The following is a 72,089-nucleotide window of genomic DNA, read 5'->3' as shown; positions in this document are numbered from 1 at the left end:
CATTCCAGAAAACATCTGCTCCGACCAATATGTCAATGGAGGATGGAATATGGTAAGTTGGATCAGCTAAAGATACTCCCGATGGTATATTTATGTTTTTATTTTCTAAATATGCTAAGGGTAAAGAGTTCGTAATTGTATTCAAGAGATAGCAATTGATGTTAAAGTTGTGGTTGCCATCTAATGATCGTATGCTTATCAAACACGATTCATCACACGCGAAGGTTTTATTGCTGATACCACATGCTATGTGATCCACACGCTTCGTTCTCAAATTAAGCCTATGACAGAGATCCTCCGTAATAAAGTTAGCAGTACTCCCGTTGTCTAAAAGAAGACGTGCAGTGTGCGTTTGCCCATTAGAGTCTAAAACCTGAACTACCGCCGTAGAGAGTAAAACGTGTGATGAAGTATCAGTTGCCGTGGCTGACACGACAACGGTTTCAACTGCGGCTGTTTGCTTCTTATAATGAAGAAGCGTGTTGTGTTTTAACTTGCAGTACTTGCAATGGCTAAGCTTACATTGAGAATCAGTGTGTCCAGGCCTCAGACAGTTAAGGCACACTCTAAGCTCTTTTGCTTTCCTAATACGTGTTTCAATCGATAAACTTCTAAAAGACTCGCACGCGTACAGGAAGTGTTCCTGATTACATAACGGACACGCAACTGTTTTATTTTTGTTAATGGTAGTTAGTGCTTTAAGCTTAAAATGTTCATTTTTAGATTTGATTCGACGCGCGTCCTCTAACGTTTCTAATAAATCGGCTTTATTTGAAATGAATTTAGTAAATATTTTTAGAGTTGGAGGGTCGCTGAGAGTATTACGATGCTCTTCCCAGCCCCTACTAGTGATGCTGTCCAATTTAGAGGCCATCATATGAATCACCAAAGTGTCCCAATGTTCGACAGGTTGATCCAATGTGGCTAAGGCTCTAAGATTTTTGTTGGTTACATCTACAATGTGTCGTAAACTCCTACTGCATTCTTTTTGTATGACGTCAACATTAAAAAGAGTTTGGACGTGATTGTTGACAAGTAAGCGCTTATTGTCATAACGCTCACAGAGAAGAGTCCACGCAGAAGAGTAGTTATCTGCTTTAAAATCTAAACTTTTGATTACTAAAGCAGCGCTTCCATGAAGAGAAGCTCTTAAATAGTGATACTTATTAATACTATCGAGGGTATCGTTTTCATGAACCAAAGAAATATAAGTGTCTCGAAATTCAAGCCAGTGCTGGTAACAACCGTCAAAGTGGGGTACATCAATCTTTGGCAACTTAATATAGTTTGGCTTTTGACTTAACACGGTGGTATTCTTCATGCCATTTTCAGAGCTTACCTCGGACCTACCGTCATTATTTTTGCGTTGATCCAACAGCGTACGCGCAGAAGCCACAAGCTTGTAGTACTGCGACTCAATGGACTCACGATCCTTATAATGGTCTTCCGGCGCGTCTGACAGCATCTCGATCTCACTCTGAAAAGTGTCGAAGTCCCCGTATAAGGTTTCGAATTTCTCAAGACGTACTTGGAGTTCCGAGAATTGCACATCATTGAGATAATCACAACCCCGTAGGACATCCAAATACGTAGAGAATTGTGTTATTTTGGCCTTTATTGAGGCCCTCCTTTTAATTAAGTCTTTTAATTTGCCTTCAGGCATCTTTATTTTGAGTACCAACTATCTACTTCCCAAAGGCAATGAAGCAACTAAAAGCAAAAGTTGACCCTGCCAAAAAAATTATAGCAATAGACTGCCAAGCAAAATCTAAGTCCCTGAATAAAGTATAATAGCAAAAATTGTTAACAGCTGTACTTAAGGAGTGTTATATTTCAAACTACCCGCGATATGTATATTTTTTGAATAAAAGTTTCTACAATGTTTTATTAGAAGGCGAATGAGTTATTTTCAAAGTTTAGTATTAAAATGAAATTGTGAATTTAAATCTAAATCTAGTGTCAAGCAAATGATACACTACAATAATAGTTTAAAGCTATACCTAACGAAATGTGTAAATGTAAATTATATATTAGCGATGAAATGAACAAGCGTGAAAAGCAAAGCTCTTGTGTTATTTTATGTTGTGTTTAATAAAAACTTAATGAGAAGCATAAAAAGTGATTGACAAGAATGAGAAGAATGACCTTTGGACCTTTTGTTAATAGTGAAAATGTTGACGGTAGCAATTAATTGTTATGGTTATGAATGTTAATGTTAATGTTAATGAGGAATGGAAAGAATAAAATATAAGGAACGATCTTACGTATCTTTTCTTTGTAAACCTCCTGTGACTTGATCCTATGAGACCTTGAATAATGGTGTTGGTTGTGTTGTACTCAGCTGATGCGGCAATGTTGTACGTTTGTTGGATTGCTGTTTTTTAAATGTTGTCGGTGAGCTGGATTCGGACTTCTTCTGTAGATAATAATGGGCGTTCCACGAAGGTAATCCACCTGAGGCGCTGCTTGAATTTGAAGTGTAGGTAGGCGTTGAAAAAACTGAAGATCTTCTTTTTCAAGCAGTGGCGACGAATTTCCAGCGGAATGTAGACCCACGAAGGTTGATAGGCGTCCTAGGCTCCAAAAGACTTCTTTGAAAGACCCGATGTACTATCTTCTTCCGATAATGTTGAGGTTTGAAGGACCATATGTTGGCGCCGTTGCGATGAGATGTTGGGTGCAAGGCTTATACGAATAAAAGTGGACTGTATTTAAAGCTGGTTTATTAATCGGATCAAAGTTAATACAGTTTTACGGGACCGACAATGATTGCGTTTTTCGTCGATGCACGTCGTTTTTATTTTGTAAGTCCACACCTCTCCCCCGCTTCCGCCGCGGTGAGGAAAATAGGGTTGCTATGTTTCGAACAACACGGATGACAATTTAAATAGGAACTTTTTTAAAGAGCTTAGAAATCGTGCTTCTTTTGTTTTTAATTAAGTTCTAATATCCAGTTAGTTTTCCGTTATTATTGTATTATATACTGATTAAATAAAATTGCCGAATCTCAACACGCATTACTGGAAAAATAGCAAACAAGTTAGAATTTCAATTTCGAACCAGTGATACGAATGAGATTTCGGGTAGCTTTTAACATATAACTCCTAATTAAGCAGTGTTTACGAATATAATATAGTTATAGGACCACGTGCCTGTTGTCATGACAACAAATTTACTGTACTTATTATTACGGTCACATCAAGGCTATGAGAATTAAGTCGTCGTGGCCTAACGGATAATACGTCCGATGCGTTCGTATATAGCGATGCACCGTGTTCGAATCACGCAGGCGGGTACCAGTTTTTCTAATGAAATACGTACTTAACAAGTGTTCACGATTGACTCCCACGGTGAAGGAATAACATCGTGTAATAAAAATCAAACCCGCAAAATTGTAATTTGCGTAATTACTGGTGGTAGGACCTTTTGTGAGGCCGCACGGGTAGGTACCACCACACTGCCTATTTCTGCCGTGAAGCAGTAATGCGTTTCGGTTTGAAGGGTGGGGCAGCCGTTGTAACTATACTGAGATCTTAGAACTTATAATATCTCAAGGTGGGTGGCGCATTTACGTTGTGGATGTCTACGGGCTCCAGTAACCACTTAACACCAGGTGGGCTATGAGCTCGTGCACCCATCTAAGCAATAAAAAAATAATAATTAAGTAACTCTCTTTAGGCCCCAAATTTGAAAACGACCCTAACCTTTAAAAGTATATCTGAGCTTTCAGAATTGCAACTTCTCGGACAAGAAAAAATAAGAGTGAAGAATAATGAATACGAAGGAGGTTCTCAAAGTGCTACGGAAATAAAGTTTTTTGCTACTTATTTGAGAAAGTTAGTGTCAGGTAATGTAGCCCGAGATTCAGGGAGGAGCTGTTTTAAAATTTCAACAAGCCGTAAGGTACTTGCCAAATTGAATATATTTTCTCTTTTCTAGTCGTCGTGGATGAAGCGAATGTGATGATTCTATTTGCGATATAGATAATATGAATGAGAAAAGATTTGTGCTTAGGTACTGGTAGGTAGGTGTTTAGATAGGTATTTAAAAGAACTAGTGGTCTCCCAGTAGTCGAAATTTGACTATAATTAATTGAAATTCTAAGCTTGAACATCATTATAGTTCTATTGTCAAAGACTATTTTAATTCTAATCACAGATTTCGTCAAAACTACACTATAGACAAATAATATTAAAGACAAACAATTTTAATCTATTCTCAATTTGACCACAGACTTTAAACAAAAGTTTGACAATAAACACATATATAGTTATATATATATTATATATATATTGTGTCAAATACATGGTAGTGTGTGTAATGTTTTTTTATTGATTTGGAGTATATTTTATGCATAATAAAAAAAAAAAAACTGCACTCCTTCTCTATATTCTCCATAAGTGTGGGAAATTTCATACTCCCCCGTTCGCTGAGCAGTGTGAAGTTATAGTGTAGTAATTAGTTTGATATCCTCATAGAATAAGAATAAGACACCTGGCATCTCGTATGTTAGTCGTATCGAGAGATGTGTTCAAAACCCGTAGATAGGTACAATTAAAAATGATAATGAAATAGATACTAGATATGCTTTAATTCAGGAATGACATCCACGACGAATGAAAGTATTTAAATAAAATAATTCATTAAATAGTAGGTCAATCTTCTCAGTCATGGCAGATTATTTATCATTAAAAATAAAGTCAAGGGAATATCATTATATTTTCCAATTTCCTCTTTAAATTTAAATGTAAAATCATTTTTGTTAATAAAACCTTCAAGTGAATTTGAGGCACTCGTGAAAGTAACATTTTCAATTCGTTCAATATTATTTTAACATTATAATGGATATGTTAAAAGGTTTCTCATTTTAAAATCCGAAATGTGTTTTAATGAAACGGATTGTTTACTACATACAGTAGAATTAAAAATATATCATTAAATCGACCGGTACAGGATTTCGGGCGCGCACCGTGTAACATAGCTATCATAGGTTCCAATCTGTAAGGTGGAATAACAGTCAAAGCATTGAAACTGTATAACTCAACTAGCTATTGCCCGCAACTTCATCCGCGTGGAATAGTCCACAAATAATGTTTTATTTTAGAAAAAAATTGGTTAGCATAAAAAACGTTATGGTGAGCCAACCTTAACATACAGAGATATGGTGTCGCGGACTTTTTTTAGATCTTTTAAAGGGGAAACAATTCTGTCATACATTATTTTAGCGAAACTTTAATCGTTTCTGCAGCACACGTTTTCGAAGAGATTACTTAGCGGAAGCTCTCAAAAGGTAAAAATTATCCCGATTTTGAAACATTCTTTATTGGTGCTCTACTTGTATTGATCTTGGCGTGATATTATATAGCTTATAGCCTTTCTCTATAAATAATGGGCTATCTAACACTGAAAGAACTTTTCAAATCTGACCATTAGTTCTTGAGATTAGCGCGTTCAAACAAACAAACTCTTCAGCTTTATAATATTAGTATAGAAGTGGGTGGATGTGACGACCTAAAACCACCCATAAAGCCGTACTCCAAACTAATGCAATGAAAAAAAAAAAACTAGAATACCTACGTTCAATTCTCAATATTTTCGATCTAATTCATAAAATGATGAAATTTGGCGGGTCTTTAATTTAAAAGGAAACTAAAGTTTATTCAGATCAGACCAGATCGAGTCGGCAGTTGGCGGCTGTTTGCATGAGTGTACCAGGCTCACCACAAACCGGGAGGAGTGGCGATGGCTCGTGAAGCGCATAACATCTGCCCACAGCAATGATGCTGAATGACGACCACGACCGTTCTGACAAGAGTGATACGACATACGAAATTTTTTTTTTCGTTATTGCTTAGATGGCTGGACGAGCTCACAGCCCACCTGGTATTAAGTGGTTACTCAAGCCCATAGACATCTACAACGTAAATGCGCCACCCACCTTGAGATATAAGTTCTAAGGTTACACTAGTTACAACAGCTGCCCCACCATTCAAACCGAAACGAATTACTGGTTCACGGCAGAATCTTGAAATCTTTTTGAAATCTTAAAAACAATTCAACGTGCCCCCCTATTTCTTAGATCAACTTGAAGGTTGGCCATTAGTCGGTTCTTTATAGGCGACAGAAGCGTTTTACAAATCATTAAGTGCCTAATTCATCATGAGAATCCGCTTATGATCCGTAAAGGGATTTTCTTTTGATTTTTTTTTTGTGTTTTTGTTGATCCCGTTGTCATACGGATAGGATTCTATGAATTTTGTATGAACGAAGGCTTTGCTTTAGTTTCGTTATCGGATTTAGTGAGCGGTTCTGTGAATGCCTTTTTTAACTTTAGTAGACTAATAGTAATTTCCTACCTATACATTTATTGCTTAGATGCGTGAACGAGATCACAGTCCACCTGGTGTTAAGAGGTTACTGGAGCCCATAGACATCTACTACGTAAATGCGCCACCTACCTTGAGATATAAGTTGTAAGGTTTATAGTTATAACGGCTGCCCTACCCTTCAAGTCGAAACGCATTGCTGCTTTACGGCAGTAATAGGCAGGGTGGTGGTGCCTACCCGTGCTGACTCACAAGATGCCCTACCACCAGTAATTACGCAAATTATAATTTTGCGGGTTTGATTTTTATTACACGACGTTATTCCTTCACCGTGAAAGTCAATCGTGAACATTTGTTAAGTACGTATTTCATTAGAAAAGAAGGATTACTCGTGGCCCGGAGGCCTTTCCAGTTTCACCAGGACAGGGACGTTGGTAGCCCAAGGGGCTATTCCAGCGAGGTCCGGATGGGTAGGGGAGCTCACGGGTTTAACCTGAGAGAATTTGCTAACACTGGCCCTAGCAAGAGCAGTACCTCGCAGAATCTACCACCCGATCGGAATCGCGACCCACTGAGTACATCCAACGAGGAACTGGGTGGGATATAACGTAGACATAATTAAAACTACTTATACGCTTATTAGTAGTACGTGACCAAGAAAACTGTGAATAATTCGAAACATCAGAAATGATTGAATGAGAAAAAAAAAACTCGAGACTAAAACGTAAGAATAGTTTAATTATGTTAGTAGACTTATTTACTTTTCCTATTACTCGGCTTTAAGTGACGTCTCGGCAAGAGGCAAAATTAGTATTTGATAAAACAATTTATCAACTTAGTTACTTTTTGTTATTCACTTGGGTTTCGACCCGTTTTGTAATTTTTAAATGATTCATTTAAATGATTCATTTAAAATATTACTCTTACAAATTATTGCATCTATAATACTTAAGAAGACATTAGAATCAATCTCATGGTTCAGAGAAAGAGAGAGAGAATACACTTTATTGCACAATAAAACACAATTTACATTTAAAAAAACCGTCAAAAAGCAGATACATTTGTACAATAGGCGGTCTTATCGATCTCTTCCAGACAACCGTTTAATTTACAGAAATTCTGGAAAATATAAAAATATAGCAGGTATGTTGGGTGTACTTAAAGACAATACATTATTATAGAAAATATATACATACAATAAACAGATATATACCGTTTACATATCTATATATTAATACGTGAAGCAAAAACTTTGTATCCCTTTTTACGAAAATTGCGAGGACTATGAAATTTTCCACACTTATAGAGAATATAGAGAAGAAGTGCACAATGCAAATTTTTTTTTTAAATAATGCATAAAAGATACATTTAATCAATAAAGAAAACATTACACACACTACATACCATGTATTTGACGCACACACGCATGCATACTATTTATTGTCAATCTTTTGTTCTTGAAGTCTGTTGTCAAATTGAGAATAGCTTAAATATTGTTTGACTTTGTTAATATTTTTTATAGTGTAGTATTGGTGAAATTTGTGATTATAGAAGTATAAACTACAATCATAGTAGTGTACAAACTTACAATTCCAATTGATTATAGTTGAATTTCGATTACTGCGGGACCTCTAGTATTAAGAAATACATATAGCTAATTGATTTATTTACCAATATACATACTTACATACAATACATACTAATATACTTACATGCACATAATAAATCACACATTTTTTTGATTTACGAACGGTTAACACGGTTTACAATTTAAAAACAGAAAAACTATTAAAATTTCGATAACTGAATTCAAAGGTAACTTTCAATTCGAATCTCAAGAGCTGTTTGCTAATTTAAGAAATAATCTTTTTCTGAAAACATATTATAGAATTTCTATTTCACTTCGCCCAAGTCATATTACCAAGTCAAAGTCGTATTAAAGACTAAAATAAACAGTACAATACTTTTAAAGGAAGTTTCTGAATATTTATAGTTGGTGAGTGTCGTTGTAATTTGCAAGATATTAAACCGCCGAGATTGAAAAGGCTATTAAGGGACTTTTCACAGTTAATTTTATATCATTTGAGTTTTCGGGAGTTACTCTTTAAGCAGACTTTTTGGAAAATAGGTCGAGTCGGTTTGCAATTAGAACGAATTACAATTCTGTGAAAGTGTTTAACTTGAGGTAAGATTCTTAAATTGGTTACTTTAGGGTGTTTTAAAGTAGTTTGCCTCGAATGTGGAATGAGTTGGTTTTGACTGGTGGTAGGACTTCTTGTGAGTCCGCACGGGTAGGTACCACACCACCGTGCCTATTTCTGCCGTGAAGCAATAATGCGTTTCAATTTGAAAGGTGGAGCAGCCGTTGTAATATTCTTGATATTTTAGAACTTATATCTCAAGGTAGGTGGCGCATTTACGGTGTAGATGTCTATGGGTTCCAGTAACAACTTAACACCAGGTGGGCTATGAGCTTGTCCACCCATCTAAGCAATAAAAAACAAAAAAAAGAAGCATACGAATCAGCAGTGACGCATTGGCGGGTCTGAGATAGATCGCGGATCGAGAGGTCAGTTGGTGGTAGGTAGGTGAGTTTTATCTCATTCAAACCAGGATAAAAAAAAAGATAAAAAACTTAACATGAATTTTTATTTGGGCTTGTTATTGGAGCGTGTTTTTCTTTTGATTACATTTTTTTCTATCTTTACAGTTACAATGAGTTAAATAGCATCGAATATCGCTATCTTAATCCATGGACATGTGTTAAAAGTGTCAATTTTCACGATGTGAAAGGTAAATCGGAATTAGTCATAAGTTTGCGCTATAGTGAATCAAAAAACGTGAATCAAAGACAAATTTTCCTAGTGCTCGTTTTAAAATTCCTTTCCTCAAAGAAACGCTAATCCGCAAGACTTTTTTATCCGCGAAGTAGTTCCTAGGAACACCTTTCAATACGTTACGGTCTCCGCCTGTATCTAGCTCTCAGCAAAGTTTAAGACAACTTTAACTCCTTAGAGTCTTTGGTTGTTTAGTGATGTTCGAAATCGTATCGATTCATTTTATATTATATAAATTTGTTTCCTCTTTTGAATTTGGTTGTAGAATTCTTTATTAAATTTTACTTGTAATACTGCACGTGCATAATTCTTAATAATCTATACTAATATATAAATCTACAGTGGTTTTTACGAATGTTCCGTTATTACTACTGAATAATGCATCCGATTGGCTTGAAACTTGGTATCCATGTAGAAAAAACATGTCCTTAATGGATAGGCAAATATTTATATGAGCGTTGGACTCCCTAATAATAATGACAATAAATAATAATGTTAATTTTAAATCCCTAGCGAAGCGGGCGAGTACGGCTAGTATTTGCATAAAAACAAGAGTATAGTACCTATGAAACTAACTAAATACCAATAGAAAGTCAAACTGAAAATCCGCCGTCCTGCTTGTTCTGACTTATGTTTTTTGGGTGGCGGACCACGGGCTCGATGATGGTATTTAGGGCCCTACCAACTAAAAGACTCCTTTAGAATCTGGTCTGAGTGTCCGGTCCCACTGAGGTCAGATGCCGGTTGAGGTAAGGGCGTTACCGCAATCAACACTGCAACCAGATGCGCGGCTCACCCCAAAGATGCCCTGTCGACAATGCCTCTTTTTTTATCCTACCTATGCTTATAGCCTTGAAATGCTATATAAGCGTTACCCTAGCATAGGTGAGTAGAGTAGGTGAGTTCTCGGGGCTTAAACCGGAGTATTGCTAACACTGGCCCTAGCAAGAGCAGTGCTTCGCAGAATCTACCACCGGATCGGAAACGCAACACACTGAGAAGATTCGGCGAGAAGCTCAGTGGGCTGTGTTTATGGGTTAATTTACTCGCCGAGCCCTTCATCGCAAGCAACGGGTTCGGCGAGGACGGTGACCGGTGCGTGAGGACCTAAAAGCACCACGAGGCTTCGAGGTGAAACGGATACTCTGGAATGTTGGCCATCACAGTTTCCGCGATCCGTCCGAACGCCTAAGCGGTACCGCTGGTTATCCCGGGATACTCCGCTGGTCCAGAACCAGCCTATCAGGTCGGAGCCTCGAGTCACGTCGATCGTGACGTTCACAGTGATCCTCCTAGGCCGATATAATTAAAATCAATGTGTATCATAAAGACTGGTACGGGCGCACTAACAAAAGCCCGTCAAAGACAACAGTATGTGTTTAAAAGCGATATGACAAACAAAAATCAAATTATCCTGTGGTTAATAACATGAATTATGGCTGTTAACATGTTTTTTTACGTGCCACGCAATGATTCAGTCGAACCGCTGCTATTCCCATCACTAATGTAGTGTAGAAAAACATCATCCAATAGTGTCAGAGACATCTTAATGGAATCCGAGTTCGTCGCTTCGTCCCGAAACAGCGGGCCTTCGATCGTTTATCTGGGACTTTAACTTTTTATTTCAACGCTGCCTTCGATTCTATACTTAACTGTTCCGAATGGTTTTTCTTCGCTGAGGTATTTAATGAATACAGAATACAAGAGTCGTTGTCCATGTTTCGTGATCTAATGAAAGATTTTCAATGGGCGGTTGTGTTTTTAAGTTAGTTCCAGATATGTATGTGTGGATGAATGGTCAGCTTTTTTAATTTTTAATTTTTTATTGCTTAGGTTGGTGGACGAGCTAACAGCCCACCTGGTGTTAAGTGGTTACTGAGCCCATAGACATCTACAATGTAAATGCGCCACCCACCTTGAGATATAAGTTCTAAGGTCTCAGTATAGTTACAACGGCTACCCCACCCTTCAGACCGAAACGCATTACTGCATCACGGCAGAAATAGGCGAGGTGGTGGTACCTACCCGTGCGTTGTGAGTCCCACAAGAGGTCCTACCACCAGCTTAATAGTGATCATGAAGGAACATAGCCCCAAACGTTGGTCCGATCAGATCTCCGAGCTAACCAGCGGACCACTTAGCGCTGCACTACACCAGGCAACTGACCGCAACCGATGGAGGCAGGCAGTCGACAAGCTGAAACGGAGTCACAATCCTCCGTGATGAGGGAGCGATGGAGAAGAAGGAGGAACATAGAGACTGCAAGGTACAAAAATAATGTGTGATTTATAAGTTTAGGTGGCAGAGTTAAAAAATAAAATCCTGTCAATCACAGAGGTTTTAATTTCTGCTTCAGAGTCCACATAGGCCGGTCTTACTTTATGTTAAGCAATTGCTAGAGTGCATAGATATATTATCCACGACTACCGTCATCCACCATTGAACATAGGTTGAAGTCTCAATTATAATTCGTAACTGAACCGCCCCCCCCCCCCGTTTATTAAAAATTGTATATTAATATTTAAAAAAAAATGTGTTGTGTCGTGGGACACCGGATAGGAACGAAGTTCTTTATTATAAAAATATTAATTTGAAGTTCTATTCGAGGTATACAGAAAATAAAACTGGAGGTTTCGCAACAACCCACGGTCATTCTGTAACGTGCGAACTTATTCTGGTACACTTCACTCACGGTTGTTTGCATAAGAGTTAGTGTATTGCGCAAACGAACGCTCTGAGATCGTGGTCAATGAATGATAAAAAATGTTATTTTTTGTACGTTATTACAAAGTTAAGTCGTACACTGTGTGCGTTACTAATTTGTACGTTATTAAAAGTTAAGTCGTACACTGTGTGCATTACTAATAAAAATCTTAAGTTACGGACGTTTCTTCCCGGTTAGGGTACCCGTCCGCATCGTCCCATAAGGAACTTCGTTCCAAAAATGTATAATTAATCAGATTTTAAATAAATATTATTATTGTAGATAATAATAATGGAACAAAAATGTTTTTCTTGAGGTATCACTGTCTTGATTTCTACCAGTCTTCGTTATTTGATTCCGAAGAACCTAAAATATTACTTGTAGTTAGGACCTTCAAAACTATGTGCTTTTTCAGAGGTATTCGTTCTCTATCCCTGAGAATACAGTTAGAGTTTCTTAAGTAACGGCTTACAGTACACTTCACAGAGCGCGTACAAACCGCAGCCCGAATTTCGGAACATTAATCAAAACGCCACAAACAAACAGTAAAGACTTCTTCTCAAACTAATTAAAATCATCAGCGTCGCTTCTTCATTTATTTACAGAGCCGTTTTAAAATTCAAGATTCGTTACGTATTTTTGTGTGGAAGGTTCTCACTGCATCGCTTGCAGTATTGGTATTTTTTTAAGTTCCATTTCTAATACTGCATTTAACTATGTCCTTAAAAACAAAACAGAATAATCATAGATAAGTACATAATTTAATACATTATGTATTATGTATTATGTACATTATGTATTATGTAAGTACATAATTTAAAATCCATTTATTACCAAAACCACCTTTTTGACGTGGCAACGTCTTATAATTCGATGGAGCCGGCTGCACGCACGAAAAAACATGACTCATGCTGCGCTACCTCGCTCTGAGGCGTTCCATTTAAGGCTTGAAGTGCAAGCGAGAGCGCGCAACGAGCGACAAAGAGGCACAATCGGCCTCCGCGTTCGGCAGCGTTCGACATCTGTCTCTCTCCTACTTGAGTGAGCGATACATCCGCGTGGACAGCTGCTATACAATAATACATTTACATGTTTTCCTCAAGTATGAAGTTCAGTGAAAAGTGCATGTGGTGTCAATTGTCCAAACAAAATATCTATCAAACAAATGAAATTAAAATTTTCTTTTGAACAATGAAACCATTCCATCAGTATTTTCTTATGACGTTGTCACGTTCAACTATCGTCAGTAAACTGACTTTACAGACAACTGATTTTTTTTTTTCTCCTACCTATGATGATAGCCTTGAGAAGCTATTTGAGCTTCGCCCTAACATGTAGGTGAGCTCGCGGTGCGCGAACCGGAGTGGTGCTAACACTGACCCTAGCAAGAGCAGTGCTTCGCAAAATTTACCACCGGATCGGAAACGCAACCCACTGAGAAGATGCGGCAAGAAACTCAGTGGGCTGTGTCTATGGGTTAATTCACTCGTCGAGCTCTTCGTCGCAAGCGACGGGTTCGACGAGGACGGTGACCGGATAAAACCACATTATAGTTTCAACATCAAAGTACCTTATAATAGGCAAGTCAAGCCAATTCCAACCTTATTTAACTTACCAACGGGAAAAATAAGCCCGGTAGTATCTACCCGTGCGGACTCACAAGACAACGAGCACTTTATACTACTTTACGAACGAAATTACTTTATGAATTTAAATTTTTTACACGATGTTATTCCTTCATTGTGGAAGTTCGTTGTGCGGAAATTGTTGTGGGATATAAATACTGGTATAGCCACATCAATTGATATTAATACAACAGGTGTCTTATTATTTAGACCACGATGACTTCAAATCAACGTTTGATCATTGATAGAATATAATTAGGTATTTAACCTTTGATAATATTATACCAGTTGTTTTGTTTTAAGGCTTCAAAGCGAGCGTTGCATTACACTAATTTTATGAAATTCAGAGTTTAGTCTATTTTGCTGTTAGAACGTAAACTTAGCATTTAAATTATATTTTGAACTATATCACTGGCTTGTGTTTTAATAAAACTGTATATTTGAATGCATATATTCTGAGATCGTGTAGAATTCTCGTCAGTATTACTAGCTCAGATTGCACATGGCCTGTATTCGCCTCCGCCAATTTGCGTCTAAGTCGAGACCATTGTCTTACACTCGACTGCATTGAAGTGCTGTAGTGTTGGGTAATGAGTCGATAAAATATATCATATTTTCGATAAAACTAAAAATTAAGAATGAAACATAATATTTACAATTTATTTATTTTTATTACAAATATTTTGTGTACAAATTCAGCACTGTCTTGTTTGGTCGTGCGCACATGGCTTATGTTGCAAGCCAGATTTTGTTTCTTTTTACTTGTGTTTTTATGTATCTTTTTAGCTTGTGATGTGTATTGTGTGCCTAGTAAATAAATAAATTAACGTATTTACAAATACACAATATTTACAAATAAAAAATATATTTGGAATAGTTGTTTGTTAATAGTTGTTGTGGTATGGACATAATATGATGCGTAGAGAGAAGATCCATTTGACTAGGAGATGTATGGAATTGGTAGTGCAAGGTAGAGGGGGAAGAGGTCGACCGAGGAAGACATTTGAAGTCGTCGTGGCCTAAAGGATACGACGTACTTAACAATCGTTCACGATTGACTTCCACGGTGAAGGAATAACATCGTGCAATAAAAATCAAACCCGCAAAATTATAATTTGCGTAATTACTGGTGGTAGGACCTCTTGTGAGTCCGCACGGGTAGGTACCACCGCCCCGCCTATTTCTGCCGTGAAGCAGTAATGCGTTTCGGTTTGAAGGGTGGGGCAGCCGTTGTTACTATACTGAGACCTTAGAACTATATCTCAAGGTGTGTGGCGCATTTACGTTGTAGATGTCTATGGGCTCCAGTAACCACTTAACACCAGGTGGGCTGTGAGCTCGTCCACACATATAAGCAAAAAAAAAAAAAAGTGTTTTTAATGTTATTTATTTTGTGTTGAAATGGGTTTTTTTAACGCGAAGACAGAGAGAGACAGGTATATCCGATCACCTTCCTTCACATAAGCCGCTGATTCTCTATTTTTTTTGTTTATTGCATAAAATAAACATTTTTAATTTATTAATTTTTTATTGCTTAGATGGGTGGACGACCTCACAGCCCACTTGGTGTTAAGTGGTTACTGGAGCCCATAGACATTTACAACGCAAATGCGCCACCCACATTGAGATATAAGTTCTAAGGTCTCAAGTATAGTTACAACAAGGTCCTACCAACAGTAAAAAACAAGAGTTTTGTTTGGATTTGTTACTTCTGTCGGCAATTTGTTGTCTCTGTTTATGTTTTATCGACTTTTGCCCGGTTCGTCACTACTTAAGCTGCAGCTAGCGTGCCTACAGACACCTTAATGGTCGGCCACTCCGCTCATTTTCCACAGCGGCCGCGTTATTTTATCATCGTGTCAAGTGCCATTGTCGGTTTTATTTTTATTTTACTGTCGGACGCGTTTGAAATGCGAATTTTTTTTTATGTCTACACTCTCCCGTATTTATTTGTCGATTCAAAATGTTACGATCGTACCTTATTGTGTGTTTTAACGGTTTTAGCGGATTTAAATTTTCCATGAGTGTTTTTGTTTTCCGATCCCTTTATTTAAATGCTCTGTCTAAAATATATTTCGTCCATGTTGTTGTTTAGTGTGCTGTTATTGTTGTAGCAGTAACTATTTCTTTTTTGTTTTTTTGATAAATGAAAGACAGCTTTTGGTTCTATGTATAATATGTTGTAGGATATTTTTAGTACTGGTTTTTACTGGGTATTTTTAATGCTGGTTTAATACTGATTTAATTTTTATTTACTGGTGGTAGGACCTCTTGTGCGACCGCGCGGGTAGATACCACCACCCTGACTATTTCTACCGTGAAGCAGTAATACGTTTCGGTTTGAAGGGTGGTTGTAACTATACTTGAGACCTTAGAACTTATATCTCAAGGTGGGTGGTGCATTCACATCGTAGATGCCTATAGGCTCCAGTAACCACTTAACACTAGGGGGGCCGTGAGCTCTTCCACCCATCTAAGCAATAAAAAAGTTTCTAATTATTTAGTTCCTGATCTATTTTTATGCACAAAAACCAGAATACCCACACTTTGTACAAGAGTCAGCTGATGATAATGGTCTATTGCATTAAGCTCTACTTTGTATTCACTTATGTATGTATTGTTTCTGACATAAAGACGTTTTATCTATATATTTGTTAGATATTTTGGAATTTAAAATAACTTTAGTCGAATAAGATAAATTTCGCGATATAATTTTTTATTTAATTAAAAAACCTGGTAGCTAGATGCGACTGTATCGGTGTCCGAATTCCGCAAGTCAGATTATTTTGGAATTTAAAATAACTTTAGTCGAATAAGATAAATTTCGCGATATAATTTTTTATTTAATTAAAAAACCTGGTAGCTAGATGCGACTGTATCGGTGTCCGAATTCCGCAAGTCAGATACCAACTTTTCTCATGAAATACGGACTTAAAACTTGTTCACTTCTCGACTTCCACGTTGAAGGTATAATAACATCGTGTAATAAAAATCGAACCCGCAAAAATTACATTTTTCGTAATTGTGATAATAATTATTACTATATCTCGTATCAATCACGGTCTGCGGCGATGACCACTATCCATCACATGGAAATCATGCACACCTTTAACGAAGGTACGAGGGTAAAAAGTGTTTTTTTTTTTAATTACGTTGCAGGTAGACGAGCATGTGACCCGTGGTAAGTGGTTACCGTTGCTGTATGGGACACAGAAAACCTTCTGGCTACTGTAGAACTAATAATGATGCGTGGACTTCATTGAACAGAAATGTATGTTCGATTTCATGTTAGATTTCATTTTTTACTGTTGGAGGACCTCTTGTGAGTCCGCACGGGTAGGCACCGCCACCCCGCCTATTTCTGCCGTGAAACAGTAATGCGTTTCGGCTTGAAAGGTGGTACGTTGTAACTATACTGAGACCTTAGAACTTACATCTCAAGGTGGGTGGCGCATTTACGTTGTAAATGTCTATGGGCTCCAGTAACCACTTAACACCAGGTGGGCTGTGAGCTCGTCCACCCATCAAGGCAATAAATTTTTTTTATACATTTCCCATTAGGATTCTATCTTTACGTGCAAATAATGTATTTCCAATTTAAATAAAGGTCTGATTTCTATCAATTGACATGCAAATAGAATGAAGCTTGCATTAAGCGAGACGGCAATACAATGTCTTTCAATGTTAATACAAAGTTCTATGCAAACGAATGCAAGTTTGTCACAGTGTAAAATAATTAGAGAAGGTTAAGTTTTAAGTTCCTGAGTGGAGAGACGGCGGATTGGTAAACGTGCAGGATGACTTCAGGCTCGGTGGATTGAAGTACTTTTTTTTTTAATTTTTTTTAATTGCCGTATAGGCAGAGGAACATATGGCCCACCTGATGGTGAGCTGTTACTGTCACTCATGGACGTCAGCAATGCCAGGGGCAGGGCGAAGCCGCTGCCTGCCGTTTAATACTCTCCACAAGCCTCGTTTGGAGAAGGACATGTCATAGCGCTCGAGAAACACCGTGGAGGGGAGGTCATTCCATAGCCGGATGGTACGTGGCATAAAAGATCTCTGGAAACGCACTGTGGATGAACGTAGTGGCTCCAGGTAGTATGGATGAACTCTTCTTCGGTGGCGGGTGGTGCGATGGTAAAAACGAGACGTTGCCAGAGTTGGATGAGAGAAGCCGAGGATCGTGCTCAATGGCGTGCATTTCAAGAAGCAAGTTTCCAGCAATGGACTGCTATAGGCTGATGATGATGATGATGATGAAGTTTTTCTTAGCAAAATTGAAATCAAACGCTTACAGCCTATCTACTTATAAGCCGGTGCCAATAGATACATGGTGGTAAGGCGTATTCCCGCACGGGTACTTACCCTACCAAGGCAGAAATGCGTTTCGGTTTGAAGGGTAGCGCTGTCGTCATACTGTAAAACTCACACTTAGAACTCGTGTATCAAGATGGGTGATGGCATTGACGTATTTGACGTCTATAGGCTCTGGTGTCCACTGAACATCATGTTGGCTGTCAGGTTGTCCACCACCATGTAAGAAAAAAAAAGCCACCTCCTGAATGCGGTCAACTGTTTTAAGACGTGAGATCGATCCGATTAGCTTGTTAATTATCAAATCGAAACACATGGTTGTTTACGTCAAGCCGTATATGTTCGCATATTCGCTAAACACATTTTTGAGATATTCTTCATTAAATAGTTACCTAAAACTTTTAGCTTATACCAGAATTGAACCAATACCTTAAATAACCACACTACGACCGAGAAAGAAGCATTGTATTAATTAGTTACGAGAGCAGCAACATAACCGAAGTGGCAATATTGTGTTACTTAACCGACTGATATATATCTACACTACGTATCCAATATGAAATTTAAATGAATAATGTTCGGATAAAGGTATTTTCTTAAGCACTCATTTCGATTGAAGCTACGAACGAATTAATTCCTGTCTGAATTATGGATTTTGTTAATGAATTTTTCGATCCTGATTCCAGTTTTCGAGACCAAAGAAAATCATTCTAAATCTACTTTTATGATTTAATTTGACTTTTTTATCATAACACTAGCGACCCGTCGCCCATGGACTTCTACTACTATGGGATCGGAATCATTTAATTCATTACTCATTTCAAATTTTTTTTCTTACCTAAGCTGATGGTCTAGAGAGACTATATCAGCGCCCCGGGCTAGAGCAATTACCAATACGCTTAGATTTACATTGACGTCAGTCATCGAGATATTATGTACTACGTAAATCTCGATGACGTCAGTACAAAATTCAAAGCGATCGTATTAGGCACGAAGAATTAGTTAGGTTATGTACTTTAGCTGTAAATATCAATGTTACACGTAAAGACTTAACCCATTTGAGGTGATCCACATGAATTAATCTTATTTGATCGACTGTCAAAGAGGTCCGGTATAAATAAAAATCTCTCAACAAAAATCATATCACTGAGTGATTTTAGGCCCATTCCCTTATCCTGAATACGAGTGATTCACTTACCAGGACCTCGAGTCAAGCAGCACCCAAAACGATCGTTAAGTTAGGGTCGAAAATCTGCGATTTCTGGCATCAAGTATTTCATTATTTCTTCTTCTTCTCAGTCGGTACTCTTGGCAGAGTGGTCGTGGTCATTATTTCGGGTGGTGGTGCGCTTCACCAGACGTCGACATTCCTAGCCTACCGCCGCCTTCCTTGTTTTATTAATTTTACCTTATCGTAAGGACATATAAAAAAATGCTATTATCAGTTTCCTCACCCAAATCGGTTTCATCGGGTATTTAATTGGCGGCGACGAGAATCCATTAAAGATAAAACGAAAATACTGCAGCCAAATTTGAAAACAGTTTTCTATCATAACCACATAAAGTTTTACTGCTCCCGAAATTAGGTTCACTTCTCTGCCCAGCTTTAAAGCTTATGAATAGTTCAAATACGAAGCGGTAAAAAAAGAATTTGTCTTTGCACTCACGAAGCCGAGAGTAACAAACTAAAACAGCGCTTGTAATCCATTAAGCTTTGCGTTTGATGAAGTTCAAGCAAGGAGCAACTTCCGAGCAATTTGCTCACGCCACGCTCCGTCCGGACGGAGGCACGCGCGCGTCAACTACCATGGACTGAGTTAAAAAATATAGCGAGTTGAATATGTATAAATTACAAACAAACATATATTTGGCCATTAATGAGGGTACATGTATCTGCCTCTCACTCTTGATATATTAAGTGGCCCGTTATTGAGGACTATGCTGGAGTAAAGTCGACTAAAGCCCCTTGTCGCTAAATCACCGACATCCAAATCTAAGATGAGACAGAACACAATCGAGGCAGGTTGAGTGCTGGGCTCACCGTTACCATAATGATCATGTATGGCTTAAAGACGTCGTAACGTTAAAACCGCCAGTCCAGATTCCAGATTTCCAGATATGAAGTTTAAATCTTAATTATGTTGCGAGATATCCTACTAAATCATAATGTATGAATGTTTTATGGGAGAAAGAGGTAGTATAGATGGTTATTATGAAAGTCGTGAGAGATACTCTAGTTCTTTCAGTGTAGGTGTAGTGTGGGTAGGCTTTCCACAATGTCGAACGACGACCTCTTGAATCAGCCGGATGCAGACAGGGTAGAACCCGTCGCTGTGACGAGCCTTGAAGCGCTTGTGTCCAACATTAAACGTCTGTGGATTGATAATACTAAAATACTTTTAGATTCAATGATCAGCATCAATTATAAATCGATTCGTTTTTAGATACCCTACAAATTTGTTTCACTTGCGCCAACTTCGTAGCAACTAGCAGATAAGTTAATATTTGACCCGACTCCGAAGCAAGGGTTTGTTTACAAATGTCATAGGCAGAAATTCAGATGACGTGATCGCACGTTCCTATTAATTAGTAGGTATTACAGAATGCGTGCTTTGTTAAACTAGTGGGTAAGTGTGATTTGGCAACGGTTTAACAGTTTAAATATCTCGTTGAAATGTAAATGGTTGTTCGGTAGGACTTTTAGTGCAAATTGTGGAAGATATAAGATCAGATTCAAGATTATTTAGATTGATTCTTGGTCGCTATATAGTTAAAAGCACGGCGTTATCCATCGCTATCCGAACATAGTTAGAAATAACTTGTTTCAGATTATTAATTTGTTTGTTAGTTTGTTCTTGTTGTTTCAATTTGATTTTTATCACTTATTGTATATTCTAATTGTGACTACAATTTGTAGTCATTGCAACATGAATATTGCTATCTACCTTGAGACAAATATCGATGTCGCAGTTGTATTTTCTTACGACTCTTCTACCGTTCTGCTCGGATTGCATGTTAGTAGAAACAGGCCGGAAGACATCTAATAGGTGGTACCTAGCTGTAGGTGTGTATATGTTCTAAAGCTCTTCACACTTATGTTGGATCATTAAAAGTGAAATAATTTTAATCCCAGTTCTTGTATAGCAGATAGAAACCGCACACATAAATGGCACATAAATCAGCAAATACGGCTATAGTGGACAACAATGGTGTAGTGTTGCTGGAAATTCTATCGTGAAAGGTTATTTCGATGACAAACTAAAATCCGTGATTGGAAATTCTATTGTGGAAGATTATTTTGATGACAAACTAAAAACCGTGATCACCAATATTTAGGTGTTTATGGTGTGCGAATTAATGAGAACTAGTCCTCCCCCGGTAGTCGAAATTCGACTATAATTAATTTATATTATATGTTTCTACACTATTATGATTCTATTGTCAAAGATTATTATACTTATATAATCACAGACTTCGTTAAGACCACACTTTAGATAAATAATATTTAATCTATTCTCTACTTGACCACAGAAAGCAATAAGAAAAGTTTGACAATAAACAAATAGTATGCATGCGTGTGTGTGTCTATTACATGGTAGTGTGTGTAATGTTTTCTTCATTAATTGAATGTATCTTTTATGCATTATTTAAAAAAAATATTAGCATTATGCACTTCTTCTCTATATTCTCTATAAGTGTGGAAAATTTCATACTGCTCCGTTCGCGCAATTTTCTTAAAAAGGGATACAAAGTTTTTTCTTCACCTACTAATATATAGATTCATAAAGACCCTACTAATTTATATCTGGTTGTATTGCCGTGAGAGATGCCAGGGCAGTTTATGTCCTATTAAACCACGCACCTATTTTTTTGCTTCCTGATATATTGCGGACACGGCAGTGGAGCATTTTGGAGTCGAACTAATTGTCTTATCATAAAACTCTTACTAATTGCTTTTCAAAAACAGACATTTTCAAAATAATGACATAGTCCTTGGGTATTTTGCGAAACAAGTTATCAATATATGAGCACTAGCCTTCGACACTTATATTTTGACAAAGATGGTGTTATACCAATACGACCTAACAATATAATCCAAACATCAAGTCTCATCCAGTCCTGTTTTATATCCAAGTGAAAGTCTAACAAGAGTCACTAACAGCGTGCATCGACTTTAGTTTTATCTACTTCCCTGTTAAGGAAGAGATTAAATCATTTATTCCTTTTCACTCTTTCGACGAAGTTGGAAATGTTATTCGTTTTATTACAGAAAAAATTATCACTGTTTTTACTGGTTATGTAAGGTGTGTTGTGAGCCCACATGGATCCATATTTTCCTAGCTATTTCTGCCAAAAAGCAATTCTGCGTTGAAGGATTGGACAGTTGTTTCCAGTTTTTTTGCCAGCGGCGGTTGAGTACGTAACAACGCTATACATAATTTCCAAAGTATTATTGAACTAGCCATGTGTAAATAAACTTATTGCATTATTGTTGATCAATAATTTAAAGATTTGTAATTATGAATTCTTAACGACCGAAGTTTTCATTCATTAAGTTCGAAGCTGGGCGAGCTTCGGATCCGGCCGTTTGGAGTTAGTCTGTTTATTCAAAGCACTTTCGTGAACTTTTAAGTCTATGACTGCTGTAAATTTAACGATAGGTATAACCAGTTTGAGGAGAACCCGACGGGAACGGTCGGTTTCTTTTGACTTATTATGGATTCACTCACCGCGATTGAAAATAGGTGGGCTTTCGTAGATACGCGCTTTTTGACGTAGTTTGTTTTTAATGTTATTCCTCAGTAGAATTATTATTGTCTCTCGTGATAAAAGTCCCATGTTTTACAGCCACCAGGTATTCATCGTATTGCTGGAGGAGGTCGGTTAATTGCTGGAGCGCGTTTGTATAGTCCTGCATTGTTCAATATCTCAATATCTGGGAGGGGGACAGACTCGACCTATTAGCGGACAACACAGGTTTTGAGAGAACCGCTCAAGCGAGAATACGATAATAAAATAAGGTTTCGTGGGGCGAACTGACTTTCGCAGTGTTGGTCAATATTATCAATATATTCCAAACCTAACCCTTGTCGTAAAAGGAGAGTATTAGGAAGATGCCTTCACCGACCAATCGGGCCTTATCTTGAGGATATTTTGGTAGCGCTCTCCGGATAGGATGGAGCCATGTACCGATTTCGAATCATGTGTGATGTTGCAACACAACAACAGTGGCAAGAAGATAGACTCGTGAAAATTTACCCTGCTCGGCCATGAACAATGTTATCCGCATTGCCAATATCGCAGATCCCGGCAGGAGGGAGTTTCTCAGCACTAAGTTATAGAAAAGGATAAAAATTGTATTCTCGTAATCTATGCGTCACGTTAGCATCAGGTAAGATGATGAGCTCATATTTTCAGCTTAAAAAACAAAATCAAGACTGTGTTATAATTTCAATGTGACTTTGCTAAACACCCGTACCGCTAGTTATTTTTCGTTCACAGTTCTCACACACTGTTTAATATAGTAAGATGATTCTGTCCCATTTTCCATCACAACAACCAAACGGAAGTGCTCAGAGATTTCGGGGCCTAAGTAAGTCGGTCTCAAAGATACAGTTTCCAGATTGTTCGCGTTTCAGCGGTTTATGGAAGCAGATAATGGGGGTGTAGTAACGGCAGATGCGTCTTCGGGAAGTCCACGGAACGGGCGGTTTTATGCGCTATTTATTGCCTGCTTTAATGCCAGCAGTTCAGTTTTAATGGCCTTTTCAAGATGACTAAACACTGGTGCTAATTTCCAGGAAGTCGTCAAAGTCTAAACTATATTGCACGTATTTTTCTGATTCAGTAGTTAAAAACATCTAGTTTAATTTTAGCAGACTAAGGTGTTTCACACATGTCTTTTAATTAAATGATTGGAAAGTAGGATCTTTTGGAATTGCAAATGAACTATTTCTTAATAAAAGGTGTTTAACTTTTTGATGTTAGTAATTCGCTTTGTTACTAATAATGGTAACCACAATTAAGTTACATGAAATAAAACAGCTCAAATAAGTAATTAAATTTCAAACATATAAGATTTTGTTTCGTGCTTTAACAATTTCAATACATCCCCAATGCTATGCAACTGCGAATGCTACTGCGAATTTGGTAGATTTTACCAAGCACTGCTCTTGCTAGGGCCAGTGTTAGCAAATTCGCTCAGGTTAAGCCCTTAAACTCATCTACTCGTCTGCGCGTAGCTGCAGTAGCCTAGGAGCTATTCTAGCTAGGTAGAGAAACCAAAAAGTCGCCAGAATTTAGTCAAAACTCGCATTCTTTGTTGCCACAACACACAGATGAATCAGTACGGGATGTTATTCCGTTGTTCTTTGTTTAAAAGTTTCTTGTTTCACATCACCAACAAATCCAAGAGCTTGCGTTAATGTCAATGTTAACCGAAAATAGCTCGTATTGTTATATTATAACGTCGCTTCTTTTGTAAATAAGTGGTAAAATAAGCGGTACCAGCAGTGAGCATAACGTAATTGCGACTTCAGTTTAAAGCCTCAATCTAATCGATTAAGAGTAGTTTGTTCGTCCGTTCGCTTTGAAACCAGAAGGTCGTAATGTATCAGTCTATTTGATTTTTGATTAGAATAAACGAGTATGAAGGTTCATTCTCCTCCTCCCTGAGTTGCATTCTTCATGTCTGAGAGTCGTGACCATCTCCTCCCATTATCCTTCTCTGGATAATGTTTAGCCATACTCCTTTATTCTTGGCGCTATGTATGGCATCGTAGACTGTGGTATCCAGACTGGTGCGGATTTGGTCGGACCAGCGCATTGGATTGCGGTCACGAGATCTTTTGCCTTCGTCCAAACTAAAACATATTTAGTTGGCCTTTACGTCCGTATAGTTTCACAAGTATGCAGTGCAGCTACAGTATATTCGGTGTTAGGGGAAAACGCTCTTGTGAACGAGGACAGTCCATACTAATACTAATTCAGGTAGAAAAAAAGACTAATCCGATGAAAAAAAACTACTTTTTACGCTTTATTAGCATTATTGCAGGCAAATAAAATGATAATTAGTTAGTGAAAACATTAAATAAAATGAAGTCACTTTAGCCTTTACGTTAACAACTTATAGTAGTTGAAACCCCTAATTACTTTTAGATTTCTTTGTTGTTAGTCTAGTTACTCGTATATTTTTAATGTTTACCTACATATTTGAATCGATGCGATGACCTTATTTGTTCTAGATACTAATCGCATCATACAAAATACCTGTAGCAACAAATATTTGCAAGTGTTCTTTACAACAAAATGAGCGGTATGTTAATAATTCATGTCAACAGAGTCTTTAAATACACAATGCGATTTTTCTTTTATTAATGTATTATTCTAAAACTAATATTGAAAAAAAATAGATATATAATTATATTTTTTTACAAAGAAAATTCTAGAAATCACAAGTAGATGTATTACAGTTCTTTGTTTTTATTATATTAATCGTAAAAAAAATGGAGAATATTAAAGTCGAATGTAATAAAAATAAAAATGTTTTATTTTATTTTTAAGGTAACACATTCCAATATTTACATCCAAACTAATGAACTTTTCTCATGAGCCTTTACTATAAAATAATCATACTGAAATTTCACAAATATATACTTATGAACTATACAATAAAACCTAAATAAACTTAAATATTTACGTCAACCATTCTTCCTTTATCATATCGCATGCTTTTTCAGCTATCATGATAGTTGGTGCATTTGTATTACCTCTAACAATCAATGGCATAATAGAAGCATCAACGACTCTTAAATTCCTTATGCCGTATACTTTTAATCTCGGATCAACAACTGCTTCTCTATCCCATTTAGGACCCATCTTGCACGTACCGACTGGATGGAATATTGTTGAAGTGTAATGCGTTAATAGACAAGTAAAATATTCATCTGAGCCCCAGTCAAACCCAGAGCACGCTTGTACAGGTATTTTTACATAGCTTGCACCGCTAATTTTTAATGCTTCTGTATTTTCTAAGCTTACAGCGAATCTTAAACCAGCTATTAGAACATCTAAATCTTCTCTGACCGTAAAGAATTTTGAATAAATCAAAGGTGGTCCGAATACTGGATCTGTTTGATTTAAAAGTATGTACCCTCTGCTTTTTGGGGTTAGTAACAGCGGCCTAGCTGACAAGCTGTCGTAAAATGATAGAGGGAATATATTCGTTGCTAAATATGTCGTAGGATCAGAATAAAACTCTTTAAAGTTTCGACCGTCAAAATGAAATTGAATATCTGGTGCTTGGTCATATGAAAATTGGGTTTTTATAAAAGCTGTGCCGCTCAGGGTCCCAGTGGCTGCTAATGGACCATTTTTCCTTGGATGTTGTGAGTAATAGTCGTATATTTCATTAACAAGTTGCGGTCCGTTAACCATCGTAGACGTTTTGTTAGATAAAGCTAGCACTAGGGCGTCTGTTGTTACATGATCTTGAAGGTTATGACCCACGTCTAAATCTGAAATAACTGGAATATTTAGGCTTTCTAGATGAAATCTAGGTCCGATTCCTGATAACATTAGTAACTTAGGCGAATTTATAGCACCACTACTAACAATGATTTCTTTTTTGGCATGTACCGTGAATAACAGGCCGTTTTTGAAATATTGTACCCCAAAAGCTGTTTTGCTAATTGGATCAATCAACACTTTTGTTACAAAAGCTTCACTGATGACATTCAAATTTGGCCGTTTGTGACGTATGGGTCTAATAAAAGCCACGTTTGTAGACATTCTACGGCCCTCTTTAGATGTAGATTGAGCTATATCAGTTCCCAATTGGTTTTCAGCATTAAAATCTGTTATCGGAAGACCCTTTTCTTTGAAAGCTTCAACCAACATCATAGTATTGATATCTATGTACGGGAATCTTTCAACGTTTAGTGGCCCTCTAGTGGAATGAAAATATTTATCCCGAGATTCGATATCTTGGTTATTTTCTGACTTTTTGAAGTATGGTAAGACCTGGAAATAAATTAATACTTGTATAAGTAGTATTTAATTTTAAGTTATACTGATATAAATTAAAAAAAACAGAAATCATTAATTATAATAATATAGTTTCACACTCATTAACAATAGTTGTGTATTCGTCTTCAATAACTTTTTAAATTGGTAGAAAGCATAAGACTATACGTCACACATAATAATGAATATTCGACATCGTTTATGGTCATTAACAATTCCAAGAGTATGCCAAGCCAAGCTGCTGCCTACTTCTGGGTGCTTAGCTAAAATTTGGTTTGATGTAATCATTTTTATAGGGTCAATCAAAGTCTCATCTATTTACTCATTTTCAGCCCACAGTGGCCACTGGTGGACATAGACCTCTCTCAAGCTTCGCTACATCAACCGGTCCTGAGCTGCCTGCATCCAGCGAATTCCTACGAGCCCCAATAAGTCGCAGGTCACCTTGTGGGAGGACTACCCACGCTACACCTTCCGGTACGCGCCACTCGAGAATTTTTCGGCCCTATCTGTTCTGCGTCGCAAACCTTTGGACTATGTTGGATACCATGGTTTCCTGCGAATTTCCTTATTCCTGATATGTCCTCAGTGGAAAACTCCGAGCATAGCCCTCTCCGTTGCTCTTTGGGTGACTTCTGAGCCATCTGATACGGCCTAATGTGAGCGACCACGTCTCAGTGCTATAAGGCTCATTATTATCACTATTATTATATTTAAACTGAGTTCTACAGATTTAATCGTAAACAATGTTGTAAATTAATCAATCAGTAATTAAAATGAGCCTCACGAGTTGATTAATAGAAATTATGTATACGTATTCTCATACCTCCCGGTAACTCCATCCAGAGTTTCCCAGTTCTGCCCATGCATCATAATCTCTTTTATTTCCTCTCATGTAGACCATATAGTTCAATGCACTGGAACCACCCATTGTTTTACCCCTGAAAACGAATCGAATACATTAAATAAAAAATCTTCCACCAATTTTATTATTATTATATTTATGTAGCTGTTCAAAAATTAGGTTTGAAAACATTTAACCGTTTTATCATGTTATAATTTTTATGGTTTAATGAAAGTTTTTACGATCCATTTAATATCTCGTTAAGTTTTGTATCCGTGATTCATAAAAATCGTAGTAAAAACTTCTACATAGTTTCTTGAACAGCCAAATAAATGAAAATAAGGTTCGTATATATCTAATTATATTATTTTTTATGTGCGTTATCAATAAACCCAAAACAAAACAAAAAATATTGTGCAAAATACAACATTAATTGTGAATCATAGAATATAAATGTTTGCAAATTAATGAAACTAAATCATTGACTAAGTAATATAGATTAGATCTAAACCTGAGGATGTTTAGTGTTATTCGCGTTGAGAAAATTTTGAGGCTACGACAAAAAGAAAATCTTCCACCGAGCGGATAAATCTGTAAGGTAGACCCGCGTCCTGAATGTTTGTTGTTCAGAACTTATACACTGTAAGCTAATCTTGTAATTGTCCTTTAGCAAGATTTTGGCATCTGTCAAATATATTATGTCCTATAACGACTACCGCCACAAATCCTGTTATGAGGACAAGAGTGCTTTCAATGAGTATCTATGACATTATGGGTAGATAAACTCACGACTTGCTCAATTTCAATCAGTTACGGAATCTCACCGAAGGTAAAAGACGATGTAAAGGAGTATGGGATGCACGAGTTTCTAGTCGAATAAATTGAACTGACGATACCCAAGAAAGGTCAGATGAGTCTCTGAGTTCACTAATATTATAAGTCTACCAACAGGGAATATGAGTTGAAAAGAACGTAATTCTACAAGAATTTGAAATATTTAAAACATCTCTTACCAATAGGTAGATATAATGAAAATGGAACAACGTCTTCCGTTTTTAGAGGATTTAATTAAAATCATATTAATTTCTAAGTTAATTACCGACGACAAAAAGTGCTCAAATAAAGTGTAATACGTGCAGTTTATTATTCATAAAATAAAATTGATTTCTAAGATGTAATGTTGTGATTTCTATGATGTTATCACTGTGCTGTGTTTTAATAACAATTTTATGATAAGTGACAGAATAAAGTTCTTGTTTCAAAATTTTGATTGGCTACGATGATTCCATTGTTGCTTCTGTTAGGACTTCGAATAAATGTTGTTATAAGACATCCACTATGAAATGTGTCACTTGCAAAACTTCCAGGCAGTGTGCTAAGTAATGTAGTGTTAATTCACTCTGTGAGGTGTATTCTCATACACTTGCATTTAAACGTGAATGTAAACACGCATCCAGGTACACGTAATAGTGCTTATCGTCAAAGAGTGGTAGTTAATTGAAGCAAAGAGTGTCTTGTAGCTAATTTGATCTCAGAACGCACTAAAATAAAGTTACCTTTGCATCTGTAAGACATACAGAATGGCACACGATCCGGAAGCACTATGAGAGAATTATCTCTAGAGTTGGTTACCTGAATACTTAAAATTTTACTGTAGATCTAAATAAAATCATCTGAAGTGAATAGTTTTTACATTTGTGGCGATTATTTTTAAAGAATCGTAGATGTTGCAAATTTATATAGTAGTTATGTATCAATGGCTTATGGATTTTACAAATATTGGTACAAGTAATTGTAATGTTTGTGTAAGTTCACCAATTGCGATTGTTTATAATATAATAATGTCTAAATATTATGCTGACTATGTCGTCTGTCCTAAAGTAATTATATGTATTTTACAGTGTGGCCAAGATGATGTAATAGGTAATATGGCATGTAGATTTATTTCATCCTTGATATTGTTGAGAAAATCTTGGTAAAAGGATCATATAGTGAATGATAAAATTGAGATCTTCAAAAATTAGTACCGATAGTGAAACAATCATTGATAGTAAGATAGTTTTATTAAAATTCTAATAATATTAAAATAAGAAACAGCGTCGTCTTTTAATTTCAATCCGTACAATCTTTCCATTTGTCTTTAATTAGATCAGATATTTTTTCACCGATCATTATAACTGGTGCATTTGTATTTCCACGAACTATTCTCGGCATAACAGAAGCATCAGCCACTCTTAAATGCTTAATACCAAACACTTCCAGCTTAGGATTTACAACGGCTTCTAAATCATCACTCGGTCCCATTTTACATGTTCCCGATGGGTGAAATATCGTCGAGGTATATCTTGTAAATAAACACGCAAAATATTTATAACTTCCCCATTTATAGGGTTTGCACGCACTGACTGTATTCCTTATAAATTTAACGCCGTTTTCTCGAAAGGATTTGGTTCCTTCCAATTCTGTAATAGATTTTAAGGCCGCTACTAAAGTGTCCATATCTTTTTTTACGGTGAAAAACCTTGAATATATCAAAGGTTGACCGAAAACAGGATGGGTTTTATTCAAAGTCAAATATCCTTTGCTTTCTGGCACCAACAGTATTGGCCTGACGTTTATACTGTCGTAATAGGAGAATGGCAACACATTTGTTTCTAAATAATTTGTTGGATCTGAATAGAACTCTTTAGAATTACGTCCGTCGAAATGTACTTGAATGTCTGGTAAGGATTCGTCTTTGTCTGCAAACTTAGTTCTCATAAAAGCAGTTAGCTGTAAAGGTCCAGTAGCTGAAAGTGGGTGGTTTCTATTCCTAGTTTTATAATATTCTTTTATCTGGTCTATAATCTGGTGAGCCGGTATCATAGTAGAAGTTTTGTTTGTCAGTAACATTAACATGGCATTGGTGGTTACGTGATCTTGTAAATTGTGACCAACTTTTAAATCTTTAATCACAAATATATTTAATGCTTCTAATACGTCTTTCGGTCCAATGCCAGACAGCATTAGAATTTTAGGGGAATTCAGTGCACCAGCACTTAGTATCACCTCTTTTCTTGCATATACTTTATACCAGACGTTGTTTTTAATATATTTAACTCCATTAGCCAATTTCTTGTGGCGTTCTATTAAAATTTTAGTCACCCGAGCATTAGTACGTACTGTGAGATTGGTTCTTTTCTTTCTTATTGGTTTTATGAAGGCAGTATTCGTTGAGACTCTCTTCCCGTTTGCTGAAGTCGTTTGTGTCGTCATCGTACCTATTTGTTGCTGACCATTGAAGTCAACTAGTGGTAGACCAGTTTCATTGAATGCGTTTACTAACATTACGACATTGTCATCGACGTATGAAAAACGTTCAACATTAAGAGGGCCGTTGACGCCGTGATATTTTTTATCCATTGCTTCAATATCTCTGTTGTTTTCGGATTTCTTGAAGTAAGGCAGTACCTGAAATGAATATTCTTTAAAGATTAATATTTCACTATGTATATAATATATAACATTTTCATGCAGCAACGAAAGCAATAACTTGGCAGAATTATATGCAAAATTAATTTATTTAATAACGTCATAATTGGGTAAATAATAAGTAAATATTTAAGTTACTTTAAATTAGTTGACTTTGATCATAACATTAATTTAGCCATATTTAAAACTAGCTGTTCCATGTACAATGTTTTATATGATCGGATTAAAAAAGCATAATTAGAAAGTAAAAGTAATCAGGGGAGGGAAGGAAATTAAAATGCATTTTTAGTGAATCAGCTATCCACGAACTTACCTCTTTATAGGTCCAACCTGAGTTACCTAAGGCGGCCCAATCATCGTAATCTTTTTTATTACCTCGCATATATACAAGATAATTTATAGCACTTGACCCTCCCATAACACGTCCACTGCAAATCAGAATCAAATATGTACGTTATTATATATTAAGCAATTCTACAATTTTCTCTAAGCATTTGGAATAATGGAACACAGAGGTTTTGTTAACAATAATGTGCTTGTCTCATATTTCAAGATTAAACGACTTGTCATCGGAGTACACAGGAAACACGTAAATCCTTTGTTAAAATTAACAATTGAAATGTGACATGCCTGTACATTTATAGAACGAAGAATTAAATAGTTTAACACCCAATCTCTGATGTAGGTAATAGTTTGTACAATCCCTGTTTTATTGATAAATTAAGCATTAAAATCGCGTAAAGCTTTGAAGATTTTTCAATTTATCACTTCATCTTCTATCAGTTCTACTTCTATCTTATGAGTCATCGGAAAACACAAAGCACTGAGTAATTCGTCGTGGCCTAAAAGAGTTATGTACTGTAGGCCAGTCTTGCGTTCTTGTTTGAAAGTCTTTTGCTTAGTATGGAGGGATTGCTTCATTAGGGTATCTGCTACGCGAATTCGTCTAGCCTTGAGCGGAATCAGGGATCTAGTAGCCACGGTATGCAGGTTATTGTGTCGCATTGCTGTCAATATGTAGCATTCTGATGCTGGTATAGACCTCAAATTTGGCTGGATTGTGGCATTCAGATTATAATGCCTATGGGATTTCCTTCGACAGTCTCCCCTTTGATATTTCTAAATATTTCGCTTCCAAAGGTTGTCAAGATCTGAAGTATATAATTCAAGTTGACATCATTACGACGCGGTTACGTTCCAAGAAGTCTTTGTGGGACGTCGGGTCGTTGACACTGGATGTGTCGTTTGGAAGTAATCGACTCGGTACGCTTCATAAACGTTCCTGGTTAATGTGTGAACACGTGTACGAGGAATTTTATGAGATATTCAGAAATACTGACAAAATGGGCTTTTCTTTCTAAAATATTCGTGGAAAAATCGAGAAATTCAGTGTGTTCAGTTGTAAAAATCTTCAGAAAAATAGACGAATTTTTTTGTTAGTAAATACTCGTAAATTATTGAACTTGCTAGCTACGACTACAGTTCATGCGAGAGTAATGGAGTGTAATACGTAAAGAGGATCGATCGGCTAAAGCCATGTCCAAATCAGGAACAAAATCGATCAAATTAAATAAGGACCATAAGCGTTTGTGAAATCATGCTAACACATTCTATATTATACAGGGTGTCCAAAACGTAATAAAGAAGATATTTTTACTAGCTTATCGGATTCGCCCGATGCTAGGTTATCGTTACCTTCTAGGACACCCTGTATAAACATACATAATTTATAAAATACAAATAAATTGTAAACTCTGTCTAATGGAATTGAATAAGATTGTTCCAAGAGGGTATCTATTGAGTGTCATTTAATGAATCGGTAATGACATTTTTTTCATACACCATAAAATATGAATCTGTTTTGTTACACTCTATCTTACCTGTACCAAGCACAAGTTTGCCCTCGCTGTGCTCTGCACGTCAACTCCTCGGGTTGAGTTCGATAATTCCAGTCGATGTTTGACCTAGCCAGTGCTGGAGCAAAACCTGGCACACTGGTAACGTCTGGCTCTTCTGGACCAGCTTCAAGTAGCAAAACCTGTAGGTAGATTAATTTTTTATTTATTTAGAAACAGCTGACAAACTATCATCAGCAATCTTATTTACAACAATAATGCCTTGTTAACAGACGATATTTCAGCGTCCGTGAACATACTGTACTTCTTTCGCTTCGCCTAGCGGAAACATACGCTATCTGACAATAGATGGCGTTGTACAACGATATTCGTTCGACTATTCGGCGATAGATGGCGTAATAGTACTTAATAATCTACAGCACGAGTTATGCTTTTTCTTACAAATGTCAAATCCATATTAAATTTTGATAAATATTATATTACTGTGGCTCCTATAAATAAATGCTTAATTTTACTGTTATTTAATACAATTAAAATAAGTTTGCTTTAAATTAAATCAAATTAATGCCAACATTCAGGTTGCAACACGCTCAAAAACTATTCAAAGCGTAATACCAACATTGCGAAAACAGTTTTTTAAGCGAAAAAATAATGAGTGCACCTATGTACATACATTCTCTCGGTCGCAGTTGCAAAGTTTGATCGAGTATAAACTATGAAAATTGAATTAACTGTTCGAGTCCACAGTGAGCCGTTATGTTGATATATGGTAGTTGTTTTCATACACTACGCCACATCCTCTACCACTGTTTTGTACAATTATTATTTTCCAGATTGTTCTCTTCTTTGTCTCCACTTTTATCCCACTAGGTGGGGTCGGCACAGCGGATTTTTATATTCCATCCTCCTCTATCAGCCGTCATCTTAACACTCACTCCTCTTTCTCTCATATCATCATTCACACACACACCATCCATGTCTTCTTCGGTTAACCTCTTCTCCCTTTCAGAATGTTAATAAAAAAAATCTGATTAAAATTTTAACATTTTTGCTACTTCTTCCATTCATTACTCATTCTAGAAGTTGTCTCTAAGCCTTTTTTTTGGATGGAAGGGCGGCGTCTTATATAGAGCCCTTGCTTGCTTGAATAGGACTAATATTGGATGGCAGGGCGGCGTCTTATATAGAGCCCTTGCCGCTTGGTTAGGACGAATAGGCAAATTCAAAGGTCCTCAGCTAGAAGATATCGATCAACATCTCAAAGGCAGCTGGTTCGCGAAGGCCTTTACTACCAGATCAGTACCAGTACGAACTACGCGAAGGTACAGTTGTAAAGGTTAAATTATTTTTACGAGTACATTTGTTAAAGATATCGTCATGATCGTAGAATAATGTCGGATTTGAAAAAAATCCAAAATCCACTTTTTACCATATTTGGATAATACATTGTCTAAATATTATTGCTACATTAAAAAAAAAATTACATGTATTTTAGATTTCAAATTAAGCAGTCGGTATAATGACGGATTTGATAGACGCTCATAGTAAAATGACGCTTGTGCTTAATCGTCTCTGCACGACGCGCGCCCGGCCCTCCCACTCCCGACGTATCCACGCAACCGACATTGTTCCTCGAAGTTGCCCACGCGTTGTATTTAGATTCAATTTTTCTTAAACATTTACACTAGATTACCTCAGTTACCTTTTTATTCATTATTACGTATCTAGTCTTACGTACCGTGTTAAAAGGTGTGTCACAATGAAACCAGGACGATCAAAGCTTATGTTAAAACTGGTGGAAGAAAGAAGCAAAAATGCACAAATTACGAATTTTACTCATGAAGAGTGCACTGATGAGGAGGACTGTATACCAGGGACTCCAGGTAGGTTAATTAATTATGTATTAACTTTTGGTATTATTGAATTTTTGTATTAAAACCATATTTACTAAAGTAAATGAATAAAGTATCGGTTCTGACTATCTGTCGGTTTTCTACGGAAAATTAAAAATCATTTAAAAAATTTATTTACATAAAAAGAATGTTGAATATCGGATTATACATTATTCTGAAGAGTTTGTGTTATATTTAAAAAAAAATTGAATTTTAAAATTGTATGTAACTATATTACATTTTTCTATGGATATAATAGTGAAGGGTGATCACAACCGACGTTATTCAATGAACATGTTTTTTTAACTAATAGTCGTATCTGACCATCCGACTTTGTTCTTTGCACTAAATTCAGATCCAGCTTTATTCTACTTAAAAAAATGATTATTTGTATATATTTAATATATTTTTCTATAAAAAAATAATCCTATGTCAGTAATATTTTACCCGTATAAATAAAAAGAAGTAAATTGTTTTATTTCTGTACTTCCGAATCTCTTTGTTCTGAATCAATTTAAGGGTGTAAAACCTCACCTTAGGCGTAAACGTTAACTTGTGTTATTAAGAATTTATTTATTTTTTACATACTGATATGTTTTCAGAATGCCATTCACCTTTACCTCCAGGAGTACGCCATGCAATAGTAAAATGAACGACGTTTATGAGAATGTCTTTACAGACGATGTACACCGAGCAAACGAAAGTATTACAGATGAAAATAGGAATCAAAACATACCATCCTCTACTTGTTTTCTTAGAGAAAATCACTTTATAGTTGGATATCAAAATGCTTCCAGACCAGATTTACTCTCGTCAGAAAATCAACATACCGTGTCCCTAAATATCAGCCCAGCTTTAAGCCATTTAAATACCTCTATCTTGATATCAGATATATCACCTTTCCCACAACCGATTAACCGATTGCCATTACCAGCAAAAGGCCATGGCGAAGCCTGTAACGATTTTTGTTGTTGCACTCATGATGAAGCGGACTATAGCAACTGTCCTTTAATCAACACAGTTGTGTCCTCATGCCAGTCGTGTCCTCCAGTGCCTCGTATTCGATGTAGAGGTAAAAAACGAATCCTAAATTACGATGATTGAAAAGAAGTTACTAGAAAGCGCTTAAAAATGCCGGGAAATAAACTCCTCCAAAAAGGGCCTTTTTGTTCCTTCAAAAACTATGGGTGCCTACCCAGTACTTGCGCGTGTAAAAGTAAATGTTACACTATGTTGACCCTTGAAGAAAGACAGGGTGCATTTGATAAGTTTTGAGAATTAGGTGATTGTGAGAAACAATGGTTGTATGTTGCGAATTATACTACAAAACAGCAGAAGAAAAGGGGTCTTCAAAGAGCTTTAAAGCATAACCGTCAATTCACTAACAATTATTTTTTGCCAAAAGAATCATCAACAATAGAGGATTGTAAAATCATGTTTTTAAGTAAATATTCGATTAGCGAAAGGTTGGTTCGGACAGCTTGGGATAAGTATGACGGAAGTACTTTGATTGAAGAAGACATGAGGGGGAAACATAAAAATCATAATCGGATTATTGACGATGAAATGGTAATGTGGGTTTGCACCCACGTTGAATCATTTGTACCAGTAGAGTCGCATTATAGAGCAGCGTCCAAATGGCTGTATTTAGGTGACTTCGGTGACTTCAGCATCGGTCGGATGTTCAATTTATACAAAGAATTGTCTGAACTCCAGCCTTAAAGAAAGCTTATGTAGGTCTAATTCCAATCAGTAATGATAAATATAACAATCTTATTAGTCTTTGCAATTCCTCAATAATACCCTCGAAATATCATAAATTTTTCAGAAGTTTAACTCATGGACGTAATGTTACTGAAGCTGGTAATGAATCCGACTGAATAATTGTGCACTAGGGTTTTTTTTTATAATTTTAGTTATTTTATTGTTATTATTTTGATCTCTGAAGTTGTGATTGTTAAGATTTTTTTCATTTTAATAAATGTTTTTTTCTTTTCTTTATAATTAAATTCTATATAATGATTAGTATTTAAATTTTTAGGTTAGTAATTTACCAAGAAATCAGTAATCATATCCAAATAGAGTCAACATTATAGTCTGCTTAGTCTATATAGTAATAAAAGAATACCTACTATTGATAATAAATACTTAATTTAAGCATGTATATCATGTTGATTAAAAAAGAGTAAGACCAATTAGTCTGTGTTTTATTTAAGACATCCTAATCTGGTTACTTACTGACCACTTGTCGACCTATAATACTTACCTGCGGTTAAAATTTAAAATAATATAATATGACAAATAACATATCCGCCAAAATATTACTCTGTAAGTTAATAGAACATGATCGTAAAGTAACTTCCGTCATTCCTTCAACAGTAACTTTCCGAGGAACAATGTCGGATAATACTATGTGACTGTATCAACTCCAAAGTAAAATGAAGCATGTGATTTTTCTAGAAAACTGTGTAATTTTAAGTTATTATTTTTATTTTATTTTAAAACGAATCCTTTTGTTTGCTTGTATGCCAATTTTCATAATTACAGAATTTGAATCTAAAAAGTTATGACAAAAAATCTAACATGACTATTTGAAATGGCTGCCCTGTGAAGTTTAATATTTGTCAGATCCGTCACTATTCTACGACTATGACGATATATCCCGAAATCTGATATAGATATTGATCATTAAACTACTTGAACTTGATTGGACCACTATACTAGAAGACTTTGAAATTTATTTGTCAAAATATATTAAGGTGTCACATTCATGACTTCTGATTGATGTGAGTGTGCGAAAGAGACACCAAGATATTCCTATCACACTCGCACTCTTCTTTATATCTTTTTTCGTACAAAAATAATTAAGTGCGTTATACTTTTTTGTGCCCTCAAAATAATTTAAAACTTAGAGAAGAGAGAATACAGAGAGGAAGTGCACAATGCTAATATTTAAAAAAAAAAAATGCATAAAAGATACATTAAATCAATAAAGAAAACATTACACACACTACATGCCATGTATTTGACGCACACACGCATGCATACTATTTATTGTCAAACTTTTGTTCTTGACGTCTGTTGTCAAATTGAGAATAGATTAAATATTGTTTGTCTTTGTTAATATTTTTTATAGTGTAGTCTTTGCAAAATTTGTGATTATAGAAGTACAAACTTACAATTCCAATTAATTATAGTCGAATTTCGACTACTGCGGGACCTCTAGTACATAATTAATTCATTGTGTTTACTTTGAACAAATTAAACTTTAAAATAATTTTACCGTATAATATGTGCATACGTTTTAAACATTGTCGTATTTCATGAAAATCATTTAAATATTATTATTTTCCAATGGAAAACGTACTTGATAATGCATCAGAATATTAATTGAGTACGTTGTTTGTATCAAGCTTGTTTTAAAATGAAATATATTCCGTTGACTGCGTTGTAGGTCACCGGTGCCCTACGCGGCGCTCTGAAGTAATGTCGATTTCCGTTACTAAGGCGTCTGGATTGCCTATCTTTGCCTTTTTAATACGCTTTTATTAGCTTCAGATGTTATTATGTAACGGAATCTTTGAACATGATTTTTGACCCCCTTCAAAACGTCGGATTAACTCGAAATTTGGTATACTTATTAAGGACCGATGAGAATTCAATATTAAAAAAAAATATGAAAAAAATTCAACTAAAAAATTGAAAATAAATAATAGTTTAAAAAAACAAATAAAATACGCTTTTAGAGAAAATTCAACTAAAAAATAGAAAATAAATTTTAATAGTTGAGAATGTTATCAAAATAACCCTTCTGCTCATATCTGTTCATAAAATATTTATAACTACTGATACCGTGCACCCCACGTTTTTTTACAATAAAATCATTTTTTCTTACACTATTTTTAATTCAAATTTATTTGTTCTTTTTAATGTATATTTTATTTAGTCTTTGAGGTCTCCTAGAAATAAAATAGAAGTAATAAAAAAAATAGTTTAGGAAAGTATTTCGTAATTAGCTTTTGCGGTTGAATAAGATCAAGCGAATGTGTATACCTATATCGATCGGTGAAAGGCTATTACGTTTAAGCAATATTTTGCTTAATACGCGACATTTAATCCATTTTATATTATTATGGTACTAGGTGTACCCGTCCGCTTCGCTGGGCATTTAAAATTAACATTATTATTTCTCACCCCCACGAAGATTCTCATTACTAATGCCCCCGCAACTGGTGTAGGGAGTCCAAAACTCATATAAATATTAGCCTATCCATTAAGTACATTTATTTTCTACATGGATACCAAGTTTCAAGTCAATCGGATGCACGGTTCAGTAGTTATAACGGAACATCCGTAAAAACCACTGTAAATTTATATATTAGTGTAGATTACGTCCAATGTCGCGTGGTTAGTGAAGTCCATGAACATCACAGCATTTTATTATTTTTAATTGCTTAGATGGGTAGACGAGCTCACAGCCCACCTGGGGTTAAGTGGTTACTGGAGCCCATAGAAATCTACAACGTAAATGCGCCACCCCCCTTGAGATATAAGTTCTAAGGTCTCAGTATAGTTACAACGGCTGCCCCCACCCTTCAAACCGAAACGCATTACGGCTTCACGGCAGAAATGTCAGGCCGGTAGTACCTACCCGTGCGGACTCACAAGAGGTCCTACCACCAGTAAAATATATATTGTACATATCTACGATAGCGTTTATTGAGAAATATCCTCTTAGGCGTTCGTGTATTGAAGCCGTTATAATTGAGGTTAACGATTTTATATTTTCTGATCACGTGATAAGCGATGGATGCAATCGAAATGGTCTTGAATTATTTTCTTATTTAATTTAATTACGTTTGAAATAAGTTTGCATCTCGGAGGGTATAATAATAAATACTCGTAGTGTATGTCGGTGGTCGTCGTGGCCTAACGGATAAGACGTCCGGTGCATTTGTGTTGAAGCGATGCACCGGTGTTCGAATCCCGCAGGCGGGTACCAATTTTTCTAATGAAATACGTACTCAACAAATGTTCACGATTGACTTCCACGGTAAAGGAATAACATCGTGTAATAAAAATGAAACCCGCAAAATTATAATTTGCGTAATTACTGGTGGTAGGACCTCTTGTGAGTCCGCACGGGTGGGTAGGTACCACCGCCCCGCCTATTTCTGCCGTGAAGCAGTAATGCGTTTCGGTTTGAAGGGTGGGGCAGCCGTTGTGACTATACTGAGACCTTAGAACTATATCTCAAGGTGTGTGGCGCATTTACGTTGTAGATGTCTATGGGTTCCAGTAACCACTTAACATCAAGTGGGCTGTGAGCTCGTCCACACATAAAAAAAAAAATAGTGTGGTGGAACTTTGTACCCGTCAGACCGTGACCCAAATGGATATATTGCCGCTGCCCCAGAGTATTAATTATTCAGGTTCAAGTCTAGCATAGGACAGAGTTTCTTCACCTCTTCAGGGAGGGAGGACGATTAGTGGCACAAGAGAATTTTTTTTTAGCTTGGTTGGGTGGACGAGCTCACAGCCCACCTGGTGTTAAGTGGTTACCGGAGCCCATAGACATTCACAACGTAAATGCGCCACCCACCTTGAAATATAAGTTGTAAGGTCTCAAGTATAGTTACAGCGGCTGCCCCACCCTTCAAACCGAAACGCATTACTGCTTCACGGCAGAAATAGGCAGGGCGGTGGTACCTAGCCCTGCGGACTCACAAGAGGTCATACCACCAGTAAGTGTGTTTTTTGAGTGGTTGTGAGAGTTTTTTTTTTCCCTACACGATCATGGCTTTTTCAACTCTAGCCTACCCGAGATATGACATCTATTTGATATAACGCAACTACATATTTCGCGGCAGAAATGACCAAAGTGGTGTGATAGTCGTGTTGGCTTACTTTACGCACCACCACAAGTAAATGAAGTGTAAATATGAGCACGGTTAATTAACTAGTTAGGTCTTCAATTATGTTACATCACTGTGTAAAGCAGGTCTACCGTATCAGAAGTTCTATTGTTCGGTTTTTTATAGAAACCGCCATATGAAAGTGTGTGTATGTAATCTGTTTCCGTGGTTGCAACACTCTAATATTATACAAAAGTTGTTTGTAAAAAAACATACTGTGAATTTTATACGTTTGTCGGATAAACCGAACAAAGAAAAACTTCAAACTATTTTTTAGTTTATAAATCTATATACACTAGAGGTCCCGCGGTAGTCGAAATTCGACTATAATTAATTGGAATTGTAAGTTTGTACACTATTATGATTGTATTTTATACTTCTATAATCACAAATTTCGCCAAGACTACACTATAAAAAATATTAACAAAGACAAACAATATTTAATCTATTCTCAATTTGACAACAGACGTCAAGAACAAAAGTTTGACAATAAATAGTATGCATGCGTCAAATCATTGTATGTAGTGTGTGTAATGTTTTCTTTATTGATTTAATGTATCTTTTATGCATTATTTAAAAAAAATATTAGCTTTGTGCACTTCTTCTCTATATTCTCTATAAGTGTGGAAAATTTCATACTCCTTCGTCCGCGCAATTTTCGTAAAAAGGGATACAAAGGGTTTGCTTCACGTATTAATATATAGATAAAAGTGAATTGCTGTTCGTCAGTCTCGCTAAAACTCGAGAACGGTTGAATCGATTTGGCTAATTTTGGTCTTGAGTTATTTGCGGAAGTCCAGAGAAGGTTTAAAAGGTAGATAAATATGAAAATGCTCGGAATTAAATAAAAATAACAATTTTGTTTTTCCTTTGATGTGTTTATATTATAAAAAAGCTTAGGTCTTTTATATATCGATTGAGGCACCACGAAGTCTGCCGGGTCGGCTAGTATTGTAATAAAACTCATATTGACTCGATTTAGAATACAAAAACTCTTGTTGTAGGTACAAATTGTTGAACAACATATTTTTACAACATATTTTTAGATTTTACTTTATTCTCGCAATGACGCATTTAGATTCAAATGATTATTAAACTGTCTGGTTGACGTATTTGTTGTTCATTGTCTTAAAAACAACAAAAGTTTCTATAACATAATAGAACATAAACTAGATTTAATAGTTTAGACAATATTATCTAAGCGACAGCAATCAGCATATTAATTTCACGTATATACATAGGTGATTGCTTTATTTTTAATACGCTTTTATTAGCTTCAGACGTATGTCTTAATATGTAACGGAATCTTTGAACATGATTTTGACCCCCAGCATAATGTCGGATTAACTTGAAATTTGGCATACTTATTAAGGCTTACTTATTTTGGCTTGCTTATTAAGCGCGGGGTGCATGGTATCAGCAGTTATAAATATTTTAAGAACAGATATGAGTAGAAAGGTTATTTTAATAATGTCCTGAAAAGCTCCCCATGCTTTTTTTACAATCAAATCATTTTTTCTTACACTATTTTTAATGACTATTACCTGTTACTGGTGGTAGGACCTATTGTGAGTCCGCACGGGTAGGTACCACCACTCCGCCTATTTCTGCCGTGAAGCAGCAACGCGTTTCGGTTTGAAGGGTGGGGTAGACGTTGTAACTATACTGACACCTTAGAACTTATATCTCAAGGTGGGCGGCGCATTTACGTTGTAGATGTCTATGGGCTCCAGTGACTACTTAACACTAGGTGGGCTGTGAGCTCGTCCACCCATCTAAGCAATAAAAAAAAATTAAAAAAAATTCAAATTTACTAAAATTTATTTTCTATTTTTAAGTTGGATTTTCTATAAAAGCGTTTTTTTAGTTTTTTTTTAACTATTATTTATTTGTTTTAAATTCAAAGTGAAATAAAGAATGTGTAACGCTTACTAACTAACCTTCCACTTCTTGACTTCAGAGAGACGATTAGCGACGACACAGCCCGCTGATCCTGCTCCGACAACAATGAAATCATATTCTTCTACTCTTGTTTCTCTCTTCTTCCGGTTCTCCTTCTTCGTGACTTTCTTTTCTCGAACACTCACTTTGCTGTCAGCTGCTTCGGCATCCGCGAAACGTTTAGAAACATAATTAAAATCGAAAACCGGCGAATCGAAGGAGGAAAATTTAAAATTCGGCTTCTGGAAATCGAATACATCCGGCTTCGAGTGGAACGGTGATCCCGAATAGGCGTGTCTGTCTTCGGGTTCGCGACTGTGTATCTCACTGTTGTGATCGATGGAGAAGTCCATTTTCAGCAGCGGCCCCACAGCCGTGTGTGATTTATCGATACCCGAATCCACGACCGGCCCTAATGGAATTCTACCAGCGTAATCCGAAATCCGCGATCCACCGTAATCCCTATACGGGTTTTTGTATATTTGTCGGTCATACGAATTCCCGAATAATTGAGCCAGCAACGATAAGTACATGAAGCCGATTTGCGAGCACTGGGTCAGAGGCGCGATCTGATCGGGGCATACTTCGGATATGTCCGGCGGGGTCCAGGTTTGGGAGGCCATTTCGATTTTAGGTGTAATCTAGGCACGCGGCGCGCATAACAGTATTGTCTGCGTCTATCAACGACTTGGATTGTAATGAATCGTAAGAGCGGAGCGAGTGGTGTAATTTCTTAATAGTATTGTGTCCTTAACCGTTCGATATGCTTGTGGTTCCATTCATTGCTTGATAAAAATTTAATAAGAAATCAATTGTTTCGTAATTTCTTTTATGTGGACTTTGTAAATGATTTCGAATTTAAGAATTTTATGTCTAGTTTATTGGTGGTAGGACCTCTTGTGAGTTCGCACGTGTAGGTATCACCTCCTTGCCTATTTTGTGCCGTGAAGCAGTAATGCGTTTCGGTTTGAAGGGTCGGGAAGTCGTTGTACTGTACGAGCGGGAACTTAGAACTCATGTCTCAAGAAGGTCATTGACGTGGTTGATATCTATTGGCTCAGGTGATCAGTTGGTGCCAGGTGGGCCGTAAGATCGTCCACCCATCTTATCAATTTAAAAAAATCGGGAGTTCTGGTATGATGGGCTCATAGCCCACTTGTTGTTCAGCGGCTACCGGAGCCTTTGTATATAACAAACTAAGTACTGCCCCCTACCATTAGAATACCAGAGACCCTGGTTGTAACACGATAAATACTGCCGCCCGCCATTAGAAAGCAGCTGTGTATTCTGAATAACAAAAATGAGCGATACGACCTACCCAGGCAGGTTTGGATCATGCTTCTGGTTTAAACTTATAGGCATATCTATTATTTGCTTTGCGTTAAAACTAAGGTAACGATTTGCCATTAACAGTAATTATTATTACGACATGTGTTGCTAACGGCTAACTAAACTTTCACTGCGGTTGATCGCAGTGCCAATGGCCACAATTCCGGCATTCCGTCGCTGTAGGGGGCAAGGAGAATTAGACTCTGCGCCGAACACGTCGCCTTACCCCCGCCAAGGGTCCGTTGGGTCCTCGTGCCCCCTATAGGTACACCGTATGTAATTCGTTTCCAAATGATTCTTCTCCACCTGATAATTGATCTTCTAAGCGATAAGACCGTCAAAATTTTACTTTTTTTTAATGTTTCGCATTTTTTTTGGTGTACAGTAAAGAATACTATCACTCTCTCACTCTCTCTATCTCTTTAATATAATGGTATAGTTAGTGATTACATAATTGAATTTGATGCAGCATTCGACTTCCGCTGGTTGGCAACTGAGTCGGACTTTCTTCGCAGCCTCCAGTGTATTCTTTATTATCTTCGTTCTTGCACATGCCTCGGTTGGGTTTTGTCTCTTTGTTAAACGGCTAGGCGATTTGATCGGTTCGTGTCTAACACACCCTATTTGTGGTCACCGATGCGTTTGCGATGCGACCGATGCGAAGAAATGTGTTTTTACGTAATGCTATGCTGGTAAGAGTAACGCTATCTATCGCCGAATAGCCGAAACCAATATCAAAGAAACTGGTAACGTCGAGAAAGCTCAAAAGGTACAACGCCATCTATTATCAGATAGCGGAATCACACATCGAAGCTACTCGACTTGCCCAGAATATTGACGATAAATCTAGGGATGTCGTCTTGGCCATAAAAGCGTTGCAGAGATGGCACGAAGCAGTTAGTAATCGGAACTACTCGAAGCGAAATTGCGAAGCGGAAGAAGTGAATTGAGAATTTTAAAGTGTTCGTTAAGTGTTCTAAGTATTGAATACAGTTTTAATTTGTACTTCGGTAGAATTTTTATTTATCCCGAACCCCGAACGCGTAGCAGTAACAAGTTCTATTTCATTATTAACTCTGAATTAACCGGAATATCAATTTTGCGATTACAGATAGAACTCCCGATTTGTTAATAATTAAACATTTAATTACTTACGTTCATTGATAAACATTACTCTCATAGAGCAATAAACTGATTTATAATATCAATAAAGCACTCACGATTCGCAAATTTGCATTGCGTTTTCGTGTTTGTGTTGATCAGCTAATTGAAGTAATCACGAATTGAGAATTATTTTAGCTGTAAATTGGAGATGAGTGTTGATTCAAAGACCGCGCTATTAGCTTATCCAAAATCGGAACTGTCGATTAGTAATTGTTTATTCCCATTGAAGGCAGATAAGCTTATCTGTCGTGATAAGTGATTATAGTCGCTTATAAATTTTGATGAATTAATCCTTAAAAAAGTTTCTGTTCTATGGATTTTTTGTGGATAAATGTAGTAGTAGAAATTGGATAGATAATCCAGTCATCGAAAACATTTGGACCATACAATGCAAAACGTAAAGAAAATATTATGTAGGTTTCTCAACTGGCCCAGACGTTTGCCCAAACGATATGTCAATGTTCACTACAAAATTTTATTTCCTGTATGTCTATACGCAGGTAGTTGCCACAATTATTTCCATGTTTTCTCGCAGATATCTCATTGTACGATGCTACATTATAATATAACAGCGCCTATCAACATCCTCTAGTTTTGTTTTTACCATCGCACCGCCCGCTACTGGAGTAGAGCTCATCCATACTGCCTGGAGCCACTGCGTTCATCCACAGTTCGTCTCCAGAGATATTTTTTGCCACGTACCATCCGGCTTTGGAATGAGCTCCCCTCGACTGTGTTTCGAGCGCTATGACATATCCTTCTTCAAATGAGGTTTGTGGAGAGTACTTAACGGTAGGCAGCGGCTTGGCTCTGCCCCTGGCTTTTTTGAAGTCCATAGGCGACGGTAACCACTCACCATCAGGTGGACCGTATACTGCTCTGCCTAAAAGGGCAATAAAAAAAACCTCTAGACAAGAAAACCAAAATTCTCTGCGGTGGAAACAGATAAAATCACGATTTACATGTAAAATATTACTTATTAAGAGATCGCGGTACTTACCCCATATTGTTTAAATAAAACATCTAAATAACATCACAGATGCGAACTTAAACTTTTTCACAATCAGAGGCGTTACTATTTTTAGTCCGTCGACGTTTTTTTTTCGGTCCCTGAACTAATAAAAAATAAAATAAAAAGCAGTCTTGCTTTCAAATGCTCAGAATATTCTAGATCATTCTAGCGTGTCTTTAACGAATCGTAAATTCTATATAATACAACCTATGCAATCAAACACAATAGGTATGATTGTAATGCCGTAATTTCGAAGTTAATTTATATTCTATGTATTTACAAAATACGATTTTTCACAGATAAGAAAAACGGAGTAACAAAAACAAAATAAGAATATCGTTAATGTAGTCGAAGTCTAAGATACGCTATGAAGAGTAAATCAAAAACTATTGGTCAGACCTTGAAATAATTTAAATAGAACAACATGAGAAGCGGCAGCTTTCAAATAAAACAAAAAGATTGTTAAAATCAATTCAACTAATAAAGATCTGAAGTTACACACATAAAAAATACACTCGAATTAAGAAACTATTCCTTTTTGAGTCGGTTAAAATATAGTAAAAATATTGTTTAACCATATGACGGCCGTATAGGTCACCGGTGTTCTACGCGGCGCTCTGAAGTAATTATGTCGATTTGTCGAAACACGCCTGTGGCCTAACATTGCCTTATTTTGTTTTTACTGTATGTTTTAGTATTTTAGGACTCTTACACAAGGTTTATTCTCAGTATTTTCGGTTTCGTCTTTCCCAGAGTCTAATAGATATTCCGGTGCTTTAGTAACAGAGATCGACATAATATATCGATTATATTTATATCGATTATCTCTTTTTTCTTTCTGGTCGTTCCCTCAATGCTGAGGATCGTGACTGTATTTCAATCTTCTCCACTTAGTCAGGTTTTGCGCCATACGTACCGCTCCCCGTATCTGGCCTCCAGTCACCTCCTTGAGTTGGTCCACCCATCTAGCTGGCGCTCTTCATCTAGTGCGCTTCCCCTCCATTTGTCCGAGAATGATGAGTTTCTCAAGGCTGTCCAACGGGGATCGCATTATGTGCCCAAAGAAACTCCGGTTCCTTTTCTGGCACGTAGTCAACAGGCGCTTGGTGACCTTCAGCTCTTCGAGGATGGAGACATTGGTTCTCATAGCTGTCCAAGGAATGCGTAGCAGCTTGTCGATTATATTATATTCATAATCGATAAGGGCACCGGTGACCTACGTGGCATTGAAAGGATTAAAAATATAAATTTAAAAGCGTATGTAGAAAAGGAAAGTCGTTGAATAACAAAGTTTGAATTGCGACCCCATGTTTCAAGCAGTGTGGCCATTGTTACGTTCTTATTATTATAACTCCCAGTGACATAAGCGGTTACTAGGTGGACAGAAAAACTATTTACGCGTCTAGTGTTTAAAAAGTCACCCAATTTACAGTCACAGACTCTTGGACGTTTTTGTTAACTACTTTAGAAATTTCACCACTAACGCTTTGAAAAGACAAATTGTTTTTTTTTTTCACTCAATCATACCCAACGAATTTCCGAAAGTCGAACGTGACTGTTTGATTCTAGTGCGTTAAGAAACAGCTATTTAAGTCAAATTGGTGTGTTTATTGCATTTTTTTTTTTCGCATATCGAAAACTATTGACACGTTTTTGAAGTTTCAAATTGTATCACGTTCAGCGAACAAACAAATCATTGACGTAATCGCGAAGACAAGTTTCGTGACTTGTGTGCATTTTGTAAGTCAATAAATTTGGCTTTTTTTTTATGGCTTCGACGGTTGGACGATCTCACAGCCCACCTGATTTTAAGTGGTTACTGGAGCCCATAGACATCCACAACGTAAATGCGCCACCCACCTTGAGATATAAGTTTTAAGATATCAGTATAGTTACAACGGCTGCCCCACTCTTCAAACCGAAACGCATTACTGCTTCACGGCAGAAATAGGCAGGGCGGTCGTACCTACCCGCGCGGACTCACAAGAGGTCCTACCACCAGTAATTACGCAAATTACAATTTTGCGGGTTTCACATTTATTACACGATGTTATTCCTTCACCGTGGAAGTCAATCGTGAACATTTTGTTCATATGCTCCTTATAATAGTGTAGTTATGTGTAGCTTTTTCGAATTTAGCAAAATTGTAGACACGTAGGCAGAGCGGTGGTTGGTTACCTACCCGTGCGGATTCAGAAGACTTCCTGCCACCAGTAATAACGGAAATTACTATTTTGCGTGTTTGATCTTTCATACACGATGATCGTACATGATTGATAAAAATATGAGTATATTAAAATTATTTTTAAGGTTTAATTGTACTTTTTGAAGTGAAACTTCTTTAGGCGCATGAGGGTAAAAAATTTACAGATGTAACGCCACGCAGGTATGCAACGGAAGTGTCGAAAAATTTTAATACAGCGCCATCTATGAGAATTTTTAATACTAACGTGCGTATGAAACCTCTTGTAGTGAATTTCAATTTAGGATTATACGTGACGTTAAAATATCGATTCACAGAGGGCGCTATACATCATACTATATATCATACTATAAAAGATGATTTACAATTATTTACTAATGACAAAATTTTACATATACTTAGACGTTTAGGATAACTGTATTTTAATTTTTGAAGGTTTCCCTTCTAACACGTGTGAATTGCACACATCTTTTTTTACTCTTTACTACTAGGCTCCACTAAAAGTATCGGGAATGGAATATTTCCACTGTTCCTGTCCTGGTGTAAAAAAGTTGTTTTCCCGATAGATACCGCATTCGCTCTGTGAAGAGCAAAAAGCGGCTCGCGTTACTTGGTGCGTCAGAACTCTCGAAATATTCCACGCAGGATCCTCAAATGCTGTATGGGTCATACACATACATAAGTTCAGGGTGTATGTTGTTTAAAAAGAATGGATTTTATTCAAATTAAATTATATCGGGACATGAATTACAGTTACCATTTTAAATACAAATGATAATCAAGCAAAAAATTATTAAATTACCTTTGTAACTTATTTTTTAGTTTCCTATTATCCCTTTCTGTGGACTGTTCGCAAAGGCAGTTGCTACATTTCGATATCATTTATTGTTGTTTGGTGAGAGTTATCGTATAATAAAATGCAAATATATCTTTAGTATATATGTCAAATATTTAAAAATATGCATATAATTATTATAAATAGATTAATTTATAATAAAATTTTAAATAAACATTTAGTTACACGCAACCGCATCACTTCTGTGGACTTAAAATTTCGCCAAAAAAATCAATATCTACTAAAAGTACTACTCATCACGTTTTTTTTATACTGGCCACATTATAAAGCTAGCATTGGCCATTTTGGATACAGCTACTGAGCGTTGGCGATCGTTCGGAATATTTTTTATAAATTCAGTGGTGATTTCGTAAAAGATCGGTAGAACTTTTCTGTTCCTGATATATTTCGGTAAGTAATTATTGATTTCAACAATTATCACGTAGCCGTATGGCCGTTCATGGAGTAATTTCGGAAATGTTTGTGTCTTATTTTCTAACCTTAAAAACTAAAAGAGCATTGTGATTTTTTTATTGAATGTCCTTTCTGTGGACCCCTTTTATGTGGACTTGAATGTCCACGCGAAAGACAATGTCTGCAGAAAATATCACATTATTGATTTCAAAACTAAAACACTGTCTTACTTATCTCTTAACTAGATGACGTTGACTCCTTTGGTCGTGCATGCTATTAAATCTACATAACATGAATTTTAAAAGAGGTTGTCTTGTATTTTGGCCAATGCCTACACGAAAGAAAGTGTCCACAGAAAATCGTTCTTAAGTTTTCCAACTGATTCAGCAGCTTGTTTGTAAACGTGAACAATGTGCATTGTGTATCATCGGTAGCCGATTTATATCCCCTGCTAGACCTCTGCTCCAAGACACGCTTCTTGCGTATAAACTAAAAGGGTTTGGCTTATTTGTATCTATTGCATGGTATGGTAGGTAGAAGTAAATATAGTTTAATTTGTTCCAGCTACATGATGCCACGTTCAAGTAGATCTAGGTTACAACTGAGTGAAGAACAAAAGAAAAAACGTAGGCGTGAGCAAAAAAAACTAAGTATGCGCAGAGCTAGATCAAAGTTAGATTCTGTTGCTCTTGAAGAAAGACGCAAAAAGGACCGAGAAAGGTATCATCGTAAAAAAGAAGAGGGGCTGATTAAGACCATTAAAGACTTGAAACCCCGAGACCAGCGACAATTACGGAAAATGTGGCGAGAGAAAGCAAAACTTAGACGTGAGAAAGAGAAAATAAAAAGAACGACTGAGCAAATGTTACACGAAAATACACCCCCTTCAAGTCCACAACCATCATCTTCAAGTTCATCTTTTTCACGAATTCGGTCAGGAAAAGCAGTAGCTGCACGGAATAAACGAAGATTGAAGGCTAAAAATGAATATTTAATAAATAGATTAATTGTTTTAGAACGAAAGCTAGCTAAATACAGAATGCGTCTACACAGAATTAAAAAAGGACAGAAACGAGGTAGCACTGTACTAATCAAACGAAAAATACATGACTTTTTTATTGACGATGAGCATAGTAGACTCACAGCAGGCAAAAAAGAGACTATCACACGACGTAAAGTAAAAAAGCAAATACGTCTGTTGAATGACACAATTCTCAATCTACACAAGATATTTAACAATAAGACGGGTTTAAACATATCATATGAGACATTTCGTAGACATCGTCCTTTTTGGGTGATATTTCCTAAAACAACTTCTAGAAATACCTGTTTGTGTCGTCAACATGCCAATAACGATTACATTGCTAGCGCTCTACATCAAGCTAAGATAATATCATTTTCTAACGCCACTGATGTTGCCAGGTCGCTTTGCTGTGATAACATTCTGAGGGTTTCTTGTCTTGAACGAACATGTACCCTATGTTTTGAAAAAACTTTGGACTATACGGTCATCAATGGGAATGACACGATTCTTTACCAAAGATGGGTCACTAAGAAAGTGCCCCAAATAATTAAAGGCAATGAAAAATTATGTCAAAAAACACTCAAAGAATGCGTCAGAACTTCTCATCAATTACTTGTTAATAAATTTAATATAAGTTTGTCGACATTTATGCAACATCTTGCAAATATAATGAACCAATACAAGGCTATTCGATATATTAAACAAAACTTATCGCCATCACAAAGTTTACTGCATATTGATTTTTCAGAAAATTATTCCTGCAAATATGGATCAGAAGTTCAGTCAGCCCACTTTGGTGGATCCAAATCACAACTCTCGTTACACACTTGCGTTTATTATTCTGTTGATTCTCAGCCACCAACAAACCTTATAAAAACAACATCCATTTGCACTGTCTCGGAGAACTTACGACACGATCCTGTACTCATTTGCGCCCACTTGAAACCCGTAATTGAAAAAATTAAATTGATTACACCAGATTTGACAGAGCTGCATATATTAAGTGATGGACCTGCTACTCAATATCGTAATAAAACAATGTTCCATATGTTAGCAAACTATGTGAGCAAAATTTCAAATGTAGAAACTATTGTGTGGCATTTCAGTGAGGCTGGACATGGCAAAGGTGCTCCTGATGGCGTAGGTGGCTGTTTAAAACGCACATGTGACAAGGCTGTTGCAAATGGCCAAGACATATCAGGTATTGACAGTTTTGTTGATTGCGTAAAAGTCACCTGTAAAGGCATTGACATTATTCGTATTAATAATGATGTATCTGATATACAAAAAATTGCCGATGCTAACAAAGTACGCCCCTTCAAAGGGACCTTAAAAATTCACCAGATCACATGGAGCTCAAAATCTCCTAACATTATTCACTGCAGGCGACTAAGTTGCTTATTGTGTGCACCTCACATTAGGTGTACACATTTTGAAATTGGGCAAATTCAGATTGAATATATTTCACGAGATACAAAAGAATCTTCGCCTACGATATCATCATCTATTTTATCAAGGACGGGTACCCCCAGACCAGTATCTTCTATTGGTACTGCATCAGCGTCAACCGTCACTGGACCAAGAACACCATCTCCGCTCGAATCGTTTTTAAACACACCGTCTCCTGAATTAACAACGAGAATAGTCCGTCAACCACTAACCCCACGGAAGCAAAATATAGTATATACTGACTCAGATGACTCAGCAACCCCCAAAAAATCCAGATTCCATACATTCTTTGATACCAGCGACACGGAGGACTCAATTCCATCCCCAAAAAAAGTTAAGTGTCAGTCGCTTTTTGATTATAGCGATGAAGAAAATTTTTAAAGTGTTTTTTATTTTAATATTAATAAACTACTGTTTAGACATAAGTATATTTTTTCAATTTTGATTCTTTTCTGTACGAGTCTGTCCCTTCTGTGGTCAAGAAAAAAATTAAAAACCCTCTATTTCATCAAAACCTGAAAAACGATCTCGTTTTATATTATAATTTAGATACTATGATTAATAACTAATAAATGAAACTGATTTTGTAAAAATACGAACGATGTTTTTTTTTCCAAAAATTTTACCTTGTTTTGTGTATGACCCGTATACAACATTGTATCAGGTGACGAATCCTGGATATACGCGTACGAACCCGAAACAAAAAACCAATCACGAGTTTGGGTGTTCGAAAATGAGTTAAAGCCAACAAAAATTGTTCGTTCGCGGAGTCTTGCAAAAAAAATGGTGGCCACGTTTGTCTCCAAAACCGGCCATGTTACGACTATTCCTCTTGAGGGACAAAGAACGGTTAATGCAGAATGGTATGCTAGCATTTGTTTGCCACAGGTCGTTCCTGAACTCCGTAAAGAGAACTGCAACCGCCGCATCATCCTCCATCACGACAATGCGAGTTCTCACACCGCGCGCAGAACAAAAGAGTTTTTAGAGCAAGAAAACATAGAATTATTAGACCATCCGCCGTACAGCCCCGACCTAAGCCCTAATGATTTCTATACTTTCCCTAAAATAAAGAATAAATTGCGTGGACAGAGATTTTCATCACCTGAAGAAGCTGTGGACGCCTACAAAACGGCCATTTTGGAGAACCCAATTTCCGAATGGAATGGTTGCTTCAATGATTGGTTGATACGATGGAAGTATGGAAAAATGTGTCAAATTTCGCGGAGAATACTTCGAAAAGCAATAAATACATTTTTAAATAGTAATGTTTGATTTACTTCGTTAATTCCCGAAATTTTCAGTGCCGCCCTCGTATTGTGTAAAGTCAACTTTTAATTTGCTTCATTTCCGTGCGATTGACACGTTAAAAAGGCACATATTATAATATTATGTTTTGTAGTTAAAACTGCTTTTACTTTTCGAACTCGTGTTTTTTTATTAGCATTATTTTCTCTACGAATATAGAAGACGAAATATAGTTTAAATAAATAATAGTTTAAAAAAACTAAAAAAATACGCTTTTATAGAAAATCCTACTAAAAGATAAAAAATAAATCTTAATAAATTTGAATTAAAAATAGCGTAAGAAAAAATGGTATCAGTAGTTATAAATGTTTTATGAACACATATGAGTAGAAGGGTTATTTTGATAATATCCTGAAAAGCACGCCACGCTTTCAAGGGGTCAGAGGGGTTCAAGGGGCTCAAAATCATGTTCAAAGATTCCGTTACAAACATACATACGTCTGAAGCTAATAAAAGCGTATTAAAATGACGTAAAAGCAGTGTTGATTATACTCTATATTTTGAAGCTTTGAGAAGGGAAATTTTTAATGATTAATGATCTGTGGAGAGAGCTGTGTTTTACATTTTTGAAGTCGTTATGGCCTATTGTATTGAACGCCCAGTGAACGGTGGTGATATTCGCGGCAGTGAGTCTACGTAACAAAAGAAATACTTTCACAAACCGTATAAACTATATGGCCTAGTTTTTCAAGGCTACCCTCAAAAATTTGATTACTGGAGGTAGGACCTTTTGTGAGTCCGCGCGGGTGGGTACCACTACCCTGCCTATTTCTGCTGTGAAGCAGTAATGCGTTTCGGTTTGAAGGGTGGGGCAGCCGTTGTAACTATCCTTGAGACCTTAGAACTTATATCTCAAGGTGAGTGGCGGTATCTACGTTGTAGATGTCTATGGGCTTCGGTAACCACTTAACACCAGGTGGGCTGTGAGCTCGTCCATCCATTTAAGCAATAAAAAATAAATCAATAAAAAACTGTGTAACGTCTCGTCACCGCGATTCAGGAATTGTTGAATGTACGTGCAGCGACATCTGTTGATAACAAAATAAATAGAAAAAATCTTACGTTACGGACGTTTTTTCCCGGTTAGGGTACCCCTCCGCATCGTCCCATAAGGAACTTCGTTCCAAAAAACAATACTCGATAAACAATATTCGATGACTATAATCTATTTATAAATGTTATCATAATATATAAAATGTTTTCAAGCAAGCAGCCTCAAAGAGACGACAAGTAAAAATATCGAGCACTTTTCTTCTTATGATTCGAGTTTCATTTATGTCAACGAGTTAGACGCTTAAGAATTACGTAATAATACAATGGATACAATTGAGGTTTTCACTCAATATCTCAAGGTGGCGGCATTCACGTGATTTTCAAACTCCAATAACCACCAAATGCAGCAGTGTTATATTATAACTAGTGACCCGCTCCGGCTCCGCTCGGGTCTTTAACAAAAATTTCAACGATATTTGACCTTGTTTTATTTTTTTAAATAAAAGAACACTTATTACTGCATAATAGTTAGATATATGCTGTCGCGACACTCTTTGTAAGTAATAATGTGTTCTACAAAGTCGTAGTAAATTATTTTATTCTATTATGAATAGTTTTCGCAGGGCACGCGATGTAATGAATATTTTAGGTAATTTTTTTACACCTTGGGTTACATTATTAGAGTTTTAGTAGGGATCCCTAATTCTTTTCAAAAAAGATTATAGCCTATATCACTTGGGAATAGTGTAGCTTCCAAACAGGGAAAGAATTTTTTAAATCGGTTCAGTAGTTTCGGAGCCTATTCAATACAAACAAACAAATCTTTCCTCTTTATAATATTAGTATAGATATAGATAGTATAGACGAACAAAACTTTATAACAATGTTGATTTTAATTTAAAAAAAACTGCAGTGTATTTCCAATTTAAAACATTTCGTGAAATTCAATCCTAACAAGTCCGATTCACGGTATTACGACCCACGTTTTATTTTCAATATCAAAAACGGAATATTATGTTACCAATGTTTGAATTTAACTTTGTATTTTATGATTTTTCAATTTGAGAGTACAAACTGTAAACTATGATGCCTGTTACTGATATATATTTTTTTTTTTTTTTTTTTATTGCTTAGATATGTGGACGAGCTCACAGCCCACCTGGTGTTAAGTGGTTACTGGAGCCCATAGACATCTACAACGTAAATGCGCCACACACCTTGAGATATAGTTACAAGGTCTCAGTATAGTCACAACGGCTGCCCCACCCTTCGAACCGAAACGCATTACTGCTTCACGGCAGATATAGGCGGGGCGGTGGTACCTACCCGTGCGGACTCACAAGAGGTCCTACCACCAGTAAAAATTTAATATTATTGTTTTAACATTCGGAGCGCGGTTGCACGATTTACTATCGTTCTTATTTTAACAGGAAGTCTTCAGGAAGGCAGAAGCGGCTATTTTTTTTCCTACCTATGCTGATAGCCTTGAGAGTATTTCAGCTTCTCCTTGACGTGTAGGTGAGCTCACGGGGCTCAAACCGGGAGTGGTGCTAGCACTGGCCCTAGCAAGAGCAGTGATTCGCAGAATCTATCACCGGATCGGAAACGCGAACTATTGAGAAGATCCGGCGATAAACTCAGTGGGCTGTGTATATGGGTTAATTCAATTGCCGAGCCTTTCGTTGCAAGCGACGGGATCGACGAGGACAGTGACCGGTGCTTGTGGTTACCTGAAAACACCCTTAATGGATCGGGAGGACCCGTAATGACGTGAAAGGCGGCGTTGAGACAAACCAGTTCAGGGCTTACCAAGTTTTTTTGTTCTTGATAAGAAGTTTCCTCTTACGCTTCTTGATATATGAGTCGAAATCGGAAATGTATTGTAGAAATAGTTTAAAAACCTTCAAAGCGCAATGCCCGATTTCGCGGCAAAAACAGATAGAACAGTGTTGTATTGTGTGATATCACAATACGCCTTACCACTAATCTATTTATACTCTTCTTCTTATTCGTCGCTTTCTTCATTGCTGAAGGTCGTGTCCCTGAAACTTGACCGTGGCCTGTCTCGTGAGCTGTTTCCATCTCATCCGGTCCTCAGCTTCTCGAATCGCGATTGCGACTGTGGCAACCCAGTCATAGCGGTTACTTGAGCACACCAACGGCTAGGTAATCGGCCGCGGGGTCTCTTTCCTTCTACTTTGCCCGTCACATACATTTTGTCCAAGTTATCTGACTGTCGGCGGGCAATATGACCGAAGTAGCTGAGGATCCTCTGGTAACAGATTGTTGAGAGCCTGACTCTGATCCAGGATAGATTTATTAAACTAAAGCTACCAATACTATAAACGATTTATGGCGTTAAACGCTAAGTAAGCAACTAGAGTGTTGCTGTTTGTAATAGGATTTAAAAGCGACGTATTTTTCCGAGAGACTAGCGCTGATGGCGTCACATTCACATCTTTTGACAGAGCTCAGATTTGATCATTTTTTATTCCATAAAGTTTATTGCAATACTAGTCCGGTGAGCCAAGACGATTTGGTATCGCCAAATCTGTTCACTTTATGCATGTCAGAGAAGCATCGCATGATCCAATTCAAGTTATGTATGTTTTTAAGCGGTCGAGACGTGAAGTACGCTCGTGATTTTGCTATAGTTCTAATTGTATGATACAGTAAAAGCTCGCGAGGTATCATCATTTCCTGCCCTTCTCCCAGTCACCTGGGGTCGGCGCAACACGTTTTCTCCTTCCATACTCTTCTATCATATACCATTTCTTCGCTCACTCCCCTCTTACCCATATCGTCTTTGACACAATCCATCCATTTCTTGTTAGGTCTACCTCTTCCTCTATATCCTTCCACATTCATAGTTAATACTCTCTTACCAACCTCATTTTCATTTCGTCTCATCACATGTCCATACCATCCCAAACGCGCACTCCTCAGCTTCTCTGTCACAGGTGCCACTTTCAGACTTCGCGACTTTTAAAAGCTCGCGAGGTATATGTTCCGTAAATATGCCGCGAACACAGAAACCGTGAATATGGAATGGTAATTTATATATTAAAAAAAATGAATTAACGACGACACGTTTACAAAGGATATTCGGTTGGATACCTACAAACATAATGGAATTCCTTTTATAAATGCGTATATACCGATGTACCTATTAGATCGACGAATAAAGAAATCTTAGCCGCGTATATAGAAATTGGATCGTATTTTTTTGATCCGCGAATTATATGTAAGTATTATAAGAAGCGCGATTAAGGAGCTTTTACTGTATTGTTTTGACGAACGATTTTCACGTTGTAAATAAAAATCAAAACAGAGAATTAACAGAATTGCAAATGTTATAATACGGTATATTCTGAGTCTATACTGGTTATCATCTCAATTGAAACCAAAATGGAGATTAATTAGGAGAGTTCTGAACACTCAAGGATACAGTCTGAGCCGTCCATACATAAGAATTCCAATAAGAACGTCCATACGTTGAGGGTGTGACCTAAAATCTAATCCAGCCCGGAATCAAATGGCACTTCGGGGTCACAAAAAAGTATATATATTCGAAACTAACACAGCTAAAATCAGGCTTTATAGAATTCAACTCAGACGTTTATTTGGGGTCCTCGCTGGGGATTTCGACGGTAGAGAGTGTGTCCCTGATAGCTCTCAGTAACTCTATTATTTATCGTCATGGTCTAGCCTAGACCTATAGTTACTAGTGGTCCCCGGTAGTCGAAATTCGACTATAATTCATTGAAATTTTAAGTTTGTACACTATCATGATTCTATTGTCAAAGACTATTTATTATACTTCTATAATAACAGATTTTGCCAAGACTACATTTTAGACAAATCTTAATAAAGACAAACAATATTTAATCTATTCTCAATTTGACCGCAACTTTAAGCAATAAGAAGTTTCGTCTCGAGCTCGTCCACCGCTGTAAGCAATTTTTTATAATTTTTTTATTGCTTTGATGGCTGGACGAGCTCACAGCCCACCTGGTGTTAAGTGATTACTGGAGCCCATAAACATCTACAACGTAAATGCGCCACCCACCTTGAGATATAAGTTCTAAGGTTTCAGTATAGTTACGAAACGCATTATTGCTCCACGGCAGAAGTAGGCAGGGTGGTGGTACCTACCCGAGCGGACTCACAAGAGGTCCTACAACAAGTAATTAAAAAAAAAAGCCACTGAAATTGCTAAAAATTTCACTAACTCCACACACCGTTTATCCAGACTTAATCTCCTTCATGATCCCCTTGAGGCGATATTAGGAGCTCATGTTTATTTAAACGAAGGATAGAAAACAAAGCCACTCGACGATTGCATATAAAAATGGCTTGCTGAAATTCGCTTCGTGCGAAAAAGCGCGCTGCAGAGAAAAAGAAACACTACTAGGATTTCTCGAAAATAAAGTCACTTTGTAGTTTATTTTATAGTTTTTCGTTTATTGTTTTTCATATAATATTAAACGAAAATTAGTTTGAAAATCGTGCATATGGAGTACCTATATGCGGAATTTACTTTAGAACGAAGATAGGTGTTAGTGACGGTCTAAATTAACCCACAGACACAGTCCACTGAGTTTCTCGCCGGATCTTCTCAGTGGGTCGCGTTCCGATTCGGTGGTAGATTCTGCGAAGCACGGCTCTTGCTAGGGTTCGTGTTAGCAGCGTCGTCAGGTTTGAACCCCGTGAGCTCACCTACTAGTTAGGGTACGCTAAAATACCCTTTCAAGGTATTAGCTTAGGTAGGAAAAAAAAACTATTTTTACGGTTTATTTTCACGTTTCTTATATTATTCTCTTTATATTTTGTCCGATGTTTTCAATACTTTACAGTTTTCCTGGACGTACAGACGACTAACGTGTTGTCTAATTTTCAGTAAAAAAATATTTTCAGTGACTGTTTTATTTGAAACAAAATGAAATGTATAACTAGTCTTAATAATAAAGTTCACACTACGTTCGAATATTATTAGTAAAATTAGTCTGGTTACTTGCTAATTTGAACATTAATATACACAGATGGTCATGTTCTGTCGAAATCTAAAACACAAAACACAATTCCTTGCAAAAAAAAGTCAGCTTGCGAGATTAATAATTATTATTACACGGACCCTGGGTACAAGCAATCTGTATAATTTCAAACCACTAAACAGAATGCTACAGATAATTATCTCGTCAGGGAAAAAGTACTGCAAAAACACGCTTAAAATCCAGTACGACTGGTTCCCGGCTGTCCAATATATTCCCGCGATATTAAAAACAAAAAAAAAGAAGCTCCCACCACATTCACGTTTGCAACACAATACGTATCTTTCACAGAACACGACACATTGTGACGTTTTATTTAAGTTTTTGCATGCGAGCGGTATGAACGCGCTAATGACCTCTCCATTGTGGCATGGTCTTGTAGTGGACACGGTTTTTTTTTGGCCGCAATGTGATTTGATGTATGTTCACGTGAATATTTTCATGTAGAGGTAGCAAGGTGGTGTTGTTTTGGGCGCAATATTATTTGTTGTTTGTTCACGTGAATATATGAATACAGGCGAAATGGTTTTTTTGTGTATGATTACGTGAATGCAATGGAAATGGTGGTCTTATTTTGGCCGCAATGCTATTACATATTTGTTCTCATAAATGTAAGAATTTTCGATCCTTTTAAACACTAGGGAAGGTGTTAGATGTTAGCTGACATTAAATAATACTTTGGGCCGTGATAGTTCTTCCGAGGTGAGGTTTCAAATACTAGATATTCTAAGCGTTTGTGGCGACCCTTCACAGACTCACAAATTATCCTATTACCAGTAAACCATCACAATTTAATTGTTGAGCGTGAGACTTGGGATTGCTGATAGGACCTATTTTTTTTTCCTACCTTAAACGTTAGGTTGAAGCTGAAATAGCCATGAGAGGCTTTGTAGGTGCGCTCGCGGGGCTCAACCGGAGAGTTGCTAACACTGAGCCCAACAAGAGCAGTGCTTCGCAAAATCTACCACCGGACCGGAAACGCGACACACTGAGAAGATCCGGCGAGAAACTCAGTGGGCTGTGTCTATGGGTTAGTTCGCTCGTCGAGCCCTTCGTTGCAAGCGACGGGTTCGACGAGGACGGTGACCGGTGCTTGTGGTGCCTAAAAGCACCGTTAATGGATCAGGAGGATCGGTAATGACGTGCTTTGGGCGACGTCGACGGTTTACCATTCGGTCTACTGGGTCGGGTATGTAGTTTCCAGCGGCTACGATGAGAGGGTTCTCATGTCGTGCCGCCTTCTCAAAATGGCGTAGCGATGCCGGCTGTAGATACTTATTAACTGAGTTGAGCTCCAGGTCATCGTGGAGATCCACGTTCCTCAGGAACCATGGTGCTCCGACGGCTATCCTGCAGAATCGGGATTGAATAACCTGAGGGGATTGCTGATAGGACCTACAAGAGCGACGTTGACTATAACCCATCAGATGAACCATCTTCTTGACTATCAAAAACATTTATTTTTTTCGCAGAAATTCTTTTAGGATCCATCGACAGAATGGTCATATTAAATTTTCTGTAATGGCCATTTATTATTAGTAGAAAATTTGACAATCTCTTTTAATTGTAACTGCTATTTACTGGAAATAGAAATGGAATTGGAACGAGAATAGTACATACATAACATTTTATCTGGAGAAGTAAATCTAACTTTTGTTATACGATACGATGAAAGGATAAAGGATTAGCCGACGAATAGTTTCCCGGTGGACACAGAATGTGGACGAAAAAAAACCAGGTCAATTGACGATAAAAATTCCATACTCCAAACAGAATATCAGGGAATCGTACGCGCTATACAAAGCCGGTTCATAAAGCAAATTGTAAGCGCTATTCACACTGAGGTCGTGATACCGCGGGCAACAAATACAGTATTTTTTAATTTGATTCACTAAGGCCTGCTATCCACGTAGGTGTTTCATTTTCGATTCAAATTCGATTTCATTTCGATTTAAAATTCAATCACGTATTTCAAGTATTGGCGCATTAATGACAATAAATTTTATTGTAAATGCTTTGGGATTTGCTGTAAGATTGGAAATTTTGGCTTTCTCTCATTTGTTTTTATTTATTTATTTTTTATTGCTTAGGTGGTTGGACGAGCTCACAGCTCACCTGGTGTTAAGTGGTTACTGGAGCCCATAGACATCCACAACGTAAATGCGCCACCCACCTCGAGATATAAGTTCTAAGGTCTCAGTGTAGTTACAACGGCTACCCCACCCTTCGAACCGAAACGCATTACTGCTTCACGGCGGAAATAGGCGGGGTGGTGTTACCTACCCGTGCGGACTCCCAAGAGGTCCAACCACCAGTGATTACGCAAATTATAATTTTGCGGGTTTGATTTTTATTACACGATGCTATTCTTTCATCGTGGAAGTCAATCGTGAACATTTTTTGAGTACGTATTTCATTAGAAAAATTTGTACCCGCCTGCGGGATTCGAACACCGGTGCATCGCTACGCACGAATGCACCGGACGTCTTATCCTTTAGGCCACGACGACTACAGACGTTCTATATTGGTCAAACGAGCTTACAGCCCCAAATATTTAGTAATTGCCATAGTCATTTTCAATGCCACTACCCCTTTTGTGACATGACTTATAATCTAGACCGAATTAGTGGTACGGAGCAGTACAAAGTGAAAAAGGCTTTGGTAAGCTCGGATAAAGTGGAAATCCCCGGCCTTCCTCTCCCGCGTTGGAAGCAGTATGCGAGTTTAAACTAACTAAAACCAGAGCTCATTTACATGGACAATGTGAAAGAGATTTAGGAGCTAGCGTGGAATCATACGTGTAGGCATGCGATTGTGGTAACTTCTTTGTCTCTACCGAACTGGACGCCGCAGATGAAGGAAGGTGTAGGTCTAGGGTACATTTATGCTTGTTGCGTTGTAGTAAATGAGAGTGGACTGTATTTATTTGTTTTGATATCTTTATTAGTCCATAAATGACAAACTAAAGATATATGAATATATGAATATATGAAATCGATGTGTCGTCCTTGGCGGCTGGAATTGAAAAGGGGAAAGTGTCATAGCGGACGTCGTTCGTTGACACTTTTGACGTGCCAAATTCAAACATACTCCCCGGTTTAAGTATCTTCAATAATTGATGGGAAGTGGGCAGATAGTGTTGAAAGCGCGACGAATGATAGACACCTCGTCTTGTGTAAATGTCTGCAACTCTTCCAATATCGTCAATATGTTTAGAAGTTCTATCTAGGTATTCGATATACTAAAACAGATAACTTTTTAGCAGTCTCAGTTCAGTTTTCAGTATTCTGTCTAAGCATATTTACTGTTCAGTTCATGGCTTCAGTTATGATCTCGCCAGACTAAAACCAGGCTGGCATAAAAATTTGAATGTTCATGTTTCCTTTAAGAAGTCATTGTTCTGAAAACTTCATCGTTTCTGACACTGATCTGTCTTTATATCACAAATGCTTAGTATCTATAGATTTTTACTTTGGTATCTCTCGAAAGTTTTGAATAGCCTTCATCTATTTTTATACAGAAGGAGGATCAACGTAAGTAGATCTGTCTTATTTTTTCCAACGTCGAAAAATTTTTGGGTTTAAAATTTTTCGAAGTTAAAATTAGTAATAAGCCTGGCTCTTCTACGAGAATAGATTTTTGGGTAGCACATATAATAGGGAAGTGCATGCATGTGAAAAGTATTATGTTACAAAAGTTACTGTTTGTTTATGGGGCGAAGTAGTCGTGCCTTGAAGGTTAATGAGTTATACAGTTTTGAAGAGTATTTAGCGGTAGACTGTGGCTTGACCCTTCCTCTGGGATTGCCGACGTCTATATGCGTCGAGTAACCATTAACAAGTAGGTGGATCGAAGGTTCCATGTCTTCCTAGGGGGGCAATACAAAAAATAAAACACAGTCACTATGCATTTCATTCACTTTGAGATGTCTCTGGTTTTCTATGACCACAGTATGTGGTGTGATGGTTATTCAGCAGAAACGCCATTGCTGCAAAGGATGGATCGCTTCGTATTTATTGTTTTAAGGTTCTCCAAGGAGTTGTTAGAGATGATCTCTTCGTCTTTTTTTTACCATCGTGCCTCCCGTCACCGGAGCAGAGACCTATTCTATTCGTAACCACTGCGTACAGCCGTAGTGCGTTTTCAGAGACCTATTTTGCTTCGTACCATCCGGCTCTGGAATGAGCTACCCGCCACGGTGATTTTCGAGTCCCATAACATGTCCTTCTTCAAACGAGATTTGAAGATATTACGTAGCAGTAGGTAGAGGTTTGGCTATGCCCCTGCCATTTCTGATGTCCATGAATATGCTTGTCTATCTACAAAGGTAACAAAAAAGGCACGTTGCCACAATTGTTCTATAATATAGATTTCCTTCTGATATATATATATATATATATATATATATGTCGCATCCGGGTCAATAGTTCGGAATATCAACGATACACAAACGTCAAAGTGACAGAATGGCCGTGTCGTGGTTGACGACTTTTAGTAATATTAAGACGGTGGTTTTGATTATTATTTTAAATGATGAAATGTTGTTTTGATAAATATCACAAAATGAAGGGTAGACTCCGTAACGCCACAGTTATAAAATGGCGGTACGTGGACAGAGTCGTGGCATTCCGTGTCAGACAGTCATTCCGTCCGTCTCAGTCAGTGAGTCTCTGGCAGTCAGTCAGTCAGTCAGTCAGTCGGTCTGTCGGTATGTGCAACGAAACTGTCGGCTTATCCTGTCATTGTGAAAGTTGTGTGTGTTGAGTTTCAATAATTATTATTCAAAAGGTTTTATTGACTTTTTATAAACTGAGTTCAACCAAATACGAGTGATGACGGAAACTACCGCTCAGCCATCCCTGACGTGCTTCCGACATATATATATATCTGATATCTATATATATCTATATCTATATATATATATATATATATATATATATGTATATATATATATATATATATCGACGCTTGAAAGGCAATCCTGACTAAGCGACAAAAGTAGGTAAAATGAGTTAGATACACCATTGAAATCGTCTGATTTTTCTGCGTCGTTTAGTATAGGTTTCATCACTCTATGACATGTTTTGTGTCGCTTAGATATGGTGTGATTTTCATAAAAATGCAGAGTTTTTTCCTACCAAACGACAAAAAAAAAGTGATTTTAGAGACATCCCGCAGTTAGGACATTTTAATAATAAGGTATTATTTACTTAGTCAGTTATTCATGTTTTTAAATTTTCATTTGTTTGTATTTATTTATTTTTACTTGTTATGAAAATTTTCTTTGAAACCACTTAGTAGATTGTACCTATACAAAGTAGTCGTAATTGGTACAGTTATACAATTTAACTTGAAACAAAATGGAATAATATTGAATCCTAGATAGTTTTACTTGTTTAACATAATATCACTTTCCATCCGTAAATATTTGTACATGACAACATTTCTAATAACTACGTCGCCTAGATAATTTTACTTGATTAATTTCAATGGTTACTTTTGGCGCTTAGTTATGTTTACCCGCAAACAAAATATAATTTTTTGTCGCTAAGGAACTGCGCGAGTTTAAATACGTCGCGTGGGTATGCGCAATTAGTCGCGTACCACGTTTTGGCGGGCTGGTAAAAGGTGACATTAGGAAGCTGCGCGTCGCTTAGTAAAGTCGTTTGTCACATTATTTTGCATTTTGTTCCTATGAGGGAGATGTGAACCACCAAATAAGACCAAAGAAACGACTATAGATTCCGTAAAAAGATTTATCAAAAGTTTACAAAGTCGTCGTGGCCTAAAGGATAAGGCGTCCGGTGCATTCGTATGTAGGGATGCAACGGTGTTCGAATCCCGCAGGCGGGTACCAATTTTTGGAATGAAATACGTACTTAACAAATGTTCACGATTGACTTCCCCGATCATCGTTCTCGTCGAACCCGTCGCTCGCGACGAAGGGTTCGGCGAGTAAATTAAGCCACAGACACAGCCCACTGAGTTTCTCGTCGGATCTTCTCAGTGGGTCGCGTTTCCGATCCAGTGGTAGATTCTGCGAAGCACTGCTCTTGCTAGGGCCAGTGTTAGCAACATCGTCAGGTTTGAGTCCCGTGAGTTCACCTACTAGTTAAAGTTACGCTGATACATCTTGTGAGTCTGCACGGGTAGGTACCATCACCCTGCCTATTTCTGCCGTGAAGCAGTAATGGGTTTCAGTTTGAAGGGTGGGGCAGCCGTTGTAACTATACTGAAAACTTAGAACTCATATCTCAAGGTGGGTGGTGGCATTTACGTTGTAGATGTCTATGGGCTTCAGTAACTACTTAACACCAGCTAGGCTGTGAGCTCGTGATCTGAGCACTAAAAATAAAAAAAAACCAGCGGTACCTTCGCATTACTATCGTCAAGATTCGAGCAAAGTTTACCTTTCTGAAGAAATTAGAAATATCTCCAACTTATACAAACTATACAAAAAGCACAACATGGATCGGGGCATGGATATTGTAAGGGAGAGAATTTTTCGTAAAATATTCCAAGATAATTTCAACATCGCATTTCATGTACCTAAAAAAGTCAAGTGTCTAAAGCGTCTTCACTACGAAAAAAATGAAAAATCCTGAAAAACTAAAGTGAAAAGCAATAACATGAAACAGAAAAAGAAGAAAGCTATACCCGTTTTAGAGCCCACAAAAATATACACCGAGATGATCCGTCATCTCATATGCTAGTTTCGGAAAAAGTACTCAACACGCCTTTTGCACAATCTATGCTTTTGTATTATGCTCGTAGTAGGAAACAAGCCGTATATAATTTTTGTGTTTATGAAACGGAACTCGTAGGGTTTTTTGTTACTACTGGGATGAAAGTAATGGCAAGCGTGGCGCCAATGAGATTGCAACTATTTTACATAAATATATTCAGTCCATTGATGCTAGAAGAAACGTTACGCGATTACTTCTCTATTGCGACTGTTGTCCAGGCCAAAACCGTAACCATACGGTATTAGCAATGTTGCATTCATCATTACAGGAGTGCAAATATATCGACATTATTCAAATAAACTTTCTATTGACGGGACACACTTACATGTCGATACCATGCCATTGTAGAGAATCGATCAAAAAATACCACTGTTTACGCATCATCACAATGGTTTACAGTATTTTCAACAGCTAGGCAAGATTCATCGCCTTTTTTGGTGGAAAGACTGAGCTATGAAGATTTTTATAAATGGGATAGTATTAGTGATAAGTACTTCAAAGGCAAGATCCGTGTTATGACTTTCCAAAAAATACAAGCAAAGCGTTAAATACAAAACATCTATGAATGCTTCTGCATCATCTTTTGATGTCGAAGTTCAGCCTAAAATCAAGTTATCACTGACATCTTGTTATAGGTCTCAGTTACCCATATCAAATGCCAAATATGATGATTTGCTCAAACTTTGCACTGACAAAGTCATTCCTAATTGTCTTAAACAAGAGTTTCTGAGCATTCCACGTGCACGACATTTTACGATATTGAAGACTGTGATCGATTAACAAAAAATAACAAGATCTCATGTCGCATATCTATCGTATGCCTTTGGAGAGTGATTAAATTACAATAGTGTTGTTAAGTTTGGTTATGTTCAATAGCAGAATACAATTTATTATTGTTTTTGTTGTTGATTTACTCTGAAAACTAGAGCTTTTATGAGTTTTAATAATTCTCTATTGTTTTTAAGACTGATGAGGCAATAACTAGATTTTGGTATTATATTGGAATACACTACAATGTGTTATGGTTTATTTATTTAATATTGTATAAAATATAATAGTAATAGCGTGATTTTGTTACAAAAAAATATATCCCTATTGTTTCTTACAATAAATGTTTATTCATAAACGTCTCGCCCTTTTGGTTTCGCTCTTTTGCATTTACCATAGTAATTTATTAAATTTTAGTTCAATTCTTTACACTTTCTACATGCATAAAAAAATAGAATAGTATTTAGATACATTTACTCGGTTTTTTGTGAACTATGGGATCACTTTAGTCCAATATACCCAAAACGAAACTGTAAGCTGTGCGAATTTGTCTAACTTTACATGTTACTAAAAATCTTTCAACGATAGCTCATATTGTTTTTCATGTTACTCCAAATCTTTCAATGCTGGCTTAGATAATTTTACTTGTGACGAGAAACCTTTTATATAAAATTCAGATAATTTTACCTGTTTATCAAATTATGGACAATATATATAAGCGACAATAACTGCTATATACACAAATGATAGGCAATAACCTTTAAGTAAATTCGATGGGCAAAAAAAAACGGTATCTAGGTCTATTAAAATAATTTCAATCCTACAGTTAGATTCGTTAAAATAATTTTTTTTCCAGATATTTCAACTTTAAATTGCTCTACTGTAAAGTTCACGCATTGTCGCTTAGTCATGTTTGCCTTTCAAGCGTCGATATGATATCTATATATATCTGATATTAGTTCCTTGGATGTTCAGAATTACACAGTCCACAAAAAAATATTTCACGTAGACCAAGAAATGAAATCTTATTTATGTATGATGTTATGATTATTTATGTAGTAAATCAATTAAACTCAGAGCTATAGACGTCCAATTGTACCTATTTACTGACTTTAATACTGACCCAACTTTAGTGCCCTTTTAGGCCTAGATGGCCAAATATACACAACGGTTATTTGATGTTAGCCATTTACCGTAATCCATAAATACCACAGTACGATAGCCACCACTCATACTGTGTGATAGTGAGATTTAATTACATAAAAAAACCGGTCTTAAAACAAAATACAAACAGGTACAACAAAACAACTCAATATTTCAAACGTTGAAAAACTCGTAAAATGATTATCCTTTTGTTTTGTTAAAAAACAGAAACAACCCGTGCAACGACCACATGCGACCGCGTAATGCCAGATCGTATTTCATTTTTACGACTCTAAGCATATTTAGTGGTCATACGGGTGTCCTTATCGGTGCTCAAACCCATTGTGTCTCATTGCAACGGATTCGATTAATCGATTTAAAAATTTGATCATCGTCCTAATACATGGGAGATCATCTGTAGTAGTGAACTGACTATTGATCACTAGGACTGTTTTTTTTTAAATATAGTTACAACGGCTGCCCCAAATATAGTTACAACGGCTGCCCCACCCTTCAAACCTAAACGCATTACTTCACGGCAGAAATAGGCAGGGTGGTGGTACCTACCCGGACTCAGTAGAGGTCCTACCACCAGTAATTACGCAAATTAAGATTTGCGGGTTTGATTTTTATTACACGATGTTATTTCTTTACCGTGGAAGTCAATCGTGAACATTTGTTGAGTACGTATTTCATTAAAAAAAATTGGTACCCGCCTAGGATTCGAACACCCCGTGCATCGCTCAACATTAATGCACCGGACGTCTTATCCTTTAGGCCACGACGACTTCATTACACTAGGAATGTGTATCTCAGTTATATTGTTTCTATAAAGAAGCGAGATTAGTTACCGAAGCATGCGATGTGAATGCTATCATCCGTTTGGATGTTGCCTAAAGATTAAGATACCACGTGTACACATATCGAGCGATCCGACTATGCCAGTGCTTAAATCCCGCAGGCAAGTACTAATTTTACTTTTTAAAGAAAAACGTACTTAGATTGTTCACAAATGACTTTCACGATGAAAGAACAACATCGTGTGATAAAAATCAAACCAAAAAAAATCAATATGCGTAATTACTGGTGGTAGGGTATATATTGAGTTACAGACACGCTGCCTATTTTTGCTGTGAAGTAGTAATTATTTTATGTCTGAAGGTTGAGAAAGTCATACAATTGAAACATGCACCTCGGATCTCAAGGTGATAGTCGGATTCATGCTGCAGTGTCTATTAATTAACTCAAGCCATTTTCTGATTTGGTTCCAACTTGACTTTTGGCATCCCGGCACTCTTTAATTTGACTGATTATTCCTGGTATATACTGGTATATTGGTATATATACTTCAGGGTCAATAGTAAAAGGGTCAATGGTAAAAGATATCGTAGACGAAGCTCCATGGGCTGAACTGATCAAACGAAAATCCTTACCAAAATCTCACTTACCGAGTCCACCGCCTTGCGCCGAGCCTCAGTTCGCGAACTATGGAGAACAGCTGTCAAGGCTTTAATAAACAAGGACTCTACGTGACCACGAGTGCTATGCCAAGAGTAACCGACTATGATGATGATGATAATTTTGCGTACGGTTTGACTGCGTTAATGCAACACCAGTTTTCATACAACATCAGATAATAGATTTATAAATCGGGTTTCATTAATCAAAGATTCAACGGCAATACATATTTAGCTATTTGCAAACATATTGAACCGAGTAAAGGGTCATTACAATAGGTCAACAGCGAAATTCGTGTCCGTGCACGCTAGTATCCGATTATATGATATGTGATCCGGAATATTCATGATTATCTCCGTTTATAGTTCTGGAGTAGGCCAAAAATGCATCACAATCCGTCATATTGGGGTAGCCGGGATGTAGAGACCAGATAATGTAATCAGGTAAGTCGACGAAAACAAGTAACCCCACTTTTGTCAATTAACGTGACGCCCTTTTGTGACCGAGCTAACAGCAATTTTTCCGATATAAATGTACCAAATACATGTTTACTTTCACGATACAAGAATAATATTTTGTCAGAAAGTGAAACACCCAAAATTAAAATAGAAAAAAGCCTTTTAGTGCGCGATATTGTCCGGTTCTATCGCGAAACTGTCATGGGTTCCAGTTTGAAGGGTGGTGCAGCTAGTATGCAGTTCAATGGGGAATGCGACCTCATGTCTCAAGGAAGGTGACTTAGTCTGGCAGCTTCTGTATGTGGATAGGCGACGGTTAAGAGTCGGCGTTGGAGTCCCATTTCGGGTAAACATTCGTGTTACGAACCGGTTCTTTGTTCTATCTCTGGGCCTTGAATATATTTATTACTGGTGGTAGGACCTCTTGTGAGTCCGCGCGGGTGGGTACCACCGCCCTGCCTATTTCTGCCGTGAAGCAGTAATGCGTTTCGGTTTGAAGGGTGGGGCAGCCGTCGTTACTATACTTGAGACCTTAGAACTTGTTTCTCAAGGTGGGTGGCGCATTTACGTTGTGGATGTCTATGGGCTCCAGTAACCACTCAACATCAGGTGGGCTGTGAGCTCGTCTACCCATCTAAGCAATAAAAAAAAAAAAAAAAAAAAAATTATTAAATGTATATATTTAAACCTGTATATCAGTGCCTAGTTCTTAAAGTACAAAAAATCCTATTTTGGGACTACGCCGCGTGTGATTTATTTCTAATAAATTTTAATTTAAAGGCGGAAAGGGTGGTCACCTTAGGTCGTTGAAGATATGTAACAAATTAAAGCAAAAACACTATAGCAAATTTGATGCTGCTGGCCTTTAAAATTTATTTCAATTATAAACGATACACACATTCTATACGCGTTACACCTTTTCACCTAGAAGCTATTTACTGAATAAAAGCAAAGGTCCAAAATTGAATCTAAACAAAGATCTTACTCGAAAACGATGTTCAGGGTCGTATTCGAAGTAAAATCTACTTTGTTCGTTTTTTATGAGTTTTGAATTAATTTAAAATTAACAAAATATATTATTACATAGATTATATTTTACCTAAAACAATAAAGACTGCCGAAGATCAGAAACCCCTGGAGAAGAATTGTCGAACGAGAATGGTTTTCAAATCAGAAACGACCTTCAAAAATGAAGATATTTCTGCTGTGAAGCAGTGCTCCTTGTAAAAATGAATATTTAAAAAGATCAAATATTTAAAAAAAACATGTGTGACACTCGGGGACTGCCGCGGTAAAGCTATTGCAAAGGATTTTTTATCAACTTATGCAATAACAATTAGACAATAATAATTTAATATTAAAACAATAATAAAAATAAGACCACGCTATATTTATAAACATTAACAAAAGCAAAACATTAACTGTCCCCTTCACACTCATAAGCTAGACTCCGTGAGAGAGAGATGGGCAGACTTTTCATGATGTTCATGCAGTGCGACGTCACGCCGCGCGCTTATTCACAAACAATACACCGGCGCAACGTGTGAGTGTGTTAAACGCGAGCTAGAAAGTAGGCGTAGTGGGGGTGTCAGGTTATTTTCGTTACGGAATTTCTTGATTCAGTCGCTGCGCTCAAAGCCCGCGATAAAAGTTGTGCAATAGCTTAAAAAAAATCTAATATTTAAAAAAACAAAGACATGCCCGCTGAGTTTCTTGCCAGTTCATCTCAGGACGGAGGCTAGTTTTTGTGAATTGGCGGTAGTTCTTTTTGACGTTCAACAAGTATGTACTTCCATTTATGTTGAATATTTTTTTTTTGATTTGATTTCATTTGATTAATGCGTTTCGACTTGAAGTGTGGGAAGGCTGTTGTATTGTACTGACATTAAAAAAAATCAACACTGCACAGGTGCTGAGCACAACTAAATGCTTTACTATAGATACTAGATGATAATGATTTTTTTTTGATAACGCCATCTTGT

At 37.0% G+C, this 72,089-nt stretch overlaps 3 protein-coding genes across 4 annotated transcripts in view; 1 reads left to right on the top strand and 2 right to left on the bottom strand.

Moving 5' to 3' along the window:
- LOC114250840 (uncharacterized) overlaps window positions 1–2,857 on the bottom strand; it is a 6,441-nt gene extending 3,584 nt beyond the window's left edge. Inside the window, exon 1 of the mRNA XM_028184881.2 lies at window positions 1,340–2,857. Coding sequence (XP_028040682.2) covers window positions 1,340–1,663 — 324 coding nt within the window. The 5' untranslated portion in view covers window positions 1,664–2,857. The remainder of the gene's footprint in view (window positions 1–1,339) is intronic.
- Window positions 2,858–25,337: 22,480 nt separating this feature from the next.
- LOC114243754 (glucose dehydrogenase [FAD, quinone]) lies at window positions 25,338–43,634 on the bottom strand. 2 transcript variants are annotated; one of them, XM_089739008.1, is made up of 4 exons: window positions 42,752–43,608; window positions 33,029–33,186; window positions 27,660–27,774; window positions 25,338–26,830 (listed from the first exon to the last, which is right to left on the bottom strand). In XM_089739008.1, exons 1-4 carry the CDS (start codon window positions 43,373–43,375, stop codon window positions 25,505–25,507), a joined length of 2,223 nt encoding a protein of 740 aa, XP_089595134.1. In that variant the 5' UTR covers window positions 43,376–43,608; the 3' UTR covers window positions 25,338–25,504. The 2 variants fall into 2 exon arrangements, with proteins under 2 accessions (XP_089595134.1, XP_028031156.2); XM_028175355.2 differs by lacking the exons at window positions 25,338–26,830; window positions 27,660–27,774 and adding exons at window positions 29,778–31,127; window positions 31,462–31,576 and having other exon boundaries at window positions 42,752–43,634.
- Window positions 43,635–49,122: 5,488 nt separating this feature from the next.
- LOC149499713 (uncharacterized) lies at window positions 49,123–52,832 on the top strand. The gene is made up of 2 exons (XM_089739064.1): window positions 49,123–49,706; window positions 50,274–52,832. The coding sequence occupies exon 2, from the start codon at window positions 50,278–50,280 to the stop codon at window positions 52,561–52,563; it is 2,286 nt and encodes a 761-aa protein (XP_089595190.1). The 5' UTR covers window positions 49,123–49,706; window positions 50,274–50,277; the 3' UTR covers window positions 52,564–52,832.
- The last annotated feature ends 19,257 nt before the right edge of the window (window positions 52,833–72,089 follow it).

The sequence above is a fragment of the Bombyx mandarina genome, chromosome 28, assembly GCF_030267445.1.
Source record: "Bombyx mandarina strain Sakado chromosome 28, ASM3026744v2".
Classification (NCBI taxonomy): Eukaryota; Metazoa; Arthropoda; class Insecta; order Lepidoptera; family Bombycidae; genus Bombyx; species Bombyx mandarina.
The sequence above is the reverse complement of the archived record's forward strand: the minus strand, read 5'-3'. Positions and strand labels throughout refer to the sequence as shown.

Coding starts and splice junctions, on each gene's coding strand:
- LOC114243754 (XM_028175355.2), bottom strand. CDS start 43,375: ATGGCCTCCCAAACCTGGACCCCGCCGGACATATCCGAAGTATGCCCC. Junction 33,187..42,751: donor CTGAAGTCAAGAAGTGGAAG/GTTAGTTAGTAA, acceptor ATCTACCTACAG/GTTTTGCTACTTGAAGCTGG. Junction 31,577..33,028: donor CAAACTTGTGCTTGGTACAG/GTAAGATAGAGT, acceptor TCTGATTTGCAG/TGGACGTGTTATGGGAGGGT.
- LOC149499713 (XM_089739064.1), top strand. CDS start 50,278: ATGATGCCACGTTCAAGTAGATCTAGGTTACAACTGAGTGAAGAACAA.